Source organism: Chenopodium album, chromosome 27 (assembly GCF_948465745.1).
Source record: "Chenopodium album chromosome 27, dcCheAlbu1.1, whole genome shotgun sequence".
Classification (NCBI taxonomy): domain Eukaryota; kingdom Viridiplantae; phylum Streptophyta; class Magnoliopsida; order Caryophyllales; family Amaranthaceae; genus Chenopodium; species Chenopodium album.
Window position 1 is genome coordinate 21,168,804 of NC_137860.1, and position 72,089 is coordinate 21,240,892.

At 36.1% G+C, this 72,089-nt stretch overlaps 3 protein-coding genes across 3 annotated transcripts; 1 reads left to right on the forward strand and 2 right to left on the reverse strand.

Annotated features, from left to right (window-relative positions):
• Nucleotides 1–21,636: 21,636 nt before the first annotated feature.
• On the reverse strand, nucleotides 21,637–25,039 carry LOC145619766 (uncharacterized). The gene is made up of 4 exons (XM_081674462.1): nucleotides 23,911–25,039; nucleotides 22,259–23,069; nucleotides 22,111–22,173; nucleotides 21,637–21,957 (listed from the first exon to the last, which is right to left on the reverse strand). The coding sequence occupies exons 1-4, from the start codon at nucleotides 24,747–24,749 to the stop codon at nucleotides 21,682–21,684; spliced, it is 1,989 nt and encodes a 662-aa protein (XP_081530588.1). The 5' UTR covers nucleotides 24,750–25,039; the 3' UTR covers nucleotides 21,637–21,681.
• Nucleotides 25,040–48,382: 23,343 nt separating this feature from the next.
• On the reverse strand, nucleotides 48,383–50,223 carry LOC145619767 (uncharacterized). The gene is made up of 3 exons (XM_081674463.1): nucleotides 50,038–50,223; nucleotides 49,127–49,288; nucleotides 48,383–48,841 (listed from the first exon to the last, which is right to left on the reverse strand). The coding sequence occupies exons 1-3, from the start codon at nucleotides 50,221–50,223 to the stop codon at nucleotides 48,383–48,385; spliced, it is 807 nt and encodes a 268-aa protein (XP_081530589.1).
• A 2,600-nt stretch (nucleotides 50,224–52,823) lies between these two features.
• LOC145619768 (uncharacterized) lies at nucleotides 52,824–53,561 on the forward strand. Its single transcript, XM_081674464.1, has one exon. It carries the CDS (start codon nucleotides 52,824–52,826, stop codon nucleotides 53,559–53,561), a length of 738 nt encoding a protein of 245 aa, XP_081530590.1.
• The last annotated feature ends 18,528 nt before the right edge of the window (nucleotides 53,562–72,089 follow it).

A 72,089-nucleotide genomic window follows, 5' to 3' on the forward strand; every position in this document is an offset into this window, starting at 1 on the left:
AAGCATGCCCTAAGAATAGCTTCCCCTTGCCCAAGATTGACTGTTTGGTTGATTCCACGGCCGGGCACGCCCTAATGAGCTTTATGGACGCATACTCCGGATTCCATCAAATTCCCTTGTGGGAAGAAGACCAAGAAAAGAAAGCATTCGTGACCGAACAGGGGTTGTATTTTTACAAAGTTATGCCATTCGGCCTTAAGAACGCCCCTGCTACCTTTCAGAGGCTTGTTAACACCGTCTTTAGAGACCAGCTCGGCCGGAACATGGAGGCGTACATTGATGACATGATTGTCAAGTCAAAAGAGCCGCCCGACCATCTGAAGGATTTACGAGAAACGTTCACCGAACTCAGGCGGCATAAGATGATGTTAAATCCAAAGAAGTGTGTCTTTGGTGTTGAGTCCGGTAAATTTCTCGGATTTTTTATTAATCAACGTGGAATTGAGGCCAACCCTGAAAAAATTCGAGCCGTCCTTGACATGAAGTCACCAAGAACAATTAAGGAGGTGCAAAGATTGACCGGCTGTTTAGTAGCCCTTGGAAGATTTTTGTCAAGTTCAGGGGATAAGTGCCGTTATTTTTTCCAAACCATTAAAAAGAAAGCTATGTTCGAGTGGACAGAGGAGGCTGAGGAAGCATTCGTACAATTGAAAAGTCACTTGCATACATTGCCTCGCCTCGTTAGTCCGCTCAGGAATGAGAAGTTATTCATCTACCTTGCCATCTTTGAACATTCTCTAAGTGCCGTCCTCCATGTTGAGAGGGACGGCCACCAGGTCCCAGTCTATTTTATCAGTCATGTACTTCATAATGCTGAGCTTAAGTACCCCCCAATTGAAAAATTTGGCTTGGCCTTGTACATGGCATCGAAGAAGCTGCGGCCGTATTTCTTGGCACATTCAATTATGGTCTATACAGACCAACCCTTGAAGAAGTCGTTTTCAACTTTAGAAGCAAGTGGTTGTATGCTCAAATGGGCTTTGGAGCTCAGAGGCTTTGACATTGCGTTCGAGCCAAGAAAGGCAATTAAGGGGCAAGCTTTTGCGGATTTTTTGGCTAAAATGACACGGCCTGATCTTCAGCCAGCCGGGGACTAGGTTTGGAAGGTGTTTGTGGATGGTAGTGCAACAGCGGCCGGGTGTGGTGCTGGTATCATATGTCAATCTCTTGAAGGAGATAAGTTTGAGTATGCATTGAGATTTCAGTTCCAAGCGTCAAACAACGAAGCTGAGTACGAAGCATTGTTGGCCGGCCTAAGGATGTGTAAAGCGGCCGGAGCAACCAAAGTTAAAGTATGCTCGGACTCCCGGCTAATAGTCCACCAAGTCAATGGTGGCTTCGAAGCCAGGGAGCCGGCCATGATGAAGTACATGCAGCTAGTGAAGGATGAGGCCGAGTGCCTAGAACATTTCTCTCTCATACAAGTTCCTCGTTCAGAAAACCATCAGGCGGACGCGCTCTCCAAATTGGCTTCCTCGGCATCATGTGACACTCCAAGATCAGTGTTTTGGGAAGTAAAAGAGAAAAGGAGTATTGATGCCGAGCCCGTTCAGATAATAGATAGAAGTTCAACCTGGATGGACGGAATTATTTCCTATTTGAAGGATGGAATTCTTCCGGACGATCCCAAAGAGAGTTGGCTAATGAAGAGGAGGGCGGCCTGGTCTGAGATGAAGGATGGGGAACTATTCAAAAAAGCTTTTGTGAAGCCCTATCTTAAGTGCATAACTCCTGAAAAAGGGCATGAGGTGTTGGACGACCTTCATCAGGGACACTGTGGCTCCCATATTGGAGGACGAGCCTTGGCTGAAAAGGCGACACATATGGGATATTACTGGCCGAGTCTAAAGACGGACGCCATGCAAATGGTGAAAAAATGTGACAAGTGCCAGAGGTTTGCAACCCTTATTCATCATCCAGCAAATAGTCTCTCGGCTATAAGCAGTCCGCTCCCTTTTGCAAAATGGGGCATGGACATTTTAGGGCCGTATACTCCAGCGTCCGGCCAGAGACGATATGTACTAGTAGCTGTAGACTACTTCACTAAATGGGTTGAAGCCGAGGCCGTCCGGGGCATCAAATGGACGGATGTGTCAGCCTTCATTTAGAAAAGCATAATCACTCGGTATGGAGTGCCTCAGTCAATGGTATTCGACAATGGACCTCAGTTTGAGACGCGTCAACTCAAGGAATGGTTGGGGGACCAAGGCATAACTCATTGTTTTGCTTCGGTTGGCCGACCACAAGCCAATGGTCAAGTAGAGGCCTATAACAAGCTGATCTCAAATGGAATCAAGCGCAAGGTTGAAAAAGCAGGCGACCTATGGGCAGATGAGTTGGTTAATGTACTATGGTCCATACGGACAACAACAAAGAGTTCCACGGGAGAGACTCCATTCTTTTTGGTCTATGGAGCTGAGGCTGTACTCCCGATTGAAATGTACGAGCCCACTTTGCGGGTAATGCTATATGATGAATCGGCCAATTGGGAGGCCATGAAGACCGCCCTAGATTTTCTTCCAGAAGCTAGGGGCAACGCGACACTTAGGCATGAAATATATCGCTTAAGGATGACAACGGCATATAATCGCCGAGTGTCTAAGCGTCCGCTAAAGATGGGGGATCTGGTGTTAAGAAAAATGGAAGCTGTTGGCCGTGCCAATGAGGACGGCAAGTTGACTCCAAACTGGGAGGGGCCATACCGAATCAGAGAAGAAGTCCGAGATGGCACATATCGCCTTGAAGCCATTGATGGCCGTCAGATCCCACAGACGTGGAACACTGACAATCTCAAAAAATATCATGTTTAAGCTTTTTCTCTTTAAGTACTTAGCCAAAAAGCTGTATATATAGCTAGGTCTGTTGACCGAGCCGTGTAATTAAAGCCATACGGCCACAACAATGTAATTTTGACAAATTAATGAAAAAGTCAAGCATTGTTAAACTATTTTGTTATTTTACTTGTTTATATTTGCATGTTATGATTTAAGTTGAAAGGCCGAGTGAAATCACTTACTAAGTTGCTTCCAACATAGCTACATGGCCTATCAAAGGCTTACTGAGTGGCCGAGGTAAAAAGGGTAGCAAGATTGCTTCCAATGAGGCAACCCGGCCACACACACAAAATAAAAAAAAACAAAAAAAAACAAAATGACTTAAGTTAGAAATCAACGTCCGTTCTAATCCAGGACGGACGATTAAGGCAAGGTATTCTGAACTTGTTTAATACAAGTGTCCTTTACAAATGGGTCAAGGGCATACTTAGGCACTTAGCCCGGCCGAGCCAGGAATCTCTAAGTTGAGATAATACTTGGGATTTCTAGGGTACGTCCGAGCGATAGTTTCAACGGACGACTCGCATAAAGCCAATTTTGATTCGGCGTTTCACCAAGTCCAAGGGCAATCATTACTATGATTTGATTAACTTGCTAGTTGTCATACCATTTAAGGTATAAAAACTACCAAGTTAATCAAACCTCTTAGTGTATGGACTAGGCGAACACCGAATAAAGGGGCATACCCCTAGGTTCGTACGAAAAAGCATAATATTGAGACGTACGAAAAAGCATTCAAAAAGCATAAGATTGCGAAAAATTGCTAAGTATGAAACAGAAATAAAGAACCGCTCAAAAGGCGGACAAAATTTTCATTAATAAGACCGCTCAAAAGGCGGCCGAAATATTTACAAAACCGCGCAAACAGGCGGCTTCAAAATAAGAACAGAAAAAGAAAAGTACAATAAAAGCTAAGTAAAAGGAAAGCTGATAAAAGGAAAGCTTGAAAGCTGAGCAGACGGTTGCTGGAGGACCTGAGCTCTATTTAGCCGTATCATCTTTTGACCTTTTTGACCGTATCCTCCGTAGGCTTATCCCCTTTGGCCGGTCAGGGACGGACGCTTCACCCGATGGCTTTTCAGCACCATCGTCCGCCCCTTCCTCCTCCTCATCTCCCTCTTCTTCCTCCTCGTCCTCTCCGGACTCGGGGGAAGTGACAATCAGCTCCGGAGGAGTTTGGCCGGCCTTCTTTGCCTCCTCCCTGAGGCAGACGTAGTTCAAGCGCTTGGTAAAGCGCTCCTCATAGTAAGCCGCCTCACCATCGGCCACCATCAGTTCGAAGGCATCAAAGAAGTATGCCTTAAGCCGCTCCTCAGCATTTTGCTCTATGCGGACAACGTCTTCAGCGCTGGGCGGCCGAAGGGCTTTAAGCCGCTCAGTCAAGTCCGAGACGGACTTCTTCAAGGTTTCCACCTCAGCTTTCAGCGCGTCCGCTTCATCCAGAGCAGACTTAAGGTTGGCCTGGGCCAAGGTCAACTCACTCTTTAGAGCCTCAGAAGCCTCAAATCCCTGCTTCCACCTTTCTTTCTCCAGGACGGCCTCGTCCCTCTCTACTCTCATGGCCTCCATGGCCAAACTCTCCTGTTCGAGAGCTTTGCCCAGTTTGACCAGGTCCTCAGTTTGTCGCGCCGCCTTGTCGGACAGCGCTGTGATCTGGGTCTCCAGATGGACCATTTGAAGGGCGGCCGTCCCAGTTACAACGTCCTCGGCCTTCCTCACCTCGAGCCAGGCTTGCTTCAGCCGCTCGTTCTCTTTATCCTTCCAATCTAGGAACGCGTTCAGGCGGAGGAAGAGCTGCGGACAGAAGAAGGAGAATTAGTTAAATAAAGAGAAAAATATGCTAAGTGTTGGAAAGAAGAGTGTGATGTAAGGAAGACGTACCTCGGCGCTGCAGTTGAGCATAGGGCCGAGGAACCCTTCGTTCATTCCCCGCAGCTTGTCTCGCTGCGCCTGGGGAACTGCACGGACCATGGCCTCGCGCATCACTTTCCTGTCCGCGCCAGTAAGTGACTAGCCGGGCAACCTCATTTGCATCTCCTCTAAGATATCTGCGGACGACCATGAAAAAAGGTCAGCTAAAATGTACAAGTAAATCAAGGCGTACAAGAATAAAGAAAGGAAAAACTAACCAGTGGAGAAGCTTGGAGGAGAGAGATTGACGGGAGGGGGCGGCAGTGGTGCGTCCCCCTCATTTCCTAAACGGCCAGCGGCATCACTGGCCGACTGACTGTCTTTTAACCAGTCAGATTTTGGAACTACCTCGACATTCGGAGTCGAGGTGGGGCCGGTCGTTTTTTCCGGGGACGACTTACCCCCATCGTCCATAGGGACGGACGCGTCATGGACCTGATCAGCAACAGGATCCATGGACTTGGAGACCTCGCTTTGTACCAGCCGAGGTTGTTTTCCTTTAGACTGCGTTGGAGCAGTCTGCGACTTTGTCTTGGCCGCGGATTTTGAAGAAGGCTTGGTGGCGACCGTCTTCCTTCTCTTCGATGCGTTAGCATCTGGAGTTGAAGAAGTCGGCTGCTTCCTCCTTGCCCTTGGTGTGGGGGTGGCCTGTCAAAAATACAAGTAAACTTGTTAGAAAAAGGCACAAGACAAAAAATTTGTCAGTGTCCGTGTAAAATTGGGAAGGAGCTCCGTTCCAATATGCCTGAACGGACGAAGAACGTCCGCTCAAACTCAGGAAGAAAGCTCCTCTCAATACATCAAGGCGGACAACTGGAAAAGAAAAACTCAGAAAATTGAACAAGTATTTACCTCCTTGGCTTGCTCGTACATCTTGCGACGAGCCTTGTAACGAGCCAAGTCCACTTTGGACATCTCCACTTCGCCCTTTTGTTTAGCGTCAAGCATAGCGTACGCCTCCGCTGCAAAAAGAAGAAGAAAGTGTTAGAATAATTTTCTAAGTAAAAGCTTATGTGCGTACAAAAAGTTTATATCTAGGCGTCCACCTTGGGGTAAGTTCTGGTATAGGCCGTACGCAGACATAAAGGTAGTATCCCTAAGCCAACTGGATAAAAGAACCTAGTGGCGAGGAACACGTTCAGTCTTGTTACCCCGCTTGACCCTAGTAACCTTGAAGTACTCGAGTTGGTATTCTTGGCTGGGATGGACGGACGGCTTGTCAGGTTTGTGATCCCCGCGTCCGAGTTGGATAGGCTCAGGATTGCACCTATTCATTCGCAAATTGAACTCCACGTCCTTAGTCTTGACGCGGTAGAAACGGTGCTTCCAGTCCCTCCATTTGCTGACACGGTCGACCACCACCATATATCTCTGTTCGAACTCAAGATGAGCCAACCGTCCGTGTCCTTCTCCAGCCGTATCAGTGAGTGCATCTCACAGGAAACGGCAAAGTCCGGCTCGAAGCCCTTGCAGATGCACGTCACCAAATACCCAAAAATATTTAACCAACTGTTTGGCGTCAGTTGGAAAAGGCCAATGTCATACTCGTCCAGTAACGTCCGGACAAAAGGGTGAAGGGGAAAGCGGAGGCCCACATCCAGAGCGGCCCTATACACGCAAAAGGCCCTTTTGCGCGGCTTCTCTTCCTCCCAGGGTGGCACAGCAATTGCCTTCCTGGGGACTTGAATATCAAACCCCTCCCCAAGATGGAGGGATTCCTTGTACTTCTCAAATTTATGACCCAAAAACTTCAAGGTCGTGTTACCTACCGTACAGGCGTACGGGTCCCTGAAGCTGTCAATATTGGCGACGTCCTCCTCAGCCGCCGCCTCGCCTTCGGCCTCACCTTCGGCCGTCTCACCTTCGGCCTCTTTCTCAACTTCTTCTTCTTCCACTAGGTGAGAAGGAGCACTCCCAAACTCTGAAGACAGCACCCTATCCAGGTCTGCTGCCTCGGCCGAGCTTCGACCTCTAGAGCTGAGTACGCCTATAGGGGAAGTGGCGTCCTCTTCGACTAAGGGACGTTTGCCCTTGTCCTTGGCAGCGTCCGCCTCATTTCCCGAAGGAGGGGCGCTGCGAATAGGCAGAGCGGACGGTTCTCTGATTGAGATTCTCGTCCTTGGTCTGTCCGCTCTGCCCTGTTGGAGCAGAGGTTGAGAAGAAGTGGGGACGGACGAACCAGCAGCGTCCGCCCCAGACTGGGAAGGATGGTCATTGCGAAGTACCAGCTCGGCCTCATCCATGACCGTGCTGGCATATTGAGGGAACCTAAGTTCTGGGATTGGAGCGGACGAGGCGCCTTGAGCTCTTTGGCGTTCCTCAAAAGATGAAGTGACCTCCACGGCCAAGTGATGAGAGCCAGTGGAGGTAGTTGTCTGTGTGGTGGAGGCGGTCTCCACATCAGTGTTGCTTGGGTTGTTCGGGTTATAAGGGACCCTAGGGTGAACCAGACTAACGTCTGGGTTCCTGGCCGCATAAAGCTCACGCGTACGCATGGTTCTAGCCATATTCGCGTGTAGGGATAGAGAAGAACAAGTGGGGTGAGTACGTACGCACTAGACATAGACTCACTCCAAGGAGGAGACAACTCTTCTCCGTCCACTCTAGACTCCTCAGTCCCAGGCGAACGGCCGGCCTCATGAGGAGAGTCGGACGAAGCCGAGTATGGATCCAGAATTGAAATAAAAAAATACAAGTAAAAGTAAAGAAAGAAGTTGTAGGCGGCCTACCTTTGTACGTGTTGAAAACCTTGAAAATGTTCTAGGTGTTCTTGAAGATTGACCGGAAAACTCAAAAAATGCCCGGAAAACTCAAACTCACGACGGCGCTCTTGAAGATTTAGGGGGAGGATAATTTTCTCTCTCTAAAATGCTCTGCCTTCTCTCTAGAATTCACAATTGAGTAAAGTGTGGAAATGAGATTTTACCTCCCATATTTATAGAATGAATTTGTGGGGGCAAAATGGTAAAACCATCTTTCCCGCCTAAACATTCAAACGGTAACTCTTTGAGAAATTACTGGAAGAAAGAGACGGATGGCGTTAGGGTTTCGTCAATTCATATGGAGATTCAGACGGACAACTGACGGCACGTCTAAGTTGGTTGAATCACAAATTCAAGAATTTGCACCTCCAACACTTAGTCTCTAGAGCTCTCAAATAACCTAATTGTGAAATTGCGTCCGCCCAACTCCCAGACGTTTAGTCCAAAAAGAGATTTCAGACGGACGCAACCTGCTTAGAGTGCCAGAGTGTACGCCTGTGTTTGAGGACGTCCAGTCCAAAATATGTGGACGTTCAGGTGAGCAAGGAAATAAGCTCACCCCAGAATATGAGGACGTCCAGTCCAAAATATGTGGACGTTCAGGTGAGCAAGGAAATAAGCTCACCCCAGAGTATGAGGACGTCCAGTCCAAAATACGTGGACGTCTAGATGGGCAAGAAAACAAGATCATTCCAGACTATGAGGACGTCCAGAGAAGAATATGTGGACGTCCAAGGTAGCAAAGAGAAATCTCAGTCCAAAGTATATGGATGTCCAGAGCAGATGGGAGGTAAACCCAACCTAGAATACATGGACGTCCAGATGGAGGATCAGAGGAGGCGTCCGGTAAGCGTACGAGCCACCCCCTCTGAGGGGCAAATGTTTAGGGTAAAATTACCCCAAATACGTGGCCCAATCTCATAGTGACACGTGGACCAATAAGAAGGCGACACGTGTCCCTATTAGAAGGCAACACGTGTCCTCTTGATAGGGTGACACGTGTCAGCTGCCCTCAGCGTATAATGGAACATCGGAAAGAGAAAAGGCCTTTATTACATCAGGCCCAAATCCCGAGAAAAACCCTTGAAAGCTGCAAAACGGCGCCCTCCTATGACACGTGGCGGTCTCTGATTGCGCAGCCAATCACATCACGGAATTCTAGGGTATAAACCCTAAAGGGGCACATGTTCCCACCCCTATAAATACCCCAATCATTTATGATGGGAGGGGTGGATTGTGACATAACATTAAAAAAAGCACTTAAAGAGCTCCAACTTCTCTCTAGCTTTTCCGATTACCGATCTCTAACTTGATCGTCGGAGGCGAATATTCCGGCAAAGGAATATTCGTTGTTTTGCAGGTGTCCACGTCTCGTTGCCAGGAGAACGTGACCAATATCCAAGGTGTTCACAAAATACCCCGAAACACACCTCTTAATCCAAATCCGCTTATTTAATTACCTTTTCAGTAAAAACCTTAGCCTTTGCATCCCTTAGGGTCCACCATCTTAATTATCCTCGGCTCTTCTTGTCTAACTATTAACTTCGCCTTCCTTCAAACGAATAGTCATTACCGGTGTTGGGTGACCACACTCTCTCCCGGAATAATGAAGTCTCATTATAAAAAAAAAAAATAATAATAAAAAAAAAAACCTTACAAGGTCCAATAATTTGCTCACAATTTAAAAAATAAATATCAACCTGGATTGTTCGAAGAGCATACGCATCCTCGTATCAAATTTCTTCACCAAGTCAATCACGTCACCTATTAGAATACGAGTTCATTTAACCTTTTACGTCTAAAATAACGCAGCCACTACAAACCACAAAAAGCCACAAATATACTCCGTATTATAATTAAAACCGCACCATTCAGTTGACCGCCCATTCATCTCCTTGCATACATATTAACTCCATATTCACCCAAAAAAAACACAGTAGCAATTTTCCAATTTTCTTCAATTTCAAAGAAGAAAAAAAAAAAAAACCAGAATCCCAAAAAACTACCATAATTCCATAATCATGTGCTGCTGTGACGGTGATTGCAGGCCATTGGGTTTCTTATTGGGCCTTCCTTTCGCTTTCTTATCCCTCCTCCTCTCCATTGTCGGCATAATCATTTGGATCGTCGGGTAATTTATCAATATATTTTATTTAATTTTTAGAATAATTGTAGTTGAAATTTGAGTTTTAATTTGATTTATGTTGTATTGAAACTTTGATTTTATTTTGGCAGATTGACGTTGAGTTGCATATGCCCGTGCTGTTTGTGTGTGACAGTGTTAGTGGAATTGGCACTTGAATTGATCAAAGCTCCTATTCATGTCATGGAGTGGTTCACTTCTAAGATCCCTTGCTAATTTTTATTATTATTATTGTTATTACTTTTTATTTTTTAATTTCAAGTTTAATTTTAGTTTTATGATTTTTGTTAATTTCAATAATTAAATTTCTGGGGTTCTGTGTATTTTGGTGATCAAGATGATTTTTGACTTGTGTATTGTTCATAATATGGATTCTTTTCCGGAGTAAGTTGTGCTGTACTTTTGTGATTTACTAAGCTTTTAGTTTGTATCTTTTATTTGGTCAAAATGTTGCACATTATTTTCCGGACGTTAATTTGCTGTACACTTTCAACTTATTATACTCAATTTTGTTAGTAGGCGTTTTTCTCTGCATCATATATGTACTCAGTGTAGGACTAGTACTTACGCTAATAGTGTAATTTGAACTCTAAGATGTGACAAGTCTAATGATTATATTGCGACCCATTTGAGTTGTGACAAAGGTAGTATCATCATGTACAAATTGATGATTATATTGGTAGTATAATTTGAACTCGTAATTTGAAGACTTAATTGGGACGCAGTTGAGGACTTGAAGTAATACTACCTCCGTTACATATTAGTTGCAACTTTGGGGATTATTTGTGAGAGATAAAATATTCCAAAGTTGCAACTAATATGTAACGGAGTTAGCATGTGAATTTTGAGAGTTCGGTTAGGTAGCCAATACCGTTATTAATCAGCTGAGTTTGTTGAATGTTTGGGTAGATTTCAGTGGTTGGATGCCGTGCTAGTGGTTAATTTAGGTGAACCAAACTTAATTTTGTCAAGTAAGTAGTTGGCATACCGGTAAAGAAGATTTAGGCACCAATTGTTCCTAAACACTATGCTAGTTTGAATTTGCATCATGTTTCTTTATAAGATTAAATACTTTAGGATTAGGTTGGGTAGTTTTAATGTACTACTCCCTCCGTTTTTAAATATTTGCTCCATTTCTCCATGCGCGGAGTTTTAGGAGAAATTGGAGAAAGTGATAAAAAATGGTGGTAGTGGAGTTGGTAGAAGAATAAAAAAATTGTAAAAAGCAAAAGTAGTGGAGAAATTAAAAGAGAGAGAATATGAAATTAATACAATATGATATTTGTTGGGTCCACTAGGTGAGAGAATTGAGTTAAATATTGTAAAACCTTACCAAATAAGGAAATTTTAAAAACGGCCGAATAAAGAAAGTGGAGCAAGTATTTAAAAACGGAGGGAGTATTAAGGTTAATGTACTACACAGAATAATCACTTTTTATTCTCGTTTGTGAGAAACATTTATTATTGGTTGGGTCAAATTGTGTCAAGGGCCTCCAAGTAGGGTTTGGGTTTCATATCAGGTAAGGTATTAGTTTAGTTTTGTTAGATCTATATTGTAAACATGTGAGACATTGGCTCGTAAGGGATGGAGTTGAGGAGGAAGATTTTTGTCGATAACTACACAGAATAATCACATTTGATTCATGTAGCCGACTCCGATCCACTTATGGGATTAAGGCTTTAAACATGTCCCAAATAATATTTGACGTATTTGGTAGGAGTTATCATATGACTTTGAAGGTACCGATCCACTTATATATGGGATTAAGGCTTTAAACATGTCCCAAATAATATTTGTCGTAGTTGATAGGAGTTTCATCATATGACTTTGAAGGTATAGATTCATATCCGTAGCTAGATTGTTTTACATGTGAGAGGTCTTAATCTAATAAGGCCGTTATTCTTACTAGAGAGAGAGAAAAAAAATGTTGTGTCACATATTGTTTCACTTTTTTGACCTTCATAATATAAGCTTTATTTAGATTGAGGTGTTTGCAATTGGTCTAACTAAACCCAAGCCTAAATATGTACTGTAGATTGATACTTCCTTTTTATATCTAGATATTTTGTAAGAGAACAATCATAAAGAGAGTAACCCATCGTTTTGGTTCTTGACTATAATTTCATCTCCATTTCCACCAAACATTATCTACAAGGATAGTGATGTTACAACTAATTACGTAGTATATGGCACATGGACCATGTGAGTTTGAAGCATTGATGGGATCATTTTTGGTGGACCTCACTCAAATAATTCGTAGCCTTTCTTCGTTAAATTCTTGTACTTTTGATTAAACTAAAGGAGGCTGTATTATGATGCAACCTAGCTTTATCTTTGTTAATTTTTGAAGACTTCTGTTTCCCTTTTTTTTTTTTTTTTTTTTTTTTTTTTTTTTTTTTTTTTTTTTTTTTGTCTCTGATAGTGTTGGATGTCACTGTCTATTATGGTTTAGTGTGTGCATTTAGTCAAATTTCAATTAATTTAATGGTTTGATTAATTAAGGGGATAATGCATATGTAAATAAATCTTGTTTAAGGCGATTTTACATAAAAAAATTTTAAATTTTTTTATTTGAAATAAAAGTTTACCTTAATTTAATTAATGTAAGATGGTCAATTTAAGGGTAATTTAACAATTGTTACGGTAACTTTAATCTCTCTCTCTCTCCTTTTTTTTTTTTTTTTTGACAAAAGCAAAGAACTTTAATCTCTTTAAGAGTAACTTATTATTTGTACTCCCCCCGTATTTTATTACTTGCTTCATTATTCCATACACGATGTTTTAAGTAAAATAATTTACACTATGTTCAATCAAATCATGGCAGATATTATAGTTAATTTTATTTACGTTTATTTTTCGTTGGAAAGCATTATTAATTGGTGAACAATTCTGGCCCAACTTTGATCAAATTAAAAATCTGAGCAAATCAAATTTCTAAAACTTAAACCAGATCGAAGATAGCCTATTTGCTACTTTTTGCATTGGAACAGATTGAAGGCCAGCATAAATTTTAGAGCACGACGAGTTCATAGATAGGACTTAGGCGTACTAATTATGTATGTAATTTCCATTTATTTTCTCTTATTTGCCCATTAACATGTGAAATTATAAGCTAATTTAGATCCTATATACATTTTCTGTTATAAAATAAAGAAAAGAAAGAATAGTAAAATACAAGAGGAAGATGGAAGTGTTAATCATAGTTCATTTCTTCATTAGGCACTACCTATATATATATATATACATGAGGACATAATAACTCTCCAAGAGCAATAAAGAGTCATTATAAGCAAGGGTTACAAATGGAATACAATAAGTTGAAAGGAGTTACGGAAGTAATAATGCCTAGGAGGTTACAATGTTATACATAATGGACATACATTATTATATTTCATAACACTCCCCCTTGGATGTCCATTATTGAAGATTGTGCCTCGTTAAAACCTTACTAGGAAAAACCCTGTGGGATAAAAACCTAGTGAAGGAAAAAGAGTACATCATTCTTCATAATACGCTTGAGATGCTACCTCGTTAAAAACCTTACTAGGAAAACCTAGTGGGACAAAACCATAGTTAAGGGAAAAAGAGTGTAGCACGTATTTTCTCCCCCTGAATTTTATATCATTTCATATCTTCAATGCAAGCAGCAAAAATTCACAGACAGTTGGTATTCCAAAATTTATCTTGAATTTTCAAATCTTCACTTGAATTGTTCAATTGTCTTCATTCCATCTACCTTATAAGAATAATACACATAGAATAATGTAATGATGTAAATATCTCTTTCTTAAGAGCCAATGTTTTTCTCGAAATGTCGAATACGTATATCTTGATGATAACCTCATTTTAGATTAAACAAATTTTCTCGTACAAACATAGGTTACGGTTCTTATCTATATATATATATGTATTTGATTTGTACCTTCTTCTGGAGGTCATTAATAGTTAAAAGTTCATCAATATTTGATATTCATGAATATTTGATGATGCATTGTCCTCTTAAATCATATACGTAGTATATCTATATCATTCATATCATTATCAAATTGGAATCAATAATATAAAGCATCAGACTCATTGCATCGTCATTGGTTCTTGGGGACCAAGATGAAATTATACAAATAAGTATGTCATTGTACTTATGTATACATTTTATATTGAATATGAAATTGGTCTTGCAAATTCAAAAATAAGACTTTTCACGCCAACTTAGCTATGCTCAAACTCCAGGCTGAGACATCATTTACTTAGTCAAAAATAATCTTTAAGAGTTTTATTCTTTACAAAATCTCATCAATATTCAAAAGTAAATTTGAAAGATATAGACATATAAATATATGTATATAAGTTCTTCAAGAACTCTTCTTGATCGCATATGCATGGTTCATAACATGCTATCAGAAAATCATTATCCCAATGGATTTTGACTCTCTTTTTATAAACTTTTATAAAACTTGCAAATATTCATACTATAATTGGTGTGTATATTCATTCATATCAAAATTCATAATTAGGAAACAATAATAAATAATGTCTTGATATGCAATATGAAATGTAGGGCTGTCTAAATAAAGTAAAATTATATAATGATAAATATGCATATATGACAAATGATGTATTTATCTACTTCCTAAACATGCATATGAATGTAAGACTAAAAAAAACAAAAATGCAAAACATTGTACAATGTGGACTTAAGAATCCATATATCATTGGACTTCAGGTCCATGAGCTCATTCTCATAATCATAATTATGTCGACATAAAAATGGACGTATAAGATCCCCTCTTCACAAGTCCATTAGTAAGTGCATATTGAAAATTATATCGGTTCCATCGTATACCGGTATCATAAAAATTCTTTCATGTATTATTAGCAAGTTTATAAGTGATTATATCTGAATGCTTACTTCTTCCATATACTTTGCTCATATTTTAGGCCATGCATCTTATATAATTGAGATATCTATTTCACTTTTGGGGTATCCCATACAATATTATTTCATCAATGTCTTATGCTCTTCAAAATTATCAACTGCACTATCTTGCCATATATCATATCTTAATTAATATTGGAACCGATTATATAATCTACACTTCAGGTGTAAGTATTCACGTAAACGTTGACAAGATTTATCTCAAAGTATGCACATAATATCACTATAACCAATATGTATATTCTACGCCTCTGAATGAGTGGCCTGGTAACTGAATGCAAATCAAATCATAGAGTTATGTAAAACATATCTTGATAATGTATAAATAAAAGTTGGCATGTAATAAACTTTTCAAATTACCAATTATGGGGATCAAGTAATAATCAAATTTTGCCAACTTATTCTAGCTTTTCTCCTCCCTAAGTTGGTAAAATATATCAAATATAGGGGCATTGAATTTTTGACCAACTTATAATATAATTTCATGTGCAATAAATTTCATCCTTTAGGAGAACCATAGACTACAAATTTTTATCTCTTCCGGAGAATAATGTAACTTTCAAGTACATTTTTGATAAATATTATATACTTCGTATAATTTTATTTGTTCTCTTCAGGAGATCATTTCAATATAATCAATGGGGAGCCATGAATTGTGCAGTTATTTCTTTTTGTTATTTTATTTCTTATGTGTTGACATGCTATAGCCCCGATCAAGAGATTAATTAATAAAACACTTGTATATAATACCACCATATGGTGATCTTTAGTTACTTTTAATATTCACACATACAAGCTAAGTTATTTTGTTAAGCTTCAAAACACTTAATGCTTGACTACATGTAAGATATTGTGATGAACTTCTGGTCACCTAGTTATTACTTGTTTGCATATACCTCGTTCAAATCCAATATTTATCTCTTGATTTTATTTTTCAAATTCAACTATGAAAAATCACATGATTCAGATATTGTTCAATCAAAAATGTTATGTCTTGCCTTTCAATTCATATTATACATGTGACATAAGATATATAAAGTCAACACATTATTTCTTCACTTCAAATAAAACTTCTAGTTTTCATACTAGGTATTTTAACCACTGATGGCCTAATTATCCAATAATTCTTCCAAATCTGATCTCTCATTATTCTAACAATGTGATCACTTTATACAAATTGTTCATTCATGGCCATGTATATGATGCGATATAAGAATGTCATATAGTTTTTCAGCAAGACATATACAATCGACTAATTATACTATATTTGATGATTCTAGGATGTCAATGAACAACCTTGATACATATCAAATTTATTGATCAAACATATTTTACTCTTCAAGAGCATCCTATATATAATCTTGGCATATACCATCGTTACTTATATAACTATTCTTAACTATGCCTTATTGATGTAAACAATGATATTTGTTCATATCTATCTTCAGGATAGTGTCATGGTAAATAAACCATTAATATAACACAATATTACTCATGTGCAAGGATTACTTAAAATAAGGTAATCTCCCCCTAAACCTTACATATCAGGAGCGAAAATTCAACAACCCTTTAAAATGCCTTGCACCATTTAATTCTTTTAATATCTTGACAACATCATGTATCAAGTAAAGTATTCATATACACAAATTGTAAAACTTATTATATTAAGATTTATATGTGTGCTTAGATTTAATAATTCAAACAATTGAAACTCTTACATGTTCCTCGTGTTCAATTGCATCAATCATTGAATCATTACAATTGCTTATTAGCATGGGTATAGTATAACAAATAGATTAATCAAGTTAATTTGCTATATGAGTCATATACGGACTCTCATAGTCAGTTTCTTAAAATCATAAAATAATCTATCATTATCAATCAGATAACCTTTGCTCTCATTTGAATTGCTCATGACTTTCAAATGAATTGCAATTAAGAAATATCATACAACCATGCTCAATTGTTATCTTTTCTAATTAATAATCTCACATTCACTTCTGGGAATGAGTATATACGTAGTTGGTTGTAATTATGAACAAACATTCATATTTCACTATTTTGTTCATTTAACAATAGATAACATGTCGGTTATCTAAAATAAACTTGCTTAAAATTATTTCATTAATATTATGTCTACAAGATCATAATAATTCATTCCATGAAAGCAAGAGTATATTATTGTCAATAAATTTTAGAAACTTATGTTAACATTCATAGTCATTTCTTTCTTGTACTACTCCATAGGAAATCGCATAACTTTTCCTCTGTAATAATTGCATAATTCAATAGCACTTTGTCGTACTTCACTATACACTATGACTCAATGAACAATTTTCTACCCAACGAAAATTAGAGGCATGTATATGGTATAATCATGAAATCATCTTGATATAATTAGAGGTAGGCTCTTAAAGTTCAATTTAAAGCACAATATATATGACATAAAAACCAAACTAATACGAAATATATATGCTTCAAACAAGTAGGAGTAACTTAAAAAAAAAAAAAAAAAAAATTATGCAACTCATATTATATAATCTTACTGCTATATGAAGTACATGATTATATAGCAATCTAATATATGTGCCAAAACCAAATTAAACAAGAAAGCTTGTAATTAACTAGAAATACATTATAATATGCAATTCAAATATAACTTGCCGCAAATAAGAACGAAAAACTTAACAATCTATCAAAACATATGGCATCTTAAATTAATAAACAATAAATATAAAAATTGTAGGAGTGAGATTTGATTTATGGTACATAACTTACCAATGTTTAGGATTTAAGAATAAATAATTGCAATTAATTAAAACTTAAATCATAATAAACATACACATAAGACATATAGTTCAAATTGTTGATTATGCCACATTGAAGTTCAAAGAATATGTACGTATAATAAGTCAAACAAATTCAATTGTAAATCAAAGACAATCTTTTTCTAACGCTTTTATTAGCATAATCTACGTTAGGAATATATATAGTGCAAACTTTCCTTATTGATACATATATGATATTGTCAAGAGATCAAACAAATAGCGTCATGAATCAACTGGAGCAAATAGCATCATGAATCAATTGGAACAAATTACAAATTTCCTGATCATATTTAACAAAGGACGTAACAACTAACAAGTATTAGAAGAATCAAAGGAACTGTAAATCAACAAGCCCCACACAAACAAATAAGCTATCATAGAAGTCTTCCTCTTAACACACTCACCAAGGTGAGTTACTCTTAACTGTCAAACCCATAATCAAATTATCAAACCCCACATAACATAACAAAAACAATACGACAAAAATATATAAAATGTATTAAAAGGGCCTATATTTTGTGAAAATAAAATTCAATATAATAAATGAAATAAGGAACTTCCATGTTAATCATAATGACTTCATGATACTTCCCTGTTAACCGCTAGAAATTCTTGATCCATTAATTTGTAGGGTGTTTCTTGCTATTCATATACCCATGTTTTAACAGCAATCTTATGATTTCTTTCTCTTTGATTGTAATTGAATTCTAATCTTAATCGGTGTTTAGAGCTTTGGTGCTGATAACGTGTTATAAAATAAAGAAAAGAAAGAATAGTAAAATACAAGAGGAAGATGGAACTGTTAATCATAGTTCATTTCTTCATTAGGCACTACCTATATATATATATATATATATATATATATATATATATATATATATATATATATATATATATATATATATATATATACATGAGGACATAATAACTCTCCAAGAGCAATAAAGAGTCATTATAAGCAAGGGTTACAAATGGAATACAATAAGTTGAAAGGAGTTACGGAAGTAATAATGCCTAGGAGGTTACAATGTTATACATAATGGACATACATTATTATATTTCATAACATTTTCAACGTATTAAAGTTAATTTAACAATAAATAATCTTAATGAACTCCCTCCATTTCAAAATAATGTCCCATTAAATTGGACACATAGTTTCAATTAAGTTATTTTAATAAATTAAAAAAATATGCACGTGGGTTGTATATGTGAGTGGTGGCCTGGTGGGTTTAAGAGAGAGAAGTAACATTAGATGTGAGTACAGGTGACCGTCAGATATTTACTTATGAGAAATAATACTTTGAGACATCTATTTTGAAATGCAGCCTATGAAAAATGAGACATTTGTTTTAAAACGAATAGAGTATACAGTATAATACGAATAACTAATCTAATCTAATATATATAAATAAAGTAGGCATTTTTGGAGAGCATTCGGCACGCCACATAAGCAAAGGTATATTTTTGACCAATTAAAAATTAGAATTCTATTTTATTTTAGAATTAAAAAATTCACTTGCCACCTAAATAAAAGCGACGAATGAGATTTAAGAAATTTGTCACGTAGTTAAAAACAACGAATAATGATTTATGAGGATTTAATTTATTTAAAAAACTAAAATTTATCTTTTAAAAAAATCATCTTTAGATATAGGATTTATATATCTAAGATAATCTTTATAGTGTTTATGATAAGAAATAAAAATTATTTTTAAATTGTAATTAGATTAAAATTTGTGATGCCTACCACTATAAATTGACGTATTCTACGACACACATAAAATCTCATATCAATACAAAACCAAATCAAGCGAATTTTGTGTCCGTTTTAGGTCATCAATGGTTGCGTAATTCTTAGTTTAATTTTTTAAATTTCATGTGTTAAATGTATATTTTGTGATTATTGCTTACATTGTGTTTATTTGGAAAACTAATGATTATATGTTTATGTTTTGTTTATTGAATTTTGTTTTTACATGTAGATCTAATTAAATCAGAGAATTAAATTCAATCAAAAATGATTGGAAAATCAAAGTACAAAGATGTATTATATCTTTATAAATCGTTTACATTTTAAAAATTTCTTATAAACCTTTTTAGTTTTTATTAATTAATTTTATGATTATTTTTTTTTTTTTTTTTTTTTTTTTTTTTTTTTTTTGTGATTTAGGTAGCATAATCAAGCCATCAAATTAACTTAATTTTTATTTTTAATTACAGGATGATTGTGTTCATGCCTCAATTAAAGCTAACTTTGTAGCTTTTCGTCCAAAATAAATTGAAAGAAAAGTTTACGCCATTAGATACTTTTCAATCATTTTAAATAAGAAGCAATATCGCACGCATTGTTAGTGACAACAAAATAATGATTTAATTTTTTAAAATATTATTTTTCGGGGAAATTGAGGATGATGATAAAATTCCAATGCATAGATCTAGATTTGATTTTGTACAATTAAAATTTTTAGATCAATTTCACAACAATTTTTCACTTCCGGTAAATATATAATGATTTAATTTTTTAAAATATTATTGTTCGGGCAATTGAGGATGAAGATAAAATTCCAATGCATATATCTAGATTTGATTTTGTACAATTAAAATTTTTAGATCAATTTCACAACAATTTTTCACTTCCGGCAAATATATACATTGATTTCTTTTATAAGACTATAAAGATTAATTTTATGTAAATTTTATTTTTGCTAACATGTTTTATTTATCCATTTTGATTAGATGGAAAAGATATGGGTGTGAACGAAGTTGGTGATTCTATCTATAGTATACATGATTTTATTATTTTTTATTATTTTTATCTTTTAAAAAACAACGAATAATGATTTAGGATTTAAATTATTTAAAAATAAAAAAATATCGTTTCATATTAAAGATTTTATCCTAATATGTAACAGATAAAATATCACATTTACAAATTTTTTTTTGAAAGATATCATATTTACAAGTTATTCATATTTTTAAATTCAGTTGTCATATAATTAACAACCACAATAAAACACAAAACAACAATTAAAAAAAAGTCGAATCATAAATTACATTTAAAAAAAAAAAAAACTTTTGTAATAGGCAACAACACTTTAATTAAAATATTATGTGTTTTTTTTGTCTACAAATATTAGATAGTAAAATAAATCAAATAATTAAAAAAAAAAATAGAATCTATACGAAAATATATTTTCTTGAGATTTATATATGAAAAAACCGTGCATCGCACGGGCTTTCATCTAGTATATATATATAAAGGGGAGTTTTTTCCCGAGTTTTTTGGGAGTCACGTAGGATCTAATTTTCTTAGCGCGCCATGTAGGATTATAAATCTTAGTAATAGTCAATTAAATAAGAGATTATTAATTTCTTTTAGAATTAAATAATTCAAATGCCACGTAAGCAAAATTGGCGAATGAGATTTTTAAGTTTTAAATAATTTAATATTAAATATTATCTTTTAATATTAAGAATTTTATCTAAATATATAACAAATTTTAGCTCATGGGAAAAAAAAATAAAAAAATAAAAAGATAAAAAAATAAAAAATAAATAAAATTAAACAAACCGTGCATCGCACGGGCTTCATCTAATTATACATGATTGAGAATATAATGCGCAAGCTAGGAGAACTAGCGTTTGTATGTGGGATAATTATTGGTCCTAGATACATTTTGCGAAGGGAAAATAATCCAATTTAGTAGACTAATCATATTGGCTCTAATTGCTTTGGATAATAACATCGCTAGAGATTATCATTAGAGGATACAAACCATTGAGTCAGTCGTGCAAGTCTTGATCGATGAGGATCAAATGGCTTCATGGCTTTTGGATCAAATGTGATTATACTTGAAACACTTTCGTTATTAACTTTTTTCTTTGTTTTTGAAAGAACTTTTGTTATTGCTTAGTTTAACTTTGTAAACATCAAGTATAACTAAATTAACTTGAAACACTTAATTAGCTTGTAGAAGAAGAACGAGATTTGGCTAAGGTTTGGATTGATACCTTATGTTCAATACAATGCTAAATTTGAACAAATTTTTTTTTACTACTGTATTATTTTGTCTAACATCATAAACTTGTATTCCATAATTCCATTTTACTATAGTTTATTCACGATACTAGGAATCACTACATAACTTCACACATTATCCTGATTACCTGATACAAAAGTAACTAAACCCAAAAAAACCCAAAAGCAGACTTCTTACAAAAGACTTGCATTATAAATTACTACTAACTTATTTTCTAACTTATTCAGAATTTCTTTCTATCTTGATGCTCAAGCTTCTTCTCCTTGACTTCAGTTTGCTGCCCTGTTGCTGGCCCTGCTCCAGCAACAAGATTAGTAGTGTGCTGTGCAATCTCAACTATAGTTTCGCCTATTGCACCGAGAACTCCCCCTTTCTCTGTTATTATCTCGCCACCTTCTCCCACTTTTGATGCTCCGTCCTTGACCGTCTCCTTGGCTTCCTGGAGCATTTCCGTGACTCCGGTACCAGGTGAAGATCCCATCACTCCTCTTCCTATGCCCTTCACCTTCTCCGCGCCTTTTTGGATCATACCGGTAACTCCTCCACCTCCGGTAACTCCTCCACTTCTGGTAACTCCCTCAGTTTCGTAGAACGTTTCGGTGCCTCCACCACCGGGTGAAGATCCCATCACTCCTCTTCCCATGTCCTTGACCTTATGTGCACCTTTTTGGAGCATACCGGTAACTCCTTCACCAGACGAAGGTTGATTATCTCCCTGCATATAGAATTTTGTAATGTTAAAGCAAGTAATTCTTATACTATACTAATAATCAAACTAATACATTGATTGTAAAATGTACCGCATCATAGTATGTGTGCTTCTCTTCTTTGTATATTTCGGCCTCAGTCTTCTTCCTAGCAGTGTAATCTGCAAGTTTTTCTCCGGTTCCAACAGCCATGTCTTTTGCCATAACTACTGGCTTCTCAGCAAGTTCAGTAGCCTTATGCGCAGCAGTTGCTACCGCGTCCTTTGCCTTCCAAACCACCCCGCCTGCCATCTTCGTAGCCTCTACTGCAGCCTCTGTAGTGTAATGTGCAGCTCCCCACCCAGCAACCACAGCCTGATCCTTCACCTCTTCGGCTACCTTTCCTGCATAACCAGCTGCAGTTTTACCAGTCTGCAATGCAACATCCTTCGCAGCCACCGCCTTTTCTCCCACATAACCTGCAACGGTCTTTGTGGTGCCGACTGTAGTATCTTTGGCTTGTACTGCCTTTTCCCCTGTGTATTCCATGGACTTTTGGCCTGCAGACATGGCTGCATCTTTAGCTTGTACCGCCTTTTCCCCAGTGTATTCCATGGACTTTTGGCCTGCAGTCATGGCTGCATCTTTAGCTTGTACCGCCTTTTCCCCTGTGTATTCCATGGACTTTTGGCCTGCAGCTATGGCTGCATCTTTTGCTTGTCTCGCTTTCTCTGCAGCTGTCTGAACCACTGGACGAGCGGTCTCTGATACGTATTGGGTTGTTACCCCAACTCCTGCACGGGCTTTTTCTTGAGCCTTCGATCCCAATTCAGATGCCTTCTCTGCTGTTGCCCCTAATCCATGTTTTGCTGCTTCTTTGGCTTCCCAAGCTGCATTTGCTGCATCTTCCTTTGCTTTCCCGTACCTTTTTTAGCATTATAAAACCAACATGTCAAAACAATATGAAATGCTTAATTTTTTTTTTTCTACTATATCAAAACTCCCTAATGATTCATCTTTTACTAACCATACTAAAAGACATCTTACAATGTTGTACTTGTCTTATGTTTCGAAGTAGTTTGCAACTTTTTTTCCTCAAAAAAAAAAAAAAAAAAAAAAAAGAAAGAAAAAAGGCTAGGTTGTAACTTCAATAGTTATGTACAACTATGTTATCAGTAGTTTAGTACCTTATGCACTCAATAAAAGTCAGACAGCTTCTACAATTACAAAATTTAAGAACTGTATTATAATATTCTGTAGTCAAGCTAATATTTTAGATTACTTACCAATCCTCTAAAAATTATCTGTTTCCAGATAACACATTTTTAACATGTTCGACCACAAAAAATTGTAAATTTGTAATGTAGTACAATTTATGTGTGTGTGTGTGTGTGTGTGTTTTTTTTTTTTTTTTTTTTTTTTTTTTTTTTTTTTGACAGCCAATTTATGTGATTAGAAACACTAATAAATTAATAATGCAATGTTCGTTAAAAGGTATAACATTAACATAAAGTCATTAATCATACATAGTCCGTGCTTATTTATTTACTTGATAGTTTATAAATATAAAATAACAAACATTATACTGGATATAGCGTGACCAATGTGTGCAGATATTCAAATTCATTGTTTTCCAAACATTAGAATTAAATCAATAACATAATATACTTCCTACAAATACATGATCAAACTTCAATAGTTCATTATGCATAATACTCAAAAAACTTCATAAAACAATAATACATGTAAATATATGAGAATAATACCTTTCTTGAGCAGCTTGAACAGCATCAATAGAGTTTTGTTGAGCAGTCTGCCTATATTTGGAAATCTCTTCCAAAGACTCTGTCTCTTGCTTCAGTTTTTCATCATACTTTCTTCCTATCACAGCTTTTTCTTGCACTCCTCTTCCCCTCTCCATTCCCACATCTTCTTTCATCTCAAACTTCCCCACCAAAGTCGGCCCTCTCCCCGATCCATGGCTCGTATCCCTTCCCGCCGCTACACCATGGCTCGTGTCCCTTCCCCCCGCCTGCCATCCCACACCATGGCTCGTGTCCCTTCCCCCCGCCTGCTTCGACACACCATGGATCGTATCCCTCCCCACCGCTTGCTTCGATACACCATGGCTCGTATCCTTTCGCGCTTGCTCCTGATTAGATGATCCTCTCTGCTGCTGAACACCACTTCCAAACTCAAGTCCACCAACTCTATTAGTAAGTGACTCAAACTCAGTACTCTCAATGTCTCTCATCTGCTGCTGACGAGACTGTGTCAGCCCACCTCCACCTCCTCGGGGTTGGGCCTGGCCCATTCCAATGTGAGTGGTCCCACTCTCTCTCGTGTGCTGCTGCTGCTGAGTATGACCTCCACCTCCGCCTCCGCCACCGGCATGGCCAACACCAATGACAACCGTAGTACTCCCTCCTTTACCAGCACTCCTCCTTTCGGCTTCCACAGTCGCGGCTGCCGCGACAGCGGAGTCCGTAGCCTTATGAGCTAGCTCTTCAAACTGAGTAGCTCGTTTAGGCACAAGGTTTTGCTCAACTTGCAACTTTCTCTCTTGTGTTGTGTTGTCTCTTCTCTGCTGCTGTTGTGAAGCCATTGATGTTTTTCTTCAGTGTTATTACTTCTCTTTTGCTCTTTCTTTCTTACAAGTCAAGTCTTTTATTGTGTATTGTATTTTTGGTATAGAAATCACAAAAACAAAGGGGGCTTAAATATGTATATATATAAGAAGTAGATCAGATTTAACTATAATTTAATTAAATTAATGACATTGTTCGGTTGATATATGGTTGGTCGGTTGAAGAGGATGAAGATGAATAGAAGTAAGATGACATGTGGTGAAAAGGAGGAATGTGAAGAGGTGACTAAGCAGGATAGAATGGTAAACATGTGTCACAAAGAGTGTTTGGATCAAGTTAAGAAAGAGTTGTGGCAAAGTTTACTTAGAGAAGTAGATATGGTGGTGTGTTTTTAATGCCACGAGTGTGTTAATGCAGAGCATGATGGTGTAACACATGTCGTTCTTATTTCTTAGTGGATGGTTAAAGAATTGAAGAGAAGGTTTTGCATTATCTTCGTTGTATTATGATCCAAACCGGGCTTGTGTAGTTTTTATTAAGTGTTTATATTACTCCCTTTGTTTCATAATTTGATTCATTTTGATTTTGTATGGTCTTTAAAATGTTTGTTTGACCTTTAATAATTTTTTTATTACATAGGAAATTTTAGAAAATAATACCTGAAAAAAGACAGAATTTTGTTTTTAATACCACAAAATTTCAAAGTTTTATTATAACACCTAAAAAAAAAAATGAAATTTTGGTTTCACCACCAGTTAACAGATTCTGTGACGGAAAATTTCAGTGGGTCCCAGAAGTTAGTTTACCCTCCAAATTTCCTCATATTCTATACGATTCTCTCTCATGCCATTGAATGCTCAACTACTCCTCCTTCATTGAATTCGAATCCTTAATTCATCAACAACCAAAATTCTGAGACAATTCAAACCCTAAGTTCAATTCTGTGGTTGAGAGATTGAATTGCGAAAGGAGGTGTCAGTATTGAAGCGAAACAACTCAGCGCGAAGTCGTCAGCCATTTCCAACCAAATAAAGCTTGGATCTTTCGTGGATTCTGACAAGAACATCAGCAAGATTCCAAAACAGGTACTTTTCGAACCCTTTTTTAGTAGTTTTCAACAAGTGTTGAAGTTAAGTATGCCATTTTCATGAGGATTGTAGGGTATTTTGGGGAAAAAAATAGGAACCCTAAAAAAAAGTAAAATTGGCTATGAATTACTGTACAAACATGTAATTAAAGTTGTTTGTGATTAATTTATGGTTCAATTAGTGTAATTGATAAGCTTTTTCGTTTAATTATTGAGTTGATTATTATGCCCTGTTGACTGGTTTGTACATATGTTGGGTTAAATAAGCTAGCTTTTCTTAATTAAACTATTTGTTTGACTGTGTAATTGTGTTGATAAATGTTGCTTGTGTTGACTTGCATTGTACCTGTTTATTGGATAGATAAATGGCCAACAACCAAGATGGATTAATTGATATAGTATTCAAAGTGGGGGGTGCTTTTGTTCCCAAAAGAGTGTCCAAAACAAAACATTTGCTTTGCTGGTGTGGTGGGTTATGTTATTGGAGGAGGGATGTGGTAGTGGACAAGTTAGATGTGCCTTATTTAAGGGAAGGTGCAGTGCATGGGTTTGTTAAGTATAATGTCCATGTCCCACCAAATTTGAGATTGTGGTATAAACAAAGAGGGAGGACCTTTAACACAGGTAGAAGGGAGTTAGTTAATGAAGAGGAGGTTAAGGGGTTGTTAGAAACAGTGGGTGTGGAAGGGTATGTAGAAGTGTTTGTGACCGCAGATGAAACACTAAGGCCCAAACATGAGGCCCAGTCCACTCCAAAAAGGGCTGAGAGAAAGGGGAAGGGTACAGGAAAGCCTGTACCAGTTAGGAAGAGCCCAAGACTTAACAGAATTCTGAAGAGATTTTGGAGAAGGTAACAAGGAGTCTTGGTAAGCAACTAGATGTACATGACCAGGGGATTTCAAAGGATCCTAGGTTAAAGCTGAATGAGAACTTGGATGTGAGTGAGGTTCAGTTGCAGGAAGAACTTGAGGGAGAGTCAGATGAGCTTAGGATCCTGGATGGTTCATCAGATGAAGAGGACAACAGTCCTTGGTTTAATGAGAAAACTGACTTCACAAGGCCTGTTGTTCTTGTTAACAGACTTAAGTTCAGTAGTGCTTCAGTGTTGAGGAAAGCCCTTAGAGTGCATGCAATTGACAATAGGTATGAATACTACTTCTTACACAATGATAGTAGTAGGATTACTGTCCAATGTAGGAACAGATGTAGATGTAAGTATCAGACAAAGACAAGTAGGATGCCTATGTGTATTTTCAAGGGTGGAGTGAGGTGCAACTTCAAGGTTCATGCCACTAAGTTAGTTAGGAAGGAGAATTGGCAAATTAAGAGCATGAGGTTAAAGCATAGCTGTGTGAGGAGCAGGGAGAACAAGAAGGTGATTGCAGAATTCATTGCAGAGAGGTACCTTGAGGAGTTCAGAAGTAACCCTACATGGAAGATTAAGCAAATCAGAGATAGGGTGCTGCAAGATTTGGGAGTTCAGGTTACCTACTTCAGATGTTGGATGGCTAGATGTAGAGCTAAGCTCATTATTTTTGGTTCAGCAAGGGAACAATATGCAAGGGTCTGGGATTCTGGTAAGGTTGTACTGAAATACAACCCAGGGTCTGGTTGTAACATAGTTATAGATGGATTTGACAGACCTGAGGCTCCCTTGTTTTTGAGAATGTTTATTTGTTTAAGGCCTTTGAAGGATGGATTCTTGAGGGGTTGTAAGCCAATTATTGGGGTGGATGGCTGTCACTTGAAAGGAGCTTACCCAGGGTAGATTTTGGTAGCAGTCTCTAAAGATGGGAACAACAGCACCCTATAGCTTGGGCAACTTGTGAGGCAGAAAACAAGGAGACATGGGTGTGGTTCTTGGATTCATTGATGAGTACTCTTGGGAGTTCAGATGGTGCAGGTTTCACCTTCATGTTAGACAGGTAGAAGGTAAAGATGTTTTTCTCTCTGTTGTGATTAATTTGTAATGCATTTCACTTTATTTGAATATTGATTGGTGTATTTGGATGCTATAACACAGGGACTGGTTGAAGCTTTTGCTCAAGTAGTGCCAAATACAGAAACAAGGTTCTATGTTAGGCATATTTGGGCAAATTTCAAGCTGAAGTTCACTGGGTCAGTGTTCAAGGAACTTTTTTGGAGTGCTGCAAGGGCAACAACACAGGTAATGGATCACATTCTTGCCTCTGTCAGTTATCTATTCATATTCTGCAATTGTTGACAATATTCTTACCCTTATGTCCATAGCTTGACTATGAAACATCAATGAATGAAATTAAGGAGCTTGATGGGGATGCTTATGATTACTTGTCCAATATCCCCACTAAACACTAGTGCAGACATGCATTCAGTGGCAACTGCAGGTCCAACATGTTACTAAACAACATGTGTGAGACCTTTAATGCAGTTATCAAAGATGCTAGAGACAAACCAATCCTCACCCAAATGGAATGGATGAGGAGGTACATGATGAGGAGAAACAATGAGAAGTGAGAGGACTCTAAGGAAATCAAAAGCAACTTGACTCCATATGTGCATAAGTTGTTTCAAAGAATGAGTTATGTGGCTAGGAATTGCATTATCCAAGCTGCAAGGGATGACACTTATGAAGTGCACCTTAAGGATTACCAAGTTCTAGTTGACATAAGAAACTTCACATGTTCTTTCAATCACTGGAGGTTGACAGGCCTGCCATGTGTTCATGCCTTTGCCTGCATTATGGATCAAAGAAGTGATGCTGAGCAATATGTGAGCCCCTATTACAGTTTGGAAACCTACAGAGCAGCATATGAGCCTGTGATTCAACCAATGCCAGGCCCAAAGCACTAGGAAAGGGTTAACATGAGAGAGCCTCAACCACCAGCCTTTAAGGTGCAACCTGGAAGGCCCAAATCCAAGAAAAGGAAGTTGGAGCCTGGAGAGGGAAGTTCTGCAGCAGGAGGGCAAAAAGAAGGAAAGAAGAGGAAGAATCAATGCAAGAATTGTGGTGGATTAGGCCATTATGCCAAGACTTGCAAGCAACCTAGTGTTCCTGAACCTAGTGAGCAAAAGTCTGCAGGGAGATCCCCTTTAAATTCACCATGGGTAGTTGAGCAGAGGAAAAAGAGTGAGATCAGGGTTGCTAAAAAGGTATCCTTTTGAAATTGTTCAATTTGTTTTGTGTATGGTTTTTTTTTATATATTTTTATTTTTAAGTTGCAGCAAGCTAATTATTTTTTGTTGCTTATGGTTCCCATAGAGTGCAGTTGGGGCTGCTGAACCAATGACCAAGAACAAAGGTTCAAGTAGTCAGCCAACCAAACAAAGGTCAAGCCAACATACCACCCCTTCTTCAAGTCAACCTGAATCAAGAGGAAAAGAAACAGTGAGGAAAACTGGGGTTCAGACAAGAAGATCCAAGCTGCAAACTTTCAAGGATGTAAATTTGACTCAATGAACTAAGTGTTGTAACCAGTTTCCCTTCTCTAATTTTTTGTTGTTGTTTTGAACAATTTCATGCAGTAGACAAAATTTAACAATTTGTTTTTGTATTTTGAACTGGTACTGTTGGTGTAAGCTTTGTAAGCTTATTTTGTTCAATTTCAACTATGGTTTTATGTTTGAAAAAGCCTTTTTTGGTAAGCAATACTACTAATTTGGTTTAAATGCTTAACATATATTGGTACATAGTTGCATACATAATCATTCCTCCAAAAGTAATTGAGTACATTAGATTGCAAATGTGGTTCAATGCCACTACTAAACCATTACAAACAGAGTACTATTACTATTCATGCATTAGAGTAAATTACATTTTAAGCATTATAAACCCCCCAATAGAAAGCATCACCATCATCACAAGACTAGTCCCAACTACAACACAAAGAACAGAGTGCTCTGATCTTCCATTCCTTCCATTCATCTCTCTGTTCATCTTCTTCCTGTATGAGTTTAATGCCTTGCATTTCATCTTCAGGCTGTCCACTTCATTGAGCAAACACCTCATCTGTCCACCAAGGTCATCAACTTCCCTTTTGTAGTCAGAAATTTCTCCCTTCAGCAGCTTCTTGTCTAACAATAAGTTGTTGATGACATCTTCTTGCCAGGCTGTCCTATCATGTTCATCAACCCATTCAAAAGTGTAGACACCTAAAAATGTCTCCCCAAAACCAAACCCGATGATGAACAACCTTTCACCGCCATTATTGGTCGGGTTGAGTATGTAACCTTGGAGTGCTTAAATCCATGTTCCATTCAATACATTTCATAAACCAATCCAATTCATAGCCCATTTTCCCAAATCATAACTTATTTTCCTCTTTTCGTGCCTTTAAACCCAAAATAATTCATTTCGTGTCCATTAAAATCATTCATTTCGTGTCCTTTTTATAAAACGTTTAGACCAGTTTATTTTGGTCCGTAATATGGGTCCAATGATTAAATATTTATATGGGGCTTGAAAATAGCTTTCCAACGAAATATTATAAGCCCAAATCCGAGTTATAACGAATAAGTTATGGCCAAAATACTAAACTGGGTCTAAACCGAACCTAAGCCCACCTTACCTACGACCCAATGATCATGTGTAGGGTCCAAAGGATTGAATCTCATTCCTAATCCAATTAGGATTAATTGGAAGCTTCTATAAGCTTCTAAAATATCTTAATTATCCTTTTTGAAAAGATAAGATTAAAGAGTTTGAAATAGAATAAAACTCCTCTAGTAATTCGATTCGAATTAAAAGACGTTCAAAGATTGTCAGATATTATTTTAGTGCTTCATAGTTTTTATCTCATTCTTATATGGTTGGATAGCTCTTGAAATTATCTTTCCAATGATATATTATAATATTAATTCCGAGCTATAACGAAAAAGATATGAGCGAAATACGAACCTCTATCCAAAACTGATACCGTCCCACTATTTCGGCCATATTTTTTTATTATACAAAATATTTTAATCTGATTTTAATTTGGATAGAAAGTAGACTTCAAGAGCTCCAACGATATCTTATTCATCTTATTCCGATTTCTGGATCAAAAGATATGATAAAAACAAAAACCGCAAAAACTACTGTCTATCGCAAGAGTTTTATCCGATTCGAATTCTTATCTTTTCTTGATTCGACCTCTCTTTTTTCCCTATAAATAGAGGCCATATCACACCTTTTCCAATCATCAACAAGCTTGATCACCAAATCATTCTCTCTTCCTCTCTCCCTACACCAAAAATATTCTTCTCTCTCTCTCATACTCTAAACCTTAAACCTATATTCATAAACACTATTCTTCCCTTAAGCACTCTAAGGAGTCCATACAATACCCGAAGTTTTATACTTAAACCAAGGCGTGAAAGGTATAATTAACTGAGGGTTTGGACCAAATCAACTCTATTTTTTATTTAATTTAATTTCCATTTGATTTATTTTTATTGAAGTTACTAACAATTTATTCATGATGTAGCAATTTCAAGGAATCGCGGAAAGTGAGTAATTAATCACTTAATTACTCTTATTATTATTTCTTATTTCTAATATCATGATGAGGATTATTATTTGATTTGACTAACGCTATTATTGTTAGATTGCTTCCAATATTAATGTTTATTTTATTGTTATTATGATCACCATATTGCATGTTTAAAGGGAATATGTAAATGAAAATAACGCCTAATAAGATAATTTGAACAACCGGTTTAGGTTCCTTTAATCTTGTTATTTAATCAAGTGATCACTAATATTTTAGAATTATATGTTGCATTAATATTTAACCAATTTAGCATAATAATAGTTTGGAGCAAATTGAATATTTTGTTTGTATGCCTTTGAGATCACAGGAATACTTTTCATAATAAGAATCGAGTAGAGGCCAATACGGGCGAATGTGACTCCATGACTCACTTCGTAACATCATCCCCGATCCTCCTTTCGTGGTTCCGAACCATATGGAGTTAGTAATCTCATGGATTATGAATGGGGTGTAACCTTCACGGGTCAATCGTTGTTGCCTTTCGTTGTCCCTTTTCGTGGTTGCCTTAAATGATCCGTGAACGGTTTACAGGTTCCTTAAAAACTTGTTGGCGGCTCCCTACTTTGCTTTGTCACTAATCGTTGTCCCTAATCGTAATGTCAATTCCCACTTCCTATGAGTGCCAAGCATATTCACAACATGCTTTTACGTAGGCGCACTTCAAACGACGCCTACAATTTGGCGACTCCACTGGGGAGGATTCTTGGTTATTTATCGATTTGGGTGATCGGTATTTAATTGAGATGAGTGGATGAGACTTGAAAGATTCTTGAATTGTATTCCTGCGATTTAATTGGCATTATCACATATGCATATGCATATTAGGTTACCTATTTTTCCACAATAGTACGTGTTTTACGTATGTGGCTAGCCCGGGGGATTTAAGCTCTATCAACCGAAAAACGCTCATGGCAATAAGGGTTCATCCGAGTTTTTAAATCCATCCAAACCATGGAGTCGAGTTCGATTTCATCACGAACTCGCGGAGCTGCCCGTTGGCATACACCCTCAAGGGAGGCTGCCTTGCTAACGCGTCCAAACTCTTAACCATGGTACCCTTTGACACCCAAATAAGCTTGACCATAGTGGAACATAGATCTTGACTTCAGGTTGCGAACTTCATTGCATCATTCGTGAAAATGTGCTTATGTGTGAATATTTTTTTTTCTTATCTAACCCTCACTTTTTTATTAGAGTCGAGTCATAGATTTTTTTTTTATTTATTTTGAGTCAACCCGGATTTTTATTCCCGTATACTGCACAAGCGTCAACTTGTTTTGGTCATAGCCGGAGTTCTAGAAAGAGTTACGTGTCGTACCACCTATGGATCTGTAGCCCCGAGTTTTATATTTCATTTGGCGTTAGTTTCGTCCCAATCAGAGTCACAGATCAAAAGTTATAACCGATATACTACAGTCTGTCCAGTTTAGGTGTGTTTTTAATGTCAACTTTCTTTCTTTTTAACTTTTTTTTTTTTATCTTTTCGTGTCAAGCTAGTCTTAGCCAAGTCCTTTAATCCGTGTCAACTTGTATAACATGTAGATTTTTATTTTTATTTATTTATTTATTTATACCCATGAGTCCTAACTCTTCTAGAATTCCACTCGTCTTCCTAGTTTCTTGTGATTATTAAGCTAATCTTAACATGTGTTCTTTGTCTTTGATTGTTGTTGATCTTTATTTATGACTAAAGATTGCCAATGGACCGTTTTCACCTAGTAAATAGCATAAACATTAAAATTGGACAAAATTAATCAAGTTAGTTTGTCTTTTAGTCTTCCATGCTATTTGGTCCTTGCGTCCTTCGTTTTTTCACTACGTCCTCATGTCTAGTCATGCAATCATACCACGAGTCTTATAAACTCACCTAATCATACATGTTGAGTCGTTGCACGTACTTTGCCTTCGAATAATGCACTATATTGTTTATGATCGTATACAAGGACCATGCATGCGTCGTTTTCCGTCATAATAGGAATGAGTGGAGTATTTCACATTGGTTTTGAAAATTCTTTGATACACTCTTCCATTCCAATCCGATTTATTGAGTCAATGCATTAAGTGAGCTCATTTTGTTCCATAGTACTCGAGTTCAAGATTCACTAGGCAAGAGTTGGAAGAATAAGGGGAACGTCATTCCTTCCTTCTTTTCTTCCAATCAAAACATCAGCAATAACAAATTTCTTGTCCCCCTGGCGGTAACAAGTAATTCATAAGCATCCATGAAGACGAAGCACAAGACAAGTTTCCATACAAGACTTCATGCTTTTATTTTTTTTATCTTTTGTTCCAACCCTTTTTCCCTAATAAGTCTAGCATAGGTTCTCCTTATCCTTATGTCTCTATGCCATGTTCCATCAATAAGCATCTATTTCCTTTGCATTCGATCATGTCATTCGCCAAAAAAAAAAAAAAAGAAAAAAAAAACCGCCGAACTAAACACATGGTACCAATGATTTGAGGCACCTTTGCAACCCTATCTTTCCCCTTAAACCATTTTCATTCGATCACATATCCATTTATTCATCAACCACTTTGAGCCTCGTCTAACGTTTGGCCTCATTTATTCAACCCACATTTACCTAACCATGGGATGGGAAGGTGTGCAATTTGTGTAACATTCAAAAAGCAAGTTAAAAAAAAAGAAAAGAAAAACAAAAGTATAAGTAAATAAATAAACAATGTCTAAAGGCAAGTGTTCCAATGTCTTTGATACGAACACGTCTCGAATTGCGTCTCTCATCGAGTGCTTGGTACCGTGCCTGAGAAACATGAATGCTAAGAGAGTGATGAACCGCATGATCTGGGATTGCCTACATTGATTCAAAAAAACAAAAAAAAATGTGAAAAATAAAACTTGCGAATTTAAAATTTTCAAATTCACCATTGCATATCTTGGGGGCTTCTCTCGGGTCTTGAACCTTTTACTCCTTTCTTCCTTAAACCATCAGCCTAACCGCATTACAACCCTTGAAAGACCTCTTTGAGGTGTACATATACTTGTGCAAAGTTAGGTTAGAGCTATGTTCGGCCTGATTCCTAACGGATATGTAGGCAACCTCACATTGAGGTGCGGCCACATTCATATTCATATCCATGCATGATCGAGTCAAAGAATATCCAATGCTTACCCCTACCCATTTAGAGCTAGACTTGGGGGCTTGAACCCACATCACTTAGCTTACCCAACCTAACGAGAGTCACCATCTCAACTCTTCTATTTCCCTCACCAAAGCCTTTGCAGCAACCTCACCTTAGTATCACTTTCACACACTTCACTCACACATACATAGCCATATCATCCTTCCCTTTAAGAACTCTTTATAATGAAATCTTGTTTTGCTACCACGCATGCTTCATCATCTTTCAAGACAACATTCATTAGAAGAAACGTTGTATACTTGCTTAGCTTCGTGACCTGAGCAATGTTCATTGTTTCATGCATCGCATAATATGCCGAGAAACATTTATATATCAATGATTTGTAATCATACAAAGCATATCGTCTTGATTTGTAATCATAAAATCATATCGTGCTTAGCTCCTTGACCTAAGTAACATTCATTATGCGATACTAATCGATCACTTCATCTATACACGTGCTTAGCTTCCAAGCCTAAGTGACATTCAATATCATTTCTTTACACCATATATGATGCTTAGCTCCATGACCTAAGTCAATTCATTTATCGTGTCACATGATGTAATTGTCCTTAGCCTCCTAGCCTAAGAACATGCATCATGCATATATTATTTTCAGGACGAGCATTTCAAGTTGATAAGAAGAAAATCTAGATGATTCATTTCATTTTGCTCAACGAGGAAGTTCAAAATTTCTCCCTTTTTTTCATGACTTTTCTTTTGGGGAAATTAAAAAACTATTTCAAAATTTTCTCATCGAGGGAAGTTCGAAAATAAAACTTTTTTCATGTCTTTCTTTTTCGGGCGAAAGTCGGTACCCTCCACTCATGACAAAAATGACAGAAATTTTTTGCTTTTGCATCTTCGTTTGCTTGTGTCTACACACTCACTCAATACACACATACACAATCACAAGTCATACACATGTCATGTCAAGTCAGTTGGTTAAGTCAATCATAGTCTACACGAGTCCCTTGGCAAATTTTATTTTGCAGGTCTCAATTACAGCCCACGTCCGGGGACAAGCGGACCATCTACAACCCACGTCCAGGGACAAGCGGACCATCTACAGCCCACGTCCGGGGACAAGCGGACCATCTACAGCCCACGTTCGGGGACAAGCGAACCTTCTACAGCCCACGTTTGGGGACAAGCGAACCTTCTACAGCCCACGTTCGGGGACAATCAAACCACCATCGATTCACGGCGCAAGGTTCTTGATACAAAGAGACTTGCAATTTCATCATCAGAAAAGTTTTTCCTCAAGCATGGAAAATTGTCATCTCTCGACTTTCCTCAAGCATGGAAAGTATCTCAACCGGTGGGTTTCTTCAAGCATAGAAAACTGCCAACATCATATGTCGACTTTCCTCAAGCATGGAAAGTATCATCCGGTGGATTCCTTCAAGCATAGGAAGCTACCAAACTCATTTGTCACCGATACACTAGTGTCAGATACGTATTCTATCCCTTTACTCTTTTATCTGTGAAACTAACATTCTCCTGCAGGTATTGGCGTATACAGAGTGATTAGGATCGCAGAACGTCTTAAATCATTCTCCGTCCCAATAGACAACTTTGACTATCGTTTTCGAAACTGTCGTTTCTACAAACTCAGTCAAAGTGGGGGCTTCTGTAGACACCTAAAAATGTCTCCCCAAAACCAAACCCGATGATGAACAACCTTTCACCACCATTATTGGTCGGGTTGAGTATGTAACCTTGGAGTGCTTAAATCCATGTTCCATTCAATACATTTCATAAACCAATCCAATTCATAGCCCATTTTCCCAAATCATAACTTATTTTCCTCTTTTCGTGCCTTTAAACCCAAAATAATTCATTTCGTGTCCATTAAAATCATTCATTTCGAGTCCTTTTTATAAAACGTTTATACCAGTTTATTTTGGTCCATAATATGGGTCCAATGATTAAATATTTATATGGGGCTTGAAAAGAGATTTCCAAAGATATATTATAAGCCCAAATCCGAGTTATAACGAATAAGTTATGGCCAAAATACTAAACTGGGTCTAAACCGAACCTAAGCCCACCTTACCTACGACCCAATGATCATGTGGAGGGTCCAAAGGATTTAATCTCATTCCTAATCCAATTAGGATTAATTGGAAGCTTCTAAAATATCTTAATTATCCTTTTTGAAAAGATACGATTAAAGAGTTTGAAATAGAATAAAACTCCTCTAGTAATTCGATTCGAATTGAAAGACGTTCAAAGATTGTCAGATATTATTTTCGTGCTTCATATTTTTTATCTCATTCTTATATGGTTGGATAGCTCTTGAAATTATCTTTCCAATGATATATTATAATATTAATTCCGAGCTATAACGAAAAAGATATGAGCGAAATACGAACCTCTATCAAAAACTGACACCGTCCCACTATTTCGGCCATATTTTTTATTGTACAAAATATTTTAATCTGATTTTAATTTGGATAGAAAGTAGACTTCAAGAGCTTTCCAACGATATCTTATTCATCTTATTCCGATTACTGAATCAAAAGATATGATAAAAACAAAAACCGCAAAAACTGCTGTCTATCGCAAGAGTTTTATCCGATTCGAATTCTTATCTTTTCTTGATTCGACCCCTCTTTTTTCCCTATAAATAGAGTTCATATCACACCTTTTTCAATCATCAACAAGATTGATCACCAAATCATTCTCTCTTCCTCTCTCCCTACACCAAAAATATTCTTCTCTCTCTCTCATACTCTAAACCTTAAACCTATATTCATAAACACTATTCTTCCCTTAAGCACTCTAAGGAGTCCATACAATACCCGAAGTTCTATACTTAAACCAAGGCGTGAAAGGTATAATTAACTGAGGGTTTGGACCAAATCAACTCTATTTTTTATTTAATTTAATTTCCATTTGATTTATTTTTATTGAAGTAACTAACAATTTATTCATGATGTAGCAATTTCAAGGAATCGCGGAAAGTGAGTAATTAATCACTTAATTACTCTTATTATTATTTCTTATTTCTAATATCATGATGAGGATTATTATTTGATTTGACTAACGCTATTATTGTTAGATTGCTTCCAATATTAATGTTTATTTTATTGTTATTATGATCACCATATTGCATGTTTAAAGGGAATATGTAATTGAAAATAACGCCTAATAAGATAATTTGAACAACCGGTTTAGGTTCCTTTAATCTTGTTATATTAATCAAGTGATCACTAATATTTTAGAATTATATGTTGCATTAATATTTAACCAATTTAGCATAATAATAGTTTGGAGCAAATTGAATATTTTGTTTGTATGCCTTTGAGATCACAGGAATACTTTTCATAATAAGAATCGAGTAGAGGCCAATACGTGCGAATGTGACTCCATGACTCACTTCGTACCATCATCCCTGATCCTCCTTTCGTGGTTCCGAACCATATGGAGTTAGTAATCTCATGAATTATGAATGGGGTGTAACCTTCACGGGTCAATCGTTGTTGCCTTTCGTTGTCCCTTTTCGTGGTTGCCTTAAAGGATCCGTGAACGGTTTACAGGTTCCTTAAAAACTTGTTGGCGGCTCCCTACTTTGCTTTGTCACTAATCGTTGTCCCTAATCGTAATGTCAATTCCCACTTCCTATGAGTGCCAAGCATATTCACAACATGCTTTTACGTAGGCGCACTTCAAACGCGCCTACAAAAAGCTTTGCAGCCCCTGCTCTCAGTTACAGGATCATAGAACTTGCATGTTCTGAACTTCCTTCCTGGGTTCTCCCTTGTCCAACTCGTGAGCCTCGCAAAGGGTACACCACACTTGCACTTCTTCTCTCTTGATGGAGAGGAACTTATGAAAGACATCTGCATCAATACGCAATCCACAATAACAAAAAACCATTCAAAGTATCTTCAAAGTATGAAAAAACAGACAAATGCACCAAAGAAATCAAATAATCAGTTCTAAAAATCAAAACCCCCAATTCAATTTTGCGATGAACCCTAAATTAATTTTGACCCAAATATGATGACAATTAACACACTTACTCTATGAAATAAGTACGAATTACATGATTACTTACACAAGCGAAATCAATTGGGGGTTAATTCAACAACATGGACTAATTCTCATACAAACTAACACTTCTTCATAAAATTAGGGTAATCTGCAGTCATACTGACGAAATTACCTTAGTTCAATTCTTTCTTCCCTAAAGAATGATGCTTATAGCTGACAGTTTCGCCAATTTGATTGTTGATTCACAATATTTGAGCCCTAATTTTGTGAACACATTTCATCAATTGGATGCGATTGTAGCAAATCGCAAATATATAGAAGACTTTGAAAAAAATAGCCGTTAACGTGGGGCCACCTAACAGTTTCTCTAACGTCTTAACCATTTAGGTGGTGAAACCAAAATTTCATTTTTTTTGAGGTGTTATAATAAAACTTAGAAATTTTGTGGTGTTGAAAACAAAATTCTGTCTTTTTTCAGGTGTTATTTTCTAAAATTTCCTATTACATATTAACAAAAAAATATGAAAATTTGATAATCCGTATTATAATTTTTCATATGGAGATGAATTTATCAATATATTCAATGACAGAGCCAAGATTTTCTAACTAATGGGAGGGCAATAACTTAACATATCATAGTTTGACAAAAAAAAAAAATAAAAGAAATTTAAACACATAAATAATATAATAATCAAAGTTTTGCAACACAAAAAACCAAAATATTTAATCATCCAATTCACAAAAAAAAAAAAAAAAAAAAAAAAGAAGAAATCAATGTTTTTTTCAATGGAAACTTGTAGGAACACATCCTTCTCAATAAGTGTGACCAATTAATCATTCATATGTTAATCTTTTTTTTTTTAACCCAAGCCAGAGAAAAATATATTACTAGCCTATAAGGCTATAAAGGTTCAGTACAACAAAAGACCATGGAATTCTATAATTACCAAAGCTGTTGAAATTATTGTTAATAATAGAATTCTACTTAACCATACTAATACAACTAAACAGAATTAAGCTAGTACAGTGGTAATTATACAAACTAGAGATAAAGCATAAAATAGGAAAGCAATAAAGATTCATAGTCTTCATAGAACATCCACAGCAGCGAATACATAGGACAGTCACTTTATCTTGAAGAAGAGGAAGCACCAAGGTCAGCATCATAGATGTGTTTGGCAAAAGGAGGAACAATGAAATGATCCTTGTGCCAATACTCATCTCCATCCCATATGCAGCCAAACTATGAGCCAGAATATTGTGTTCTCTAGGAACATGCCTATCAGAATGTTGCCGTTGCTGCGAAGAAGGTCACTAACATCATTAATAATAGCATAAAGTTCATGGTGAGGAACATGATCAGCAGAGTTGAGAAGTTTCTTCATATATTCAGCATCAGTTTCAATCTCGATCTTCTTGATCTGGAAGTCTACAGCAACATATAAGCCTTCACGCATTGCAAGAAGTTCAGCCGCAAGAGGAGAAACTGCATTATATTTGCTTGAAAAGCCGAAAAACCAAGAACCATTTGGGCGCCTAATAACACCCCTCCAGCAGCATCTTCAGTATGTTTCAAGCCCCGTTTGTATTAAGTTTCAAATATCCATCTCTTGGGGGAATCCAATGAGAAGAGGCCGAATCTCCAGCTTTAGATTTGCCTTTTCCCTACAAAAAAATGAGTATTCATTTGATAGTCCACAAAGAACTTACACTTTGTTTGGATTGATGGAAATGGAGGGAAAGGAAGGGAAGGGAAATTAAGGGATAGATTATCTTTCATTTGGATAACAAATGTGGAAGGAAAGGAATTGGAGGGGAGAGAAATGGAAGGATTAAATTGTAAGAATTTGATCTCTTCAACAATGGAGAGATTTGGAAGGAAAACTCATATTTCTTCCCTCCCCTCCCTTTCTCTTCCTTCCCCTGCACCTCCCTCCCCTTCTTTTCTTTCCCATTTCTTTATCCAAACACACCCTTAGAGAAAGTATGCATTGAGTGGAACATTTTCTGCTAAAAAACCGCAGTATTTGTATCTTTCCTAATATGCCATAAACATGAACAAAATATCAATTTCCAGTTTTCAGGTTGAGAGAGATTAAGTCAATCCATTTCTCCCAATTCGAATTTTTAAATGTGTGGAAATCAAAATTCTTTGGATATGGCAGTCTTTGAAATATAAAAGGAAAATTGACTTAAAATAATTCCAACTACTAGCGGTGGGTGTATAATAATATGAACTCAGTTATTTGCTTTCAACAGTACCACCTTTTGTAATATATGTGCAAAATGGTACACGAGCTATCGGAGAAGGTATCTCAAGATATAGTTCGTCCATATTTATTATTATATTATTTTTATACTATTAATTATTAGTTTTTTCCAAAATACTTTATTCCTACATTTTTATTTACAATAACACACTATTTTGACATGCATGACACACACACACTTTAAGAGAGATATAAAACTAGATACACGGACAAATTAATCAACAACATTTTACCACCATTAAGAAGAAAGTGTTATGTTTAAAAAATGAAGAAAAAAGTGTTAAGTTGGTACGATTAAAACTTGTAGCATAAAAAAAAAAATAAAAAAAATAAAAAAATAAAAAAAAACAAAAACTTGTAGCATAATTTGTCCCTTACATAGTCTAATCATTTTTTTCAAATAGCTTAGCATGTCAAAAGGTGTGATGTAAGTATAAAAAACAAAGAAAAAATTATGTTAATTTTGGGTTTTAATACATTTTTTTAAACTAATTATATCAATATAATATGCATTTAAGTACCCTATCTACTTTTGTTTGATAGTAAAAATAATTTATTTAGAATTAATTTACTAGCCTAATAAAGGAACATAGCATTATTAATTTGGGTAGGATGAAATTATTAACATAAAGTGTATTTTGAAAACAATCTTTTTTATCTTAAAAAATAATAATAAAAAATATTATAATAATGAACATGAACGGAATTTTTCTTAAAATTGTCTTCTTTGGTGGATGGTATACCATTTTGCACATATAGTACAAAAGGTTGTATTGTTGATAGCAAATAGTTGAGGTTGTTGTATTATTTTGCACAAACCATTAATAGTTGGTATTATTTTAAGCCAATTTTCCTAGTAGTAATAGTACATCGCATTTTTGGTGTAGCAGGCCACATTGTTTGATACTGTGACCTGCTGCCAACTTAACAAAAATAACGGAGTTTGACATTTACGCGCAATTTCAAGTAACCCCTAATTTCAAGCTAAGTAATCCATATTATAAGTAAGTAAAGTAAACCCTAATTTCAAGTAACCCATAATTTCAAGTAGTAACTCCTAAACTCAAGTAATCCGCATTATAAGTAATCCCTAATTTCGAGTAACCCCTAATTTAATGACCAATAAAGTAACTCCAATATTACTAAGTAGCCTACTTACTTATCAAATAACCCCATGAAAACTAAGTAATTTAACCTCTGTATTACTTAGTAGGTAACCTCGTTTTAACTTAGCAAGTAACTCCATTACTAAATAAGTAACCCCTATATTACTAACAAGTAACCCCACTTTACTAACAAGTTACCCCATTTTTGGTAACAAGTAATCCTTATATTTAGTCATAGTGCAACGAAGAACAAGAATTTATTATTTTTGAATAAACGAAGGACGCGAATTTAGAGGAGAGACAATTGTAGAAAAATGCAATGGGGGAGAAAGAAATTCGGAACACAAAATCGTAGAAGCTTAAATTACAACAAAGATTCGTGAATATATATGAGGTATTCAACCCCTACGAAATAGTAACCCCATACGAAATACACTTACAACAAATAACTTATAACTCGTATTATTAAATTAAACATGAAAAAAGCTTGAATTTCAACGGAGGACGACAACAATGGTGCTGCACTTGTCCGATCCATACACTTTCATATTATTGATTTAATTCAATTGTGATTCCAAGTTTATTCTGAATTTCAATTGATTGCGATTATATTTATTAAAGAGAGGTTAATTTAGAATATCTACAATGGAGGATAGAAAAAAAAAGTGCAAATAGTATTATTGAAGAGAGAGAAACTAAATAACAATTATTGAGACATTTATTTGAATGATATATAAATGGAGGAGAGAGAAAAAGTTATGACACAAGAAAGAAGAAATGTCACTTATACAGCAGAGAAGAGTTATAACGATGCTTTGTAATAGAGTCCGTTATAAAGAATTGGGCTGCATGCCTTGGCCTTATATATTGTGGCTGGCCACACGATATAGTAGCCACGTTTAAAATAATGTGTTTTTAGTATTCTTTGTAGTTTCGACTCAAAATTATACTTCCTCCATTTTTTAATTATAGACCACCGCATTTTAAGGAAGTTTCACAAATATTGCACCATATCCATTTTAGGAAACAAAATATATGTGTTCACACTACAGATACTCAATACCCTTACTTTTAACACTTGATTCTTTAGTTTATATTTAGATTACATTAATAAATTTAAACTTTTACCCCTCTCTCTCTCTCTTCTTTCCCACTATATAAAAAAAGTGTGTCCAATCTCTATGGTGCAATATTAAAAGAGCGGAGGAAGTAGGTTTTTTTTGCACTAGAAATCCAGGATGTGAAAACAAGAGAGCCTGCTCATCTAGTCAAATCGAGTCCTGTAAACAACAAAAGTCAACTCTTTTGGGGTCGAATCTATGAAAGCCCCTCTGACGATCAAGACAGTAAATGATGTGGAGAGAGAGAGAGAGAGAGAGAGAGAGAGAGAGAGAGAGAGAGAGAGAGAGAGAGAGAGAGAGAGAGTAGAAAATTCATCCCCATTAGTGATTGGTTTGTCCATTTTTTTTTTATAAAAAAGAGTTTAATTCATCCCCCTACAGTGGGGAGCGCAAACAATTGCCATATATATGCTATTGTAGGAGAATTTAATTTAAGCATTCGTCATTAGTACTACAAAAAAAGTAATTCATACCCTCTATCTTATAACTTGAGTCTTCTGTAATTCTAATCATGTTTGTTGATATTAAATTAATTTTTTTGCTGCTCTGTTGATATTAAATTATGCATATATAGTATCACACTAGCTAGTACAAAAGTACTTCTTTAGTAGTTCTAACAATTGCAAATCCAAATTTAAGTTCATTAATTATCAATAGAATTGTTTGTTACTTGTTAATATTAAGATGAAATCTTAATACCAATGGCTGTTAATAGAGTTATTATAGGTAGAGCTGTCAAAAACCGACCTGAACTGGTGAATCCAAACCGTTCCGAACTGTTCTGAAAAAGAACCGAACCGCTAAGAACTTGTTATATTTAAAACCGTAAACCGACCCGATCTTTTAAAAATTGAAACTGAATCGATTCAAATGTTTGAGAACCGTTAATGAACCATATTCGTTATCAAGCCAAACCAAAACAACCTAAAACCAAGAACAACCAAAACCTTGTACTTTCAAACCCGATAGTAACTCGACCTATTTTAAATCGAAACCACTTAAACCCAACAAAAACCCGATAAACCCAAATCGTTTACAACCTGTAACTAGTTAGGATCAAACCATTTATAACCCGTACTTAGTTATGACCGAACCATTTATAACTCATAACTGGTGATGACCGAACCGTTTATAACACATAAATCCATAACCCGTAATGAGAGAAAATCAAAGAGATAAAGTGCGTTGCCTAAAGCAGTACAGCTGAGTGTGATGAATGAGATATGAGTATTTTAGGGTTTGAATTTGGCTTGGGCAATTATGATTAGGTTTTAGTGATTTTGGGGAGATTAATTAATGAGGGGCATTGGATTAAAGATAGGTTTAATCAATCACAGTCTTGAGAGTATATTATTGAGGGGTTTGGATTTTGATTTGTGTTTTTATTGAGCGACTAATAAAAATTATAACCTTTTTTTTTTTTTTTTGAAAACTAGCTAGGAATGGATTAATTAGGAATCAAAGAGTCCTTCAAAACATAAGGAGCGACCTCCTAGGGATAATGATTTTCCCAAATTTGTTCGACTCCAAACGAGATAATCCTAGCTAAAGCATGAGCAACCAAATTGCCATTACGGCCTACATGATTTCAATTAACAAAGGGAAAACTAGAGCATAAACAGAAAATGTCTTCCAAAAGAGAGTCAATATCAGCAGAGAAGATAGCACCCTTTGACAACCTATCAACCACAACCTTACAATCCGATTCTAGAGTGATATTTTGGAGCTGAAACTTTCTTCCCAAACGTAAAGCAAACAGGATTGCTTTGGCCTCAGCCACTTCAAGAAACCAGAAAGCCCGAGTTGGAAGTTGCTGCAAAAAAAATTATTTTCCTTCGTGATCCCTAGCAACCACACCGAGGCCCACCCATCCCTCATCTGCAAGAGACGCATCTTCATTAAGCTTAATTGTACCAAGGGAGGGTGCGCACCAGTGCTTTGGGCTTGTAGCTGGACGTGAGAAAGAGGACTTGTAAATGCAGGCCTCGTACCTGCCCTGCTCTTCAACATACCGCAGCACTATATTCACTAGAACAACATTTGGAGTAATTTTATTTTAGAAGACTTTCAAATTCCTTTCACCCCAAATACACCAAGCTAAGTAGAAGCCCCTTTGTTTTGTTTTGGCATCAAGAGACTTCCAGTTTACATTTAGATCATAGATGGTTTTAGCATTGCTCCAGTCTGTCATTTGCTCACAATTGCAGTCTGTCCACATGTCCCTAACTTATGGGCAATCAACAAGGGCATGGAAGGTTGATTCCGGCTCTAAACCACACCAAGGGCACAAAGCATCATCGATCATATGTCTGTGATAGAGGAGGCTGCAAGTAGGGAGGGTCTTTGTAGACAAGCGCCAGAGAAAATGTCTGACCTTAGGTGATACATCTGCTTTCCATATCTCTAACCACGCCTGATGGAATTTATCCAAATCGCACCCTTTGCTCAGGAGATAAGCTGATTTTACAGTGTAAGTCCCGTCCTTGGAGAATTCCCAGTAGAGTTCATCATCACATCGAGTTCTCTGAGAGGGAGAGAAAGAATGCATCGAGCATCTCTTTCGTTGAACATTTCTTCAATAAGATCACTCCTCCATTCCCTACTAGCTTCATCAATCAGCTCACTTATAATTTGCAGTCCCTGGACTTCTTCACTAGTTATAAAGCGCTCGGCTTCATCTACAACCCAAGGTGAACTCCAGATGTTTATCTTATGACCATTCCCCACCTTCCAAATAATTTCCTCTTTCACAAGAGCTTTGGAGGACCAGATACTCCTCCAAGAATAAGACCCCCCACTCCTAAATATGCTCCAAGAAAATCACCATTGGGATAGCCTTTAGGACGCGGCCAGTAACGAGTCAGGAGCTTAGACCAAGCGCCAAGATTTTCGGCCAAGAAGTGCGTCGTTAAATGTTGCCAAATCTCTAAATCCCATACCACCTAAACACTTCAAGGTGCACATCGATTCCCAACTTTTCCAATGGGTTTTATGTCAATTTCATCATTCGAGCCCCAAAAAAACCTTGCCATAGTCGAATGAGTTTTTTGAATAACCAAGCATGGGAGCTTATAAACGCCCATCAAGTAAGTAGGAATGGCTTGGATGATCGATTTTAACAGAATTTCCTTTCCAGCCTGAGAGATGAACTTTTTTTTCCACCCTTGTAATTTCTTCCAAATTCGATCAAGCAACGCCTCAAAGATAGTTTTCTTTGATCTTCTGACAATGGTTGGGATGCCAAGGTACTTCTCATGTCTATCAACTTGCCGCATTCTCAACACTCCCATAATCTCCTCCTTTTGCTCTCTACTAACTCCCTTACTGAAAGACACTTCTGACTTTTCATAGTTAATTTTCTGCCCGGATGCTCGTTCATACTGTTGAGGATATCAACTACAATTAAGCATTCCCGTCGTTTAACCCTGGTAAAGAGGAGACTATCATCGAAAAATAGAAGATGAGAGATTTCAGGACCATTGAGGCTAGCCTTAGCCCCATGAAGACACTTCTCTCGAACTTTTCTCTACAACATACTTGAAAAAACATCAGCTACCAGAATAAACAGGTAAGGGGAAAGGGGATAGGAGACCGAAGAAACACAATCCATGACTAAATTCACCCATATGCCACCAAAGCGCATAGTTAACAATAGCTTCCGGAGGAAGCCCCATTCTACCCTGCACTTGTAGAAAAAATTAAATGACAAGCGGTTCAAACCTCCTAATGGCAAGTGGTTTTGAACCACGTGCTCTTTGGGGGCTTGCCAATAGCCTTTTAAATGGCAAGCGGTTCTGAACCGCTTGCCATTTGTAGAGAAGGGCAACGGTTTGGCGCCAAAACCACTGCCCATTATGGCTATAAAAAATAATATATATAATTTTTTCACTTAAATTGATACACAAACAAAATATATGTAAAAACATTAATATTTTCATTAATTAATTGTGGTAATATTACAATTTCATCAAAAAAAATATATTAAAAAAAATTAATACAAGTAACAAAATTAATACAAGGCAATTTATCAAAAAAACAAATAACATATAATAATACAGGGCTCTTGTTCCACCACCAGCCACGAGCACCAGCACCACCATCCACGCGCACCTGACCACTAACCAACACCATCACCACCATCCATGTGCGCCAGATCCCAGCCCACCGCCACCATCCAACAGACCACCACCACTCACCAGATCCATGCGCACAACCACTATACACCAGACCACCACCACCCACCAGATCCCAGCCCACCTCACCACCAACACCCATAAATCCGTAACCCACCTCACCACCAACCCTCATAAACCCGTGACCCGCCTCAGCACCCACCAAAACCAGATCCCCACCCACCAAAACCCTCACCGAAACCACGACCTCCACCCAAACCAGCTCTGCGGCCAAACGCTGATTTTGGCTTGAAATTATGGTTTTAACGGTCAAATTCGACCCTAAAAACTAAAAACTCTAGATTAAAATTAACTTGGGGTTTAACTTGGGGTATTGGTCAAATTTGCTCGAAATTATTCTTTTGTGATTCGAATTTGTGGGGATGCAAAAGAACAAAGAAAAAGAGAAAGTAAAAGAAGAGAGGAGCGAAGGACAGAGAAGAGATAATGAGATCGAAGATGAAACGCGAAGAGAAGAGGAGAGAGAGGGAGAACTAGAGATATGGAAGAGGAGAGAGAGAGAGCAGCGAAAATGAGAGTAAAGAAAGAGGAGAGAGAATTGGGAAATGAAGGGAAGGGTGGGCGGCTACAAGTACTATTAGCTTTAGGGTTTTTTTTTTTAAATGGCAAGCGGTTTGGGATTGAACCGCTTGCCAAAAATATCTAATGGCAAGCGGTTCAACCCCAAACCGCTTGTCATTATATATATTGGCAAGCGGTTCGCGCCAAAACCGCTTGCCATTTAATATTAGAGGTTTTTTTAAAAAAAATTAGGTAAATGGCAAGCAGATTTTTGAAACCGCTTGCCATTTGGGGCTTCCCATTACGTTTTTTCTACTAGTACTGTCATAGGCTTTACTCATATCAAGTTTGAAAGCCATCGAACCCTTTTTCCCTTTGCTCATGTGCTTCATAGTATGAAAAAGCTCTAGAGCAATTAAAGCATTATCAGTGATTAACTAGCTCGGAATAAAAGCGCTTTGATTTTCAAACACAACTCTAGAACGAATGTTTTTCAGTCTAAGAACATTGAAATTTGGGACAGGCTTATAAAGCACATTACACAAAGCAATGGGGCGATAATCTGCCGTTGTTTTGGGATCATTCACTTTCAGGATAAGGACAATGTTAGTATTATTAACATGCTTTGGTGAGGAATACCATGTAAAATATTACAAACAAACAAGGTAACATCATCACCAATGATATGCCAAAAAATTTTATAAAAAATAGCATGCATACTAGCCATCTAGGCCCTGGGCTTTGCACCGGTGCATTTGCTTAAGCGCCATCAAGATCTCATCCTTCGTAAACGGTCTCATTAAATCAGCATTATCCTCGGCAGTGATAACAGAATTTATTGAACCAAGCACCTCCTCCATCACCTCATCAGTCGGGTTAGAAGTAGTAAAAAGAGACTCAAAATGGTGAGTGGTAATTTTTACTACCACCTCCTCATCATCCTGCCAATTCCCCTCACGATCTTGGATGCCATCAATAAACTTTTTCTTTTTCCATTGAGTGGCCTTGTGGTGAAAATAGCTTGTATTTCTATCGCCATCCTGGACCTCCAAAACTCTACTCCTTATATACCAATAAGCCTCAAGTTTGTCATTAAGCTCATGTAGATGTTTTTCAATCCTCCAGAACTCCTCAATATTATCAGCATTCGCCGAGCGTTGTTGGATCGAATGTAAGGCCTGCTTAGTTTTGGTAATTTGCTTTCCTAACCCATGGAAGTTTTATCCACTTCAACGCCCCAAACCACGAGCCACAGTTGCTATACAAGCTGGAGTGGACTCTCCCTCTGACTTGCTCCACGCCTCTCTTACCACCTGTTCGCAGGAATATTGGTCTCAAACCTGAAATTGACTTTTTTCTTTTTCTTTGGAGGATGTAATTTTCGTTGACTCAGGGAAAAGGCTATATGATCAGATCTATAGCGCACGAGATGCTCCACTTTAGGATGTGGAAAAAGGTCATACCAAGATTGGGAAGCGACGATCTAATCGCTCCCAGATCCTACTTTCAACATCTTGTCCTCTCTCCCAGGTGTACCAACATCCTTTGAAGCCAATGTCATGAAGCCCACAGTCATCCATATCATCTCGAAAATTAGAGCCCAAGTTTTGTGCTTGTCTTCTTCCCTAGGCCACCCATAAATACCAACAAAATTCCACACACCTTTCGGACCCCGAATATCACAACAAATATGGTTTTGCGAAAAAGAGATGAGTTAGAAATCAACATTGGCCTTCCAAAAAAGGCATAAATCGCTAGCCTTTCCCTTGCTAGATACGCCAAAAGCGTGAAAAAATCGAGTCTCTCCTTCAACGCTTCAACAACATTCTTCTTAATTATCGTCTCCGACACAAAAATCATGTTGGGGGCAAGCCTATTACTCCACCTTTGGAGCTGTCGAACTGACGACTGACGGGGAGTTTCCCATTCCCTGGCAGTTCCAAGCTAGCACACTCATTGAGTGACGCGGGGTTGGGGTGATCCAACCTCCGCCGCCTATTCAAAGTCCATACTACTCTTGTCATCCTTATGTTTCTTATTAAACTACACTACCTCTGATATATCATTGTCATAGGTTACTCTTCCTTGTTTAGTTTCCAGAATAGGAATCACATCTCTCTTTTCTTTTTGTCTATTACTGTCAAGTCCCTTCCACCCACGTGCACTTTTATTTCCTTCTCCCTAAACTAAGTTCACAGCAGCTCTATCAGTCTCTCCCTTAGTAAAAATTCTATTTAATCTACCCACAATCTCCCTCTGTCTCATGTCCAGTCAGGGTACCCTAAGTTATGGCCAAAGGAGCCCCTCCCTCGCTAGAAATCGGACTTAGGGAATGGTCGGTCAGAGTATTTTTTAGCTTTCCCTCAGATTCTACATTATCATTGGGATCTTGCTGAGGTTTTAAGGTGAAGTCTAGATGCTTGGCAGCCTTAAGAGCATCAATTTTCTCAACTTCTTTAGCCCTCCCTTTTCTTGGGCTGGCCTTCAGTATTGTACCCCATCCAAGCACTTCTTTATCTTCATTAGGCACATTCAGACAATCCTTCTCCGAATGCCCCATGATACCACAGGCAAAATAAAAGAAGGGCAATCTTTCATACGTAAAATCAATTTGCAATTCCCTTCCTTTTCGATCTTTGATAGTCTAAAATCGGCGCAAAGGGAGAGAGGTATCTAGCATCATTCTCACTCTTCTATAACATCCAATTCCTAGCACGTCCTCTTCGATCTCCAATACTTCCCCCATCCCTTGAACCTGCGCCTTCACATGAGCATCGGACCTACAATTGAAGGGGAGGTTTTTAATTCTCACCCAAAAGGCGAAAATTTCACTGGTTGTTCATTGCCATCTATCTCCTTCAAAATAACTAGCATATTATTGAAACACGATGGACATTCGTTGAGAACTTTCTCCACATCCTTCTAATGGAATAATTGGAACCCATACAAATTAGGACTAAGAACCCTAATTGCGACCCCATGAATTGGAGCCCAGACACTCGTGATTGTATTTTTTAATGCTCTCTAAACACCAAAAAAAATATAGTCGCTTCTAAACCACCATGTGTCGCCTAGGAGTGTTTAATAAGTCATGAAAGCTGCCTCTTCTCCCTTCTCTCTCTTCTCTCTTCTTTTATGGTTTTAGTTTTCTTAGTCATTAATTAGGCCAAAGATAGTCTAATTTTTTTTTATTTGGAAATTAGACTAATACTCATCCTTTTTCTTTAATTAAATTTAGTGTTTCTTTTTTGTTTGTTATCTCCACTTGTGAAAATTTTTCTCAATTTTCAGGGCTTTTCCCAGTTTTATAGAGTTTTGATTCTTTTTTATGGATGAGAATTTTATAATTGAAGTTATAAATATATATACATACACACACACACACACACACTAAAATAAAAATCACCAAAAACGACACAAATTATTTCTTATTGTGCTTTTTTCTATTATCTTTTTTTATTAGTTCTTTATCAGTGATTTAGTGGAAAATAATTTTATAAATACAAATAAAGATATTAAATTATTTTTTAATAAAAATATTGATAAAATAAAGTTTAAAAGAGGTAATAAAATGATATGTAGGTTTAATTATCTAATAAAAGGAAAGATGAATTAAAATTAATGATATGCAATACAAAATAAATAAGGATTGTTAAATTGATGTTTAAACTAATATATTCACGCTGAGATACGTTGTACATAGCTTTAACAAATCTATTTGGTTAACAAGAAGAAAGTGATACCAATTTGTTGGTAAAATATATGAAAACATATTGATATTGTCAAATGTGTATATAGAAATATTATCTAGCTAACTAGCTCTTTCAAAATAAATTCAGTGTAGTATTTAATTTTAGACAAATTTATGTTTTATAATTAAATGCCATTATAATTTAAGAATAGTATGTCAAATTGCTATCACATGGTCGATGCTAAAAAGAACAATAACAAAAAAAAAACCCAAAATTTTTCTCTGTTATCTATCTTCAAACCAAGCCACCACAATAAAACTTAGGGGCTTCCATCTTTTATCGATGATGGTAAGCCCCAAATTCTTCTTTAATTTAATGTTTTTAGCAAGAAAGATCACCAACAGTATGGTGATTATAGTTAGTCCCTCCATATAGGGTTTAGTCAGTCCCTCCATTTAGGGTTTAGTATTGTTTGTTTGTTTGTTTGTTTGTGTTTAGTGTATGCAGTGATACAAATTTGTATGTTTCGTCTTGTAAATTTGTGAAATTGCAGGTCTGTTAGTATAAGGGTGCAGATTTAGAAGATTCATCTTGCAAATTTACATATCTTGATGACCAATCAAGTTTTATCACATTTGCGACTACACATCAGTGAAGCTCCGTCAAGAACGATGCAAAGACATCTAAAATTATCTAGGACCAATTTAGGAGCATTAGTTTAAGGGTGTTTAATTCTTGTATTGAGAATTTAGATCTCTTAAGGGATGACTGTAAGTGCCGAATGACTACTACGTCCTCCTTTTTTTTAATTTTTTTATAATTGCAACACTTTCCTAAAATAGAAATGTGATAATAGTTGCAACACACTTTAAATGAAGGTTTTCTATGATGAAAATTGAACTATTATCTTTAAAGTACATGGCCCACTTGATTATGCTCCTAACAACCTTTTAACCTCATTTTAAGTGTATTATATTATGTGAGGTTCACTTTTTTTTATTACCATGATAATGTGTCTGTTGCAACTATAAAGAAATAGAGAAAGTATTATTTAATAAAATCACCCCCCTATTCCATTCTAAAAAAAAGAATAGTATGTCAAATTTAAGTTGCAAAAAGGTACGAGTGATTAACATATGAATAAGACTGAGGTCTAGCTCTGACTTCTCTCTAAAATATTTCCTCTGACTTCTCTCTAAAATATTTTAACCAATTTCATCACGGAGGATGATAACCTACCATCCTCCAATTCCCCCCTGTTTCGAATCCTACTCCCACCCATGCTCAGTCTTTAAGCTTTCGAGAAGTGGTTGCCACTTCTTCTCAGTGGTTTGAAGAATCAAAGAAAATTGTTAATTTATCTAATGACTGGGATGAATGTTAAGGTATGGTTCCTGAAAATGCGCTTTCTGTTTAATTTTCTAAGGATACTCTTCAACGACTTAGGCAACCGTGGCATCTTACCCTTATGGGAAAGTGTATTGGAGTGACGATTAGGCCTCACTTCAAGGATATGAGAGCTAAAATTATGTGGAAGATCAAAGGAAATCTGGAAACCATTGATCTTGTTCACAATATCTTTCTGTTTAGATTCTCTATGCAAGATGATTATGAACGTGCTTTATTTGGAGGTCCATGGTTTATTCTCGACCATTATTTCATGATCTCAAAATGGAAACCAAATTACAGGCCGGATTCGAATTATTTCGATCAAATAGCTGCTTGGATTCGTTTCCCTGAGCTCCCTGTTGAATATTATGATAAATCTGCTATGTTTGATATTGCAAAATTAATTGGGAAACTAATTCGTGTGGATTATGCTACAGATAAAATCACTAGAGGGAGATATGCACGTGTCTGTATTGAGCTTAATCTCAAGAATCCATTAGTCACCAAATTGTGGATAGGTGGCGCATGGCAAGGAGTTGTGTATGAAAACATTGCATCTCTGTGTTTCAATTGTGGCAGAGTTGGGCATACTAAAGACAGATGTTCTTCTCCATCAGTTTCTAGCTGCAACAAATTGTCAGATTCTAGCAAAAAAGACCCTTCCACCTCTTCGAACACTACTAGTGTTGTCACTAGTTGTGATCAACCAACACTTCAAAGCTATACTTCTGATATTGCTACTAAAGATATAAGCCCCACCCCTGATGTTTGGCCCACTTCTGAAAATAGTCCATTGGACTCTGAATATGGTCCATAGACCTTAGTTGTCAATAAGAGATTTTCTAAAAAACATTCCATTTCAGAAAAAGAAAAAAACCAAAAGACCCCACACTCCTCTTCCAGTGGAAACAAATACTAGAAAATTTCAAAATAGATCAGCCACTCCCAATGCAAAAAAGTGAACCTTTCCAATGCTTGGAAACAAAAGAAATTAAATGATAATATTCATTTCAATAATGGGAAGAAAGACATCTGTATTAGTAATAAAAAAGGGGATATAGAAGCTAGGGAAAATATTTTGGCAGAATGTTCAAGCAAAGGTGTCTTTCCACTTCCTTTGTCAGATATTCATGCAACAGACAGTTCTCAACACATGTCAAGCAAGTCTGGCAGCTTGTTAGTTTATAATAGTATTAATGCTAGCAATGAGTAAATCTCTTCATCTCCTCTTCCTTCTTCTACTACAAACCCTATCATCTCTGTTTCTAATTCGATTTCAAAATCCCAAACTCCTTCTTCTGAAAATCCGATTCTTGCTGATTGCATTAATGGATCAAAACAAACACAACAAAATTCTCAGGCTGACCTCTCAACAAGACAAGAAATTGGAGGATCAGTAAACCCCTTCCCCTCCACTGGTAATCCGTCCGCAACCTAAGAAAGTGTCGAAGATAAGCCAATTGATGCTCCCTGTTTGAACTCCGATGACATGCAAATCGAGTTTCCGGTCTTATCTACCGTCACCATCGCTGACAACCGTTCTCAATATTTTCCCGGAAGTTCCGGAATTCCAGATCAACAAGAATCGCCCCTCTCCGAACACGGAATTGCACGGAGCTCTCTTGCTTTTGGACTCACTCAAAAGGAGAGAAGAAGCTCAAATTATGCCAAAGGTGGTGCAGCGGGGACCTCCGGTGCCACTAGTTATGCCTCGAAGCTTTCCCATAATTCCCTTGGTATTCGCAAGCCACGGTCAAGAAATTTCAAATCCTCATCGTCAAATGGTGCTCTATATCTCTCAGAGCGAAGTGGTGGGGTTTCAAGTGAATGCAACATACTGGGAGACGCAAAGGGGTTTGAGGGAGATTCAAAGTGTAGCATCTCCACTTCGCCTGGAGGATGTGATTCAGGGAGCCATATCAGAAGCTTGGAGGGATTGGGACGAGTATTACCTTCCCCCCAACCCGAAACCGAGTGATAAACCCTCTATCACCTTGCAACGCCCTCTTCCAAATTTAAAAATGAAGGTTGTCGTTTGGAATGTAAGAGGTGCTAACAAGGATGACTTTTTGCCTGCTGCTTGGCAAATTGTGCAAAATCATAAACCTGCCATCTTCATCTTCTTGGAAACTAAGAGTGATGATTTACGTGCTCGGCAAGTTATGCTTCAATAAGGGTTCCATGATTTCAAAGCAATTCAACCTACCTCTAGGAGGGGTGGAATTTGGTTGTTCTGGAAAAATTCAGTTGATCTCCCGTCTTACTCGTTTGATCCACATCGCTTCCATGCTGTTTTTCATTTCAATAATGGTTCTCTGGAAAGCTTAATTACTAGTCTTCATGCTCCTAGTATTCCCAAAGATAGGCATCAGTTTTGGAATGATTTGGCTGATGATTTACCTCCTTCCGATACTCCTTGGTTAACCCTAGGAGATTTTAACGAGGTCACTTCCCAAGCTGAGAAGTCCGGTGGTCGCTCTTTCAGGCCATCCTAATGCCGTGATCTGCGCAACTTCATGGACAAGGCAGGTATGGTGGATCTAGGGTTCAATGGCAATCCTCATACTTGGAACAATGCTAGAGATGGAATTGATAATATTCGTGAGCGCTTAGACAGGGCTATTTGCAATGCAAAGTGGTTGGAGTCGTACCCCTAACACTAAGGTGATTCACTTACCTCGTACCCATTCTGATCATGCTCCTGTTCTTGTTTGTTTAGATAATTGTTTTGCTTCAGGGCCTTTCCCCTTTAGATGTAAGGAAGTACGGCTAGAACACCCTAGTTCTAAAGAATTTTTTCTTTCTAACTGGAATTCTACTAATACTGATTTTTTAAAAGGGCATGATAGCTTTTCTAATAATATCAAAAATTAGAATTCTAATATTTTTGGTAATCTGAATAAAAAAAAACAAAAAAAACAAAAAAAACTCGTTGGCTAGAATTGATGGAATACAAATTTATTTGGCTTCTAAATATTCTGCCTTCCTTGTTAATCTTGAAAAGGATTTGCTTAAAGAGCTTAATGGTATCTTTAAAAAGAAACGTATTATTTGGGCTCAAAAGGCGGGAATTAATTGGAGAAAATTTGGGGATTTAAATACCAAATATTTTCATATCATTGTTGCTGTTAAAAAATCTAGAGGAAAAATTATATGTTTAAAAGATAAAGAAGGTAATTGGATTATGGATGAATCGGTTTTAAAGGATTTGGCAACACATCATTTTAAAAATCTTTTTAGTTCATCCCTTGACAATTCTTTTATTCAACCTTCCTTTATCCCCTCTCAAAAAATATCCTCATCGCAATCTTCTCTTTTATCATCTATCCCTACCTTGGATGAGGTTAGAAGTTGCCTTGTTAGTATGCAACCTATGAATTGTCTCAGTCCGGATGGTATTCAACCCCGATTTTATTAATTTTTTTGGGATGATATTGGTGATATTCTTCATCAATTTTGTGTGCAATGTTTTGAGTTGTGTTCTATCCCTTCTCAAATTAACCACTCCTATATTTCCCTCATGCCTAAAAAAGCTCAACCAGATTTCATCTCCGACTCAATCTACAAATTAGTCACAAAGATCATATCTTCTAGATTAAGGCATATCCTTCCTTTGATCATTAACCCTTTGCAATCTAGTTTCATCAAAGGTCGTGGGATCCAGGACAATGTCATTGTTATAAAAGAAATTGCTCATCTTTTCAAAAAGGCTAAGAAAGGTAAAAATATCATGTCTTTGAAATTGGATCTTGCCAAAGCATATGATAGTCTTGAGTGGAGTTTTATTGAGAGTACCCTTCGTGGTTTTGATTTCCCTTATACAATTATCAAGCTCATTATGTCCTGTATTACAACTCCAAGCATCTCAATTCTATGGAATGGTCAAATCACTCCTCGTTTTCTCCCTCTCGGGGAATTAGGCAAGGAGATCCTCTTTCTTCATACATCTTTGTCTTGTGTTTAGAAAGGCTTTCTATCATGATAGAAGAAAGTGTGAATAATCGAGTTTGGAAGCCTCTCAAAGTTTCTAGAAACATTTCTATCTCCCATTTATTTTATGCTGACGATGTTTTTCTCTTTGGTCATGCTTCCTCCTCAAACTTGCATTCTATCATGAGTGTCATGACAGACTTTGGGAATTTATCAGGTTTACATGTTAACCTTGCTAAATCTTCCTTAATTTTTCCTCCTTCTATGTCTTTTCATCAAGTTAGGCAGGATATCTCTTCTTTTTTCAACTTCAAAATTTCATCCAATTTTGGTAGATATCTTAGGGTAGAAATCAGTCCTAACAAACTAAAAGTCTCCCATTATTATGACCTTCTTCAAAAGTTGTTTGATAGGATCCAAGGATGGCAAGCCAAACTCATAATATAGCTGGTAGGAACACACTCATTAAATCAGTCCTAAACTCTTATCCAGTGTATTCCATGCAAACCACTCTACTTCCAGTTGCTATCCTTAAATCCCTAGAGAAAAATTGCTGAAAATTCCTATGGAATAAGGTGGATAGATCTACATATATGACTCATACAAGTTGGAGCATTGTTACTAAACCTATGGCTATTGGGGGTTTAGGCATTAGAAAGTTAAGAGAATGGAATTTGGCTTTTATGGCAAAATTGGGATGGACTTTACTCACTGATAATTCCAAGATTTGGGTTAGAATCTTTAATGACAAATATCTTCATAAATCTGCTCTTTTTGATTATGATTCGAAGTCCTATCATTCCCCCATTTGGAGGGATTTCTTAAAGGGTAGACATCTTTTAGCTACAGGTTTAATCATTGGTATAGGTAATGGAAAATCCACATCTCTATGGTTCCATCATTGGGTAGGTCTAAAGCCTTTATATCTTCTTCTTGATGGAGATGTTCCTCCCTCCAAAGCACATTGGTTCGTTTGTGACATAATTAGGAATAGTTCTTGGTCTTTGGACAGCATTAAACACCTTCTCCCTGATTGGATTATAAAGCTTATCTTGCAAATTCCCTTGTCTTTCAATCAGAATTTTGAGGATTTTATTAGATGGACTTCTGCTAAGGATGGCAATTTCTCGATTAAATCAGCCTATCATTTACAATGCTCCCTCTCTCACAATTTCACTAATGATCTTGATCCCTTTTCGAGCAATATTTGAAAGAATAATTGGAAGATTTGTACCCCTCATAAATATAATATGCTTCTTTGGCATTGTGCTCATAAAATTCTTCCAGTTGTTAGCAAACTCTCTTCCTTAATCCCCTTCATTTCTCCTACTTGTAGTAGATGTGGTTTATATGATGAAACTCACATACACCTCTTTAGAGATTGCTTCTCTTCTTCGATCTTATGGAATTTTATATTGGAAAATTGGCTTAAAACAATACCAACTATTAATGGTTTGTGCAAAATAATACAACCTCATTTATTTTCTATCAACAATACAACCTTTTGTACTATATGTGCAAAATGGTATACCATCCACCAAAGAAGATAATTTTAAGAAAAATTCCGTTCATGTTCATTTTTATAATATTTTTTATTATTATTTTTTAAGATAAAAAAGATTGTTTTCAAAATACACTTTATGTTAATAATTTCATCCTACCCAAATTAATAATGCTATGTTCCTTTTATTAGGCTAGTAAATTAATTCTAAATAAATTATTTTTACTATCAAACAAAAGTAGATAGGGTATTTAAATGCATATTATATTGATATAATTAGTTTTAAAAAATGTATTAAAACCCAAAATTAACATAATTTTTTCTTTGTTTTTATACTTACATCACACCTTTTGACATGCTAAGCTATTTGAAAAAAATGATTAGACTATGTAAGGGACAAATTATGCTACAAGTTTTAATCGTAGCAACTTAAAACAAATTTCTTCATTTTTTAAACATAACACTTTCTTCTTAATGGTGGTAAAATGTTGTTGATTAATTTGTCCGTGTATCTAGTTTTATATCTCTCTTAAAGTGTGTGTGTGTCATGCATGTCAAAATAGTGTGTTATTGTAAATAAAAATGTAGGAATAAAGTATTTTGGAAAAAACTAATAATTAATAGTATAAAAATAATATAATAATAAATATGGACGAACTATATCTCGAGATACCTTCTCCGATAGCTGGTGTACCATTTTGCACATATTACAAAAAGGTGGTACTGTTGAAAGCAAATAACTGAGTTCGTATTATTTTGCACCCATCGCTAATAGTTGGAATCATTTTAAGCCAATTTTCCTTACTATAAACTATACTTGTACAAAAGACAGCTTAATAAGGTAAATGTAATTAGCTATGAGCCTAGAAACACTGAAAATTTTTACCTACAACCCCCTTTAGCCAATGCTGCCTACTCTCCCCAATTATACTATGTCGTTTTACTCTATTTCTGATTTTCTCGTGTTTTTTTCTTATTATTTTCTTTTCTTTTCTTATCTCTCAAGTCATTTATACATATGATTTAAAACCTATTTTTCTGTTTTTCGTTTTCTTTTTTTTTTTTTGCATTTTCTCTCTCTTCTTCAACATTATTTCTCTTTCAATCACGTTTTTTTTTCCTCTTATTCATGGATGAATCATTTATTGGAGTTGTTGATTGTGATAATGAAGTGTTGCATTCTTCGATTACCGAATTTGATCGCGATTGTGAAATTATTTTGTCTCTGATTGGAGCTGTTCAATTTTGATTAATTTTGTCCCTAATTTCGATTAATGCTTGCTGGTCGATTGTTTAATTCAATTTTGTTAGCTGCTTTGTTTTAAATTGTTTGCTGATTTTATTCGATTTTTCAAGTTTTTAAAATCAATTTAGCCTTTGTTTTAGTTCAATTTGGTTTTTTGTTATAATTCAAGTGAATTGAAGTTTTCTTTTAATTGATTTTGTCTCTTATTTCGACCAGTATGATTTATGATTCAAGTTTTCTTGTTTGCTATTTTTAGTTTAATGATTGTTGATTGTGATTAAGTAGATGTTTTCTGGGATTGATTATATTTTTTTATATACTTTTTTGTGCTTTTTAGTAGTTTTATAATTTTGATCAATTAAATAATTATAAATGATCATTATGATTCAAACTACAGTTCTGTTATAATTTTTTAGATTATATTTTAATTATTTAGTACTTTATTTTATTATTTTGATCAAATTGATGATGCTAAATGATCATTTATATATGTATTGTTTTGTATTTGTACATATCTGTTATCGATTGTGTTCATTTTTAAAAACTTATGCAGTGGGTGCTAGTGATAAAATTCTGTATGAAGAAGCAACTAAATCAAAGTTACTTTTTAAAGATTTTAATTATGAACAAGAAGCTTATGAAAGGTATAATGAATATGCTTTTAAGAAAGAGTTTAGTACTGTACAAGTGCGTGCTCCAAGAAAAGGCCAAGTTCCTTCAAGTGCTCCAAGTAATGTCCAACTTTCTTTAAGTGTGCCAAGAAAAAAGGTTCAATTCCGTCCAAGTGTTCCAAGAAATGTTCAAGTTCCTCCAAGTGTTCCAAGAGATGTTCAAAGTATTCAACGTGGTAGCCAGTCAACATATTTCTTCTAAGTATCATAGGTTGTTAGCTTTTTTTGACACTAATGTAGCAAAAAGGTTGGCAAATAATAATGAGTAAGAATTTGGAATGAAACAATATATATTTGTTCGAGCTTTTTTTTTTTTTTTTTTTGATAAGTGATATGTAACTGAACATATTATGTTTTGACACTAAACATTTGCCTTTTTGGATATGAATATTTATTGTATTTTGTTATAACGGTTACGTAATTGTAGACACTCATTTGTGTCTCCCCAAAACCAAATCCAGTGATGAATACCTTTTGCGTTGAATCATAAACGAATAAAGTGAAAGTGTGAAAAGGCTAGTGTTGCAGTTAGTTTTTATTAAAAATCTTTCCTTCTATTTTCGAAAATCAATTCTATTTTATAAATATGTCCAATCCAGTTTAGTTTGATCCATAATAAGGGTCCAACAATGATATAGTTGGATGGGGCTTGAAAAGACCTTTTCAACAATATATTATAAGCCCAATTCTGATGAATAATGAGGAAGTTGTGGCCAACAATAGTTATTATGTGCACCATGGTGCACCTAGAAATTGGTGCACCACGTCTATAATATGAATATTTGGTAAAAAAATATGAACACTTTACAAAATGAACATTTAGTGAAAATATCTAAACACGTAACAAAAAATGAACATAAACATCCAATTTTATATGTTCATTTTTTATGCACTAAATATTCTGTTTATATTACAAAACTATTGAATCATCTTGTGTCAGACAAACTTCTTTTAAAAAATTCATGTTCATTATAAAATTGTGTTGTCTTCATCTTTAAAATTTCAATGTTCATTATCAAATAATAAGTGTTCAAATTCGAGTAGTGTCATGTTCATATATTTATTGAAGCTCATTATATAATGTTCAAATTTTTTAAAATGATTAAAAATACATAGATCTAAAACAAAGAAAAAGTTCGTAAGAAATGTATTACATGTTCAGAATTATAATTAATAAGTTCATAATTCCAAAGTATATGTCGTTAAAAATATATTTTCATTGGAAACGTATCATATGTTCATATTTTAAACAGAAAATGTTCAAAATACCAAAATATGAACCGAATTTTCCGAATCATACTAAAAACAAACAAAATCCATCAATTCTTTGATCAAAGCTTCATTAATTTCAAAAATGAATTACAAGAAATTAGACTTTATTACAATTAATAATTGAACAAGTAGTTCAGATCGACAAATCATCAAAACCTCAATCAAATCAATATCTATTGCAAAGTCATTAAAATAAATTAAGAATGACATCCATGGTGCTCAAGCTCAAGAAAGTCATTAAAATGAATGAAGAATGTCATCAAAACCTAATTAGAAATTTATATCAATTGCAATAAGAAATTTGACCTGCATGTCTAAAAAAAAGAGATCTGACCTGCAATCTCGATCTCGTCTGGTATAAGAATGACATCCATGGTGCTCAAGCTCAAGAATGGCGATGATTATGAACAAATTTAATCGAAACAGAGTGATCAACTAATAGAGTGACGAGTACAAATTGTAATGAATTCAATCAAAGTAGAGAGAGAAAAATATAGGAGAGAGAAATTAGAGGAAAATTAAAGAAGAAGAGAAGAGAAGAGAGAGGATTCAGAAAAGGGAACAGATTTAATTAAGGAAAGGGAAGAGGAAGACGCGCGAAATACAAATGAAAAAGAAGAACATTGAAATTCTGTGAAATTATCCAATTAAACGCACCATTTTATTACTGGTCCACATAGAACTACATGCACAATAATGCATCTTATAATTTGCGTTATGGCCAAAATACTAAACTGGGCCCAAACCGGATTATAGCTACGACCCAATAATCATGAGGAGGGTCCAAAGGTTTAATCCTATTTTTAAACTAATTAGGATTGATAAGAAGCTTCTATGAGATTCTAAAAGATCTTAATTATTCTTTTTTGGAAATATAAGATCAAGGAATTTGATTTAAATAAAAACTTTCCCTTTATAAAACTTTCCTTTTTTAAAAGTCCTAATTCCATTCGAATTTAAAAATGTTCAAAGACAGTCAGATATTATTTTCGTACCTAATAATCTTTATCCAAATTTTATATGGTTGGATAGATCTTGAAATTATCTTTCCAATGATATATTATAATATTAATTCCGAGCTATAACGAAAAAGATATGAAAGGAATACGAAACTCCATCCAAAACTGATACCTCTCACTATTGCGGCCATATCCTTTTAGCTAAAAAGGATTTTTAATCTGATTCCAATTGGGTCAGAAAGTAGACTTCAAGAGATTTTCAATGACATATTATATGTCTTGTTTGGACATCTGGATCAAAAGATATGATAAAAACAAAATCCGCAAAAACTGATGTCTACGAGTTTTATTTCAATTTGAATTCGGATTCTTTTCTTATTCTTTGACTCTCTTTTTTCCTATAAATGGAGGTCATATCTCCCTTTCTCAATCATCAACAAGCTTGATCACAATCAACTCTCATCAAGGATTCCTTGATTCTCTCTCTCTCTTTTCTAAACCAACCCTTTTGCAAACACAATACCGCACTCATTAGGTCTAGACATACCGAGCCAAGTTCGAAGTTTCCTTCGCCCTAGACGTGAAAGGTTTATACTTTTCTGAGGGTTTGGTCCCAAATCCACTCTAAACTTTTTAACTCTATCTTCAATAAATTATTTATTTGATTTAATTCTTTAATTTTATTATTTTCATTAAAGTTTACTAATACGTGTATTTTGTTAATAGAAAGAGGTACGAGGCTTCAAAGTAAGTAATTAGCTTACTCCTTTTTTATTTCAATGTAGAAAGCATGCTTAGATTGTTATATTGATTCCTAATATCATGTTAGGATGTTATTTATTGTTTCCTAGAATCATGTTTAGGTTGCCTTTTACTCTTTCTAAAAGCATGTTAGTATCATGTTAGGTTTAAAGCTTTTATCTTTAATGCAATGCTTAGTGACATGCTAGGATTTGTTATTAATATTGTTAGTATCATGCCTAAGATCTTGCTATTAATATGATATTATTATTCTTATTGTTATGTTACTTGATACATTTTATTGTTATTGCTTGATCACACCTTTTATGCATGTTTTAAGGGAATTTGTACTTGAAATCACGTTTAATAAGATAATTAATAATTTGGTTTAGGCTAATAAGATTTTAATTCAAGTGATCGCCAATAATAGATTTATTTGTTCATTAATATTAGACCAACATAGATAAACAAGTTTAAGGTTAACTTATTGTTTGCATGTTAGTCAGAAAGCGCACATGAATACGAGTAGAATAAAGTAGAGACCTATTTTATAGGGCGGGCTTTTAGATTGGATTCGTACCCTCATCCCCGAACACTAGTTATGGTTCCAAACCTATTGGAGTTGACGATCTCATGAATCGTTAAGGGGTGTAACCTTCACCCTGTGAACGGTTTAAAAGTTCCTAAAACTTGTTGGCGACTCTTTTGTTCTAGCTTCCTTCCCTTTGGATGCCACCATGCTTAAGTGTATGATCACAGTGGGGTTCAAGTTTGGGGTAATTCTTGAAATATTCCCTACAGTTTTTTGGCGACTCCACTAGGTAGGATTTCTATTTTAATTCCTAAAATTTATTTTAGCAATGATTTAGAAAGAACGGATGAGACTCGAAAAGTTCTAAGTTTTAATGTGAGTAATTTTGATTAACATTATTGTCATATGCATAAAAAACGTCCTCATTGGATAGACCATCCGAAATGAGTAAAAAACATAGGATTTTTACACGTAGGAAATTTGAGAAATATCTTTCACAACTAGAATCGAAATAATACTGCGAAAACTGGAAATTTATAAGAACATAGAAAGCTGCTGAGGCATGTAGGAACTAACGTCAAAAACAGGGCTTGTCGCCTGTAAAGAGCTTCTGTTGCCTGGCGACAGGGGAACTTTTGCGGCGACAGTCCCTGTAGTCTGGCGCTAAGTTCTTCCAATACGGAGCCAGAAGTCTGCCTTCTTGTTTTGACCAATTCTAGCACTGTTGGCTCGATTCTACTTCCTGATTGAGTCTTTCTCACTTTTCAGAAACCCATATGTGTTCTACATATGGACATAACCCTCTAGGGGTTCACGCTCCATCAACCTAATCGAACGCTCCTGACAACGACGGGTACATCCGAGTTTGTGAACCCACCAAACCGTGGAAGCAAGTTTAACTTGCGGGGTCCCATCCATACGCGCCAACCCTTCCAAAGGTAAGGTTTCCGCGCGATGCATTCGGACTAATAACCATGGACCCTCTTTGACTAACCTATATCCTTGAACTTTAGAGAACTAGAGCTATGGTTAGGTTGCAAACTCATTGCATCATATTGTGACTACTTGACTACTTGTGCATTATTTGCTTGTGCATAGCTTATATGTGACTAAAATAACCGTTTGGTTTGATTTAGGTTTGTAAATAAGTCTAAATAAACCAACCAATGACTAAGGGACTTTGCTTAATTAATTAATTAATTAATTATAGCTAATGAATATGCCTTAAATCGAGTCATAATTCCTTTTAAGTCAACCCAGATTTTTATTCCTATATACTACACAAGCGTCAACGTTTTTTGTTCATAGCCGGAATTCTAGGAAGAACTACGAGTTGTACAACCTGTGGATCTGTAGCCCCGAGTTTTATGTTTAATTTGGCGTTGGTTTCGTCCCAATCAAAGTCACATATCAAAAGTTATGACTACAATACCACAGCATGTCCAATTCAACGCATATACGCCTGAGGTCTTAACTTAGTCTTTGCTTGAGTCTTGTCACATAGTCTAGCCACATGGTCATGACACAAGTCTTAGCATGTCACCTACACTTACTAGTCTTAGCACACACTTTGAAAGTGTTTCACCATGACCATGTCTTAGGTTCATGCATAAGTCATTTTTCCGTCATTTGAGTTGAGGATCCATTCCATTCCTATTTCCTTTCATGTTCTCTTCCTACCTATTGCATGTTGAAAAGAGCTTGAGTCAATAAATAATAAAATAAAAATTACCCCTAATTTCCCTTTTGTAGGGAATATTTCAAACATTAACCCCAAGCTTGAACCCCACTGTGATCATACACTTAAGTATGGTGGCGTCAAAAGGGAAAGAAAAGAGAGCAAAAGAGTCGTCAACAAGTTTTAGGAACTTGTAAACCGTTCACGAGGTGAAGGTTACACCCCTTAACGATCCATGAGATCGTCAACTCCAAAAGGTCTTGAACCAAATAAGGTTCGGGGATGAGGATATGAATCCAATCTACAAAAGAGAGGACTCGCCTATAAAATAGGCCTCTACTTTATTCTACTCGTATTCATGTGCGCTTTTTGACTAACATGCAAACATTAGATTAATCCTAAACCTATTTAATCTATGTTAGTTGAATATTAATGCACAAATAAAACTATTATTGGCGATCATTTGAATTAAAATCATATTAGCCTAAACCAAATTATTAATTATCTTATTAAGCATGATTTCAAATACAAATTCCCTTTAAACATGCATAAAAGGCGTGATCAAGCAATAACAACAATATAAAGCATATCAAGCAACATGATAATAATGATAATAATAATAATGATAATAATAATAATAATAATAATAATAATAATAATAATAATAAAGCTTAATAATAATAGCAAGATCCTAGGCATGATACTAACAAGATTAATAACAAATCCTAGCATGTCACTAAGCAATAAAGATCAAAGCTTTAGCCCTAACATGGTACTAACATGATATTAGAAAGAATAAAAGACACCCTAAACATGAAACTAGAATGCAATAAATAAATCCTAACATGATACTAGAAATTAATCAAATCTAAACATGCTTTCTACATTGAAATAAAATAGGGAGTAAGCTAATTTACTTACTTCGAAGCCTTGTACCTCTTTCTAATTACAAATACACAAGTTAGTAAACTTCAATGAAATAATAAAATTAATGAATTAAATTAAATAATTGAAAGAAAGAGGTAAAAAGTTTATACTTGATTTGGGACCAAACCCTTAGAAAAGTATAAACCTTTCACGTCTAGGGCGAAGGCAACTTCGAACTTGGCTAGGTAATTCTAGATCTTGCGAGTGAGGTATTGTGTTTGTAAAAGGCTAGTTAGAAAGAGAGAGAGAAAGAAAGCACATATATTGCTCAAGAGAGAAAGAGAGAGAATTAGGTGATTGTCGATGATTGAAAACGAAGGTCCAGGACCCTATTTATAGGAAAAAAGTCCGAAAATTGATTGAAAAATAGTCAGAATTTGAAAAGGAATAAAACTTCATGCTGTCGCCAGGAATTCAACCTGTCGCCAGGCGACAGACTTGTCGTTTTGCGACAAAGACAGTTTTTTGCGATTATGTTTTTATCATATCTTTTGATCCAGAAGGCCAAATAAGGCATATAATATGTCGTTGGATAGCTACTGAAGTCTACTTTCCAAAACAATTAGAATCAAATAAAAATATTTTGTAGATAAAAAGATATGGCCAAAATAGTGGAAGGGTGTCAGTTTTGGATAGAGTTTCATATTCCTTTCATATCTCTTTCATTATAGCTCGGAATTAATAATATAATATATCATTGGAAAGATAATTTCAAGATCTATCCAACCATATAAAATTTGCATAAAAAACTGAAAGGAATGGTGTCCTTCAAACAAGTGTATTTTTCTGATAGCGGGTTCAGAATTATTAGAAAGCTAATATGCTCAGCAAGGTCAAGTGATCGGAATGCCTGGGTGGAGGCCGCTTCCGATCAGTAATATTAATATAATTAATATTACAGCTTAATCTTGACTGAACCCTTCGGGTCACACCCAAGCAAAATATACGAACCGACTCGACGAATTAATTCGGAAGAAATTAATTCGTCGCCCGAGTGTTAAATATTTAGACGTCGGTAATTCGAGCTTAGAGCGTCGAAACCGAGCGTCGGAAGTCGAGTCGAAAAATAGTGAAAGACGAGACGAGAAATAGTAATAAATCAACAAAAGACCAAAATACCCCTAGCATCGGAATGCCCAAGCAAACCGAGTGCTAAGGGCGTATGGCCTAGCATGGTGGCTAGCATGCGCACCAAGCCGAGCCTAGGCTGGCTGGTGCGTGCTAGCGCACCCATGCTAGCATCGCAAGGCTAGGCGCTTCCTAGTGTGTGCTAGCATGCTAGGCACAGCCATGTGCGCGCAATGGCTAGCAAGCCATGCCGCAACAAGCTGCAGCAGCTAGCACGCTAGGCGCGCCAGCTCGCCACCGCTAGCAGCAGCATGGCTAGGCCATTGCTTGCTGCCTAACAGCGCTGGCCAAGGCACAAGGCCAGCAGCAGCCCGCACAAGCATGCTGGGCTTGCTGGCCAGCAGCGCCTGGCAGCCCGCATGCGAGTGCTGGGCTTGCTGGGCGTGGCTGCCACGGACAGCAGCACATGGCAGCCCACCTTAGCTGCCTTGGTGCCCAAGGGTGGGTGCCATGTGGCTTGTGGTCCTTGAGTGTGTGTGGAGTGAGGTGACCGGTTATGGGAGAGGGAGTAGGGAGCAAGTTTGGTCCCCCCCTTCTCCAAGTGGTCCTCACCTAACCACTCACATGAGCTTGCCACTTGTTGATTTATTACTAGCTTGATTATTAATTTTATTTTAGCTTTAAAATAAAATGGAAAAATCATACTATCCCACATTGATGGGAGAGTAAATGATACTCCCATCATTTCCTATAAATACCCAAGTATGGGCATTGGGAATGATGCTTGAGTGGGAGTTAGAAAGAGCATTCCAAATTTTGGGAAAACTCTTAAACTCATATAACACTCGGGTTTTGGTCGGACCTTGCTAACTCCAAGGTAGCGGACCTTAAAGTTGTGTTCGCCTTTTGTGGGTGGATACCGTCGGAGGCACGGCGCTTGCGGTGCTCGTGGCTTTCAAGTAAGAGCCCGGTTTTTGTAGGGCGAAGCTCGCTTCGAGGGTAAGATTCGTTCTCCTTTCTTTGTGATTATTTATTTATGCTTTATGGTTTTATTAATTGCGAGTGGTTCCTTGGGTCGGGGTTGTTTCCGCGGTGAGTCGGACTCACCAAACCCCAACAGCGGTATCGAAGCCCCACTCGTTTATTTTTATAATCATGTTTTTCAAGGTTTATTTTGGCTTATTTTTCTGGTTTAAGTTACTTATTAGATTAGTAGCTCGGTTTTATTTATTTTAATCCCATTTTTAATGTCAAGTTTGGCCCAGAACCCAGATTTTCGCCCAAGACTAGTGAATTTTGGGTGGAAAACGTGTTCTGGAAAGGTTTTTCCCCAGGGGACCTGTGATTTTAGCCAAATTCTGACCAGAAATGCCTTTTTCGAGGGGTTTTTCGTTTTTGACGAAAAGTTTTAAGTCTTTTCTAACCTTGAAATTAATGGCATAACTTGTTAATTATATGGTTGATTATTTGCACTATTTTCTGCATTTTTATGTCCCCTTAAAGCACACTTAGGCCCTGTTCTTTTGAGCTTCTGGGCAGAGCAGAGCAGATTTCAGCAGAGCAGAGCAAAGCAGAGCAGAGCAGAACAGATTTCAGCAAAGCAGAGCAGAGCAGAGCCGAGCCGAGCAGAGCAGAGCAGATTTCATTATTATTATTATTATTATTATTATTATTATTATTATTATTATTATTATTATTATTATTATTATTATTATTATTATTATTATTATCATTATTATTATCATTATTATTATCATTATTATTATTATTATTATTATCATTATTATTATTATTATTATTACTACTATTATTATTATTACTATTATTATTATTATTATTATTATTATTATTATTATTATTATTATTACAATTATTATTACTACTACTACTACTAATACTATAATGATAATAGTAATGATTTATTATTGTTATTAAATATTAAATATTATTATTATTATTATTATTATTATTACTACTACTACTACTACTACTACTACTACTACTACTACTACTACTATTACTATTATTATAATCATTAAATTTTATTATTAAAAATTAATTATTATTAATAATATTAATATTATTAAATATTAATTATATTATTATTAATATTATTATTATTAAATATTAATTATATTATTATTAATATTATTATTATTAAATATTAATTATATTATTATTATTAAATATTAATTATATATTATTATTATTATTAAATATTAAATATTATTTATTTACTATTATTATTAAATATTAATTATTATTATCATTAAGTATTAATTATTTATTATTATTATTAAATATACATTATTATTATAATAATTCAATATTAAGTATTAATTTTAAGCAGAGCAGAGCAAGGCAGAGCAGAGCAGAGCAGAGCAGATTGAAGCAGAGCAGAGCAGAATAGAGCAAATTTCAGCAGAGCAAAGCAGAGCAGATTTCAGCAGAGAAAAGCAAAGCAGAGCAGCTCTAAAGAACGGGGCCTTACTTGGTAGTATTTGATGCTTAAAGGTTGATTTATTTTCACATAATTGCAAACTAATTGCTTTTTAGTGTGAAAATTTTAATTTTGAGGCTTCCTAAGTGTTAAAGATTCCATCTTTATTTGTGATAAGTGATTGAAACTTTAAAAACCACTAAATTCCATTTTATTTTATGTTAAACTTTGTTGTTTTAATCATTTTGAGTTGATTGGAAACATAAAGTTTCAATTTTTGTGATAGAAATTTGGTTATCTCCATGTTGGAAGATATAATTTTCAAGGATTAACAAAATTTAGATGTTGGAATTTTCATTTGAACATTAAAGTTCATATTTTTCCAACTTCCCCTTATTTTGTCAAATTCTCAAGTTTAATTTAAATTGATTAAATTGAAAGTGAGAAATTGCCTCAATTTAATTTTGCACCAAGCTAAACCAATTTAATTAAGAATGGTTCTTGGAATTATTTTGGTTATTTGCTCTTTGAAAATTTTATTAAGTTAGACTTGTTTAAAATTTTATTTTGCTCACTAAATTAGTTCTAAAATTAATTTAGAATTAATTATTTTTGTCTCGCGAAAAGGGATCAAATCCCAAGGCCGTGGCACGCAAAACGAGGCAAAGAACCACCTTGGTGAGCCGGGCTGCACAGCAGCCCGCATGTGGCTGCCAAGGTGGCTACCCCGCCTTGCATGCGGCCACACGCGCGGCAGCAGCACGCGGGCTGCAGCAGCCACGAGCGGGCGTGCCGTGGCAGCAGCTTGCGGTCGCGTGCCGTGGGCCGTGTGTGCGTTTTCTTGGTGTGTGCGTATGCTTGGTGCGGTGAGGTGACTAGCCGTAATAGGCTTAATTTTATTTATTTTGCCGTTTTATTTATTTTAATTAATTTTGTTTATTTTAATTAAAATTTTGGGAGGCTAGGCCTCGGTTTTGAGCGGCATTGGCAAAATTTCATTTTGACAAGTTTGGGTGCTACCGACTTAATTAATTAGATTAATTAAGGGAAATGCGGAATTTAGTGGGAGCTTCAATTATTAATGACGTCAATTACATAATCGGTTAAACAACTTTGACTAGTTTTAATTAGGCGTGTTAATCGGATAAACCACCTAGATTAGTTACTAGTGCGCGCGTTGTTTAAATGCATTTTACTTGTTTTGTTTTTGTAAATTGCATGGGCCATTCAAAAATAGTGAATGGATGAATGGAATGTATATTCTCTCTCACGGGTTTTATGAAATGGCAACTAGTGGGACCCGACTAGGATAGAAAATACGGACTACGTGCCGTTATGTATTTTTGTAAATCTAAATACAGTCTACGCACCGTTAAGTATTTTTGTACTTTAATATTTAGATTATTTCTAGTCGTAGACTCTAGTATTTGCATAGTTTGGTTAAGTCTTGAAGACGGCGTATCTTTGAAGACAAAGCCTTGAATTGCAAATGAAGACCTTTTGAAGATATGAAGATTTCAAGGGGTCATGCTAGTTGCCAATATGCATCTATAATTTCTCTTTATATTTTATGCTTATATATATATGTGAATTATTCGTTAGATGCATGTTTAGGTTTTCTTGATGTTGCGATGATTAGTTAAGTTCACTTAAATCAACCAACATAAAAATCCTAGGTCCCTAATAATATTGAGTCAAAATTGTCTTTCCAAAACAACACTTATTGACCGGACTAGGATGATGGTAGGCTACGCCAAAGTGAGGTGCCATTACTTCTCCAAGACGCGTAAGGCACACCGGGTGTGCACGTTGGTTTTGGTTTAACTCATCGGTATGAGTGAGGAGTCCTCACATACCGTGGCAAAAGAGATACATCATCAAAGATGCATTAGATGCGACGATTGTCTAACCAAGAGTGGCTTAGAGCCATTAGCAAGGCAATGCTTACCCTAGAAGATTGAGTGTTTCAGACAAGCCAAAGCATGCTTAACCACTCTTTGTTTCTTCGGATCTTTGAATCGCCTTATTTTCACAAAATAGGGACAATTTTTGCGTGTAAATAAGACGTTAAATAAATATTGAAAATTTGCATGAATAAAATTCAATCTTATTTAAGTATTTTGAATGGTTTTTCATTAAAATTCTTTCAATTGTATAATCATGTCTTCAACCTTAAACAACCAGTTTTCATTACGCTCAATTCTCGACAAGGAGAAGTTGAGTGGTACCAATTTCCTTGATTAGCAAAGGAATTTGCGCATCGTTCTTATGCAAGAACAGAAAGAGTATGTCCTTGATGAGGAAATGCCCGAGGCTCCCAATGAGGAGGTAACTCAAGCGGCCCCTTAACCGATGGCAAGTAGCCGATCGGGATGTCAAG

What these genes read in the sequence shown, in the direction of transcription:
- LOC145619766 (XM_081674462.1), bottom strand. Translation starts at nt 24,749, where the DNA reads ATGGCTTCACAACAGCAGCAGAGAAGAGACAACACAACACAAGAGAGA. An exon ending in GTTCAAGCTGCTCAAGAAAG is followed by an intron (nt 23,070 to 23,910) that starts GTATTATTCTCA and finishes ATGCTAAAAAAG; the next exon opens with GTACGGGAAAGCAAAGGAAG. An exon ending in AGCACACATACTATGATGCG is followed by an intron (nt 22,174 to 22,258) that starts GTACATTTTACA and finishes TTCTATATGCAG; the next exon opens with GGAGATAATCAACCTTCGTC.
- LOC145619767 (XM_081674463.1), bottom strand. Translation starts at nt 50,223, where the DNA reads ATGGGGCATTCGGAGAAGGATTGTCTGAATGTGCCTAATGAAGATAAA. An exon ending in AGCAAGATCCCAATGATAAT is followed by an intron (nt 49,289 to 50,037) that starts GTAGAATCTGAG and finishes TGGGTGGCCTAG; the next exon opens with GGAAGAAGACAAGCACAAAA. An exon ending in ATCGTCGCTTCCCAATCTTG is followed by an intron (nt 48,842 to 49,126) that starts GTATGACCTTTT and finishes AAAACTAAGCAG; the next exon opens with GCCTTACATTCGATCCAACA.
- LOC145619768 (XM_081674464.1), top strand. Translation starts at nt 52,824, where the DNA reads ATGGGAAAGTGTATTGGAGTGACGATTAGGCCTCACTTCAAGGATATG.